This window comes from Silene latifolia, chromosome 10, assembly GCF_048544455.1.
Source record: "Silene latifolia isolate original U9 population chromosome 10, ASM4854445v1, whole genome shotgun sequence".
Taxonomy (NCBI): domain Eukaryota; kingdom Viridiplantae; phylum Streptophyta; class Magnoliopsida; order Caryophyllales; family Caryophyllaceae; genus Silene; species Silene latifolia.
In genome coordinates this window covers 109,372,165-109,444,253 of record NC_133535.1, presented here as the reverse complement: position 1 = coordinate 109,444,253, position 72,089 = coordinate 109,372,165, and the positions used below count along the sequence as shown (strand labels likewise).

At 37.4% G+C, this 72,089-nt stretch overlaps 2 protein-coding genes and 1 non-coding gene across 3 annotated transcripts; all 3 read right to left on the bottom strand.

Moving 5' to 3' along the window:
* Nucleotides 1-11,554: 11,554 nt before the first annotated feature.
* Nucleotides 11,555-27,147, bottom strand: LOC141608052 (uncharacterized). The gene is made up of 5 exons (XM_074427403.1): nt 27,144-27,147; nt 25,803-27,022; nt 13,233-14,242; nt 12,918-13,097; nt 11,555-12,800 (listed from the first exon to the last, which is right to left on the bottom strand). The coding sequence occupies exons 1-5, from the start codon at nt 27,145-27,147 to the stop codon at nt 11,555-11,557; spliced, it is 3,660 nt and encodes a 1,219-aa protein (XP_074283504.1).
* Nucleotides 16,703-16,809, bottom strand: LOC141610025 (small nucleolar RNA R71). Its single transcript, XR_012527921.1, has one exon. It is a non-coding gene; the product is annotated as a small nucleolar RNA R71 (small nucleolar RNA).
* Nucleotides 27,148-43,913: 16,766 nt separating the features above from the next.
* LOC141608051 (uncharacterized) lies at nt 43,914-45,018 on the bottom strand. Its single transcript, XM_074427402.1, has 2 exons — nt 44,404-45,018; nt 43,914-44,360 (listed from the first exon to the last, which is right to left on the bottom strand). Exons 1-2 carry the CDS (start codon nt 45,016-45,018, stop codon nt 43,914-43,916), a joined length of 1,062 nt encoding a protein of 353 aa, XP_074283503.1.
* Nucleotides 45,019-72,089: the final 27,071 nt, after the last annotated feature.

The window sequence follows — 72,089 nt, the reverse complement described above, 5'->3', positions numbered from 1 at the left end:
TCAAAATAGAATCCCTCCCAAAAGTTTATACCCAAGGTAACCTCTTAAAAGACTAATATTATTAGATCTAGAACAATATTAATCTTACTAAAATTGACCCAAAATATTTATTTTGGTCTCTTGTAATTTTCGGCCAAGAGAGAGGAAGGATTTTGGGAGATTTTATTTCTCTAAGTTTTCATAATGGTTAGGGAGATTTTTGATAATTTCTTACACTATAAATTATTTGTGAAGTAGTGAATGACTAAGAGAAAAACCATTGGCATTTTTCACCTCTAAAAACCGGTTGGCAAGGTAGAGTAGAGCCAATGCATGAGCTTGTTTTTCTACCCAAGAAAAATAGACTTGCATGGCTACAAAATAGGTGTGTAATCATTTTGCTTTCCACTTAAATAATTAACACAATTTAAACATTATGATCCCTCTACTATTTCGGCACTTATAACATAAAATGGATGGTCCATTTTATTTTGTCATTTGTCAATTGTGACATATGTGACATGTTACTTGTCTTATGAAGTTGTAATGTATTTTTAACATATTAAAAATCAACATACTCATAAAATATGTCATTTACAAAATCGACTAGTAATTCGTAATTACTTGTACCAAAACGGTTTATCAATTATAAATCACAACGTCTTGTATTTATAATAAATTATTCATTCAGTTTCAATTGTTTCGTAAACAATAATTTTATCTAAGTAATAAAACAATTTAATTACTTAGACCGTATCTTATTTAATCGAATTACAATAAGACACGTCAATAATACTCACAAAATCGTCCGCCAATTTTAGGCAATTTAATTAACCCGTATCGACAAACGATCAATTAAATAATCAATTAAGAGTGTCACCCTTTAGGTATGACCTAAGGGGATCAACTGATCACCACCGTCGCACGACAGTAATGTCAAACTCTAGTCAGCCAATCATTACCAATATGTGTGGACCAGTTGACTGTAAAATATTACATCCCAGATGTATTCTTAAAATGAGATTTAAACATGTGATCATCATGATCGACAGTTGTGATCGCATTATTGTCGGAGGACACATATTCCAACACTTTCTTCTCTTGCGTTGATTGTGTCGGTAAGCCTCTAGTTCTACAAGTTTTGTCAATTTGTCTTTTAGGGTTTTGCCCTAGTTTTATGATTTGGGGGAAAGGGGTTGTTGTGCATGTTTGTCATTCAATTTTATGATTATTGTTAGGTGGGGATTTCGTAGAGGAGTCGTTTTAGCTTGCTTGATTGACTCCTGTCAGATTTGTGCTAAGGTAGGGTTTCTCTACTCAGTTTATTGTTTAATTGATTTAAGATGCATTGTTGTAATTGATTGATACGATTGATATTGTGATTGATTGTTGTTGGTGGATTATAGTATGGGTTTTGGAGTTTTGATGGTTGATGATGTTCGCGAGGTGCGTCCTCGGCTGAGTGGAGTCACTTGCGGAAGTGGCTTCACGCCCTAGATTCGCCCTCTGTGGAACCCGCCACAGGAGGGGATGTGCACATTAATGAACAAGGTTATCGCTCGTTGATGAGCGGGGCTTAGATGGGTAAGGCTGTGTCCCCCACTGGCAGGGCTCCACACTTTAGTGTGTAGTATGTTATGAGTTATGATTGGGAGTTGGAGGTTGATGGTGGAACATTTGTTTATCTTTGTTGCACTTTGTCTTATTTTGATTATGCAGTGAACTGGCCCCGTTGTTGTTTTGTAAAATCTGTGGTGATTTTTTCGGGGATGGTGAGCAGATTGTGACAGATGGTGATGGTCTTTAGTTATGGGGACGAGATGGGGAGTCACCACTTCGAGTCTAGCTTCCGCTGTCACGAGATTAGCTGTTTTAGATTCATTCGTTTTGAGTACTAGTGAACATTTGTTTTGGATTTGGTTTTGGAGCTTGTAAAATTTAACTTATATACTTTAATAAATGTTGTGGAATGGTTTCTTTTGATCTACTAACCTCGGACAACCGAGATGGTAACAGTATCTCATGCTAGGGTGGTCCTTGGTAAGGTACCTTGGTATGTGGGGGTTTTACAAAGTGGTATCAGAGCAACGATTCTGGAACCTAAAACCAATGAACTTAATGAACATAGGGAATCTAAATAAAATGAACCCGAGGGGAGTTGTTTGGAGCTACCGCAAAGACTTGGAAGATGTCCTGAAGTCGCATTGAGGCCCTTACGATCTCGAGCCGGTCAACATGGGGGAGTCTTGGGGACTGTTGTGTGTTTAAAGTTGTGTGTGTCGTACTTGTAGCTGTGAATGTTATGAAGTTGTTGGATGAAATGAAAAGGGAATTGCGTAATTTGAACATGGTTATATATGAGAAAGTGAATGGCGTAGTTGAACATGATAGACTTGAGCATGATATGTGATTTATTACTTGGCGTTCAAAAGGGTAGTGAAGTATTGTATATATAGAATTGCATGTTAAAGATGTTCACGTAAGTTTATAGCTCGTTTTTGGCATGACTCGGCCGAGCAGGGCGCGTACTCGACCTAGTAGGGGATACTCGGCCGAGTAACCAAACACTCGACCGAGTGTTGGTTGGTGTGTACGTAGCAGTAGTTACTGCCACAGGTTGTGATCACTCAGTCGAGTAGTAGACATACTCGACCGAGTGAGGCATACTCGACCGAGTAATATCCATACTGGACCGAGTATGGTCTCTGTGTTTTTGACGTTGGCTACTGGAGTGGAACACTCGGCCGAGTAGTAGTAGTACTCGACCGAGTATTTCGCCGTACTCGGCCGAGTGCTTCTTTGGCGGAGGGTCTTAATTATTTTGAGCCATAGGCTACGTGCTTATATTTCCTTGCTTTTATCAGCTCAAAATACCGCCAAAGAAGTCAGCAACATACATCGAAGCCACTGAGATGACTATGGATGAGGTCGCCCGTATGATTGAGCAGCAAGATGCGCTCATGGGGCCTCTTAAGAACGTGGGAAAGAGAAGTGAGAAATCGATGGACGCATCCCATCTAAGCACCATCATTGCTTGCTTCAACCCCTCGACTTATGAGGGCACTGGTGAGCCAAAACTGCTCAATAACTGGCACCGCGAGATGGAGAGTCTTCTTGAGGTTGTGAAGTGTCCGGCGGAGATGGCAGTGGAGCAAGTGGCGTATTACCTAAGAGGTGAGGTTGGGGTTTGGTGGCAGAATGTGAAAGAGGATGACAGAGCATACTACAAGGACGAGGGATACGATGCTATACCGTGGGCAGGTCTCAAGAGCACTATGAGGGAGAAATTTGTGCCGGAGCACATCCGTCACAAGCTGAGGGCTGAGTTTGATTATTTCACCATGGCTGATGATATGACTGTCAAAGAGTACTATCATCGGTTCCTAGAGTTGTCACGTTACGCAGAGGATATGCAACTAGGTCAGCGAGGTTTAGCTCTTCGTTTCGAAAAGAGGTTGGCACCTAAGATCATGGATAGACTACCAGCTGGGGTACTTACTGATCTGAAAGAGGTATATGCACGAGCTGGGCATGCTGAGAGGTTGGTGGACTTGGCCAAGGAGGCTAAGGAAAGAAACGCTGAAAAGAGAAAGGCAGAGAGTGAGAGTGGCAACCAGTCAGGCCATAAGAAGAGCAACCATGGTCAGTCTAGGGCTTTTTCTGGAGGGTCTAGATATACAGGGGGATCTCGAGCGTGGGGGAAGAGGTGGTGGTCGGAGCACTCGTGATAATTCCAACCTTACCTGCTTCAACTGTGGCAGAGTGGGTCACAAGAGATTTACCAGTGCCAGAGTTGGAGGAGGCTTTCCGGGAGCTTACTAAGGGATCTTTTCTCATGGTCCAAGTCAGAGTTTTGCTAGAAATAGGCCATCTGGGTCATGGGGCAATCGTGGAGGGTAGAACAACAACAATGGCGGCTTCAACCGCAACAATGGAGGGTCCTATCAAATCCGAATAACAGTGGGACTCAGAACTCGGTAGCTAAGCCGACTAGTTCGAACAGCTCGGTCCAGGGTGGAGGTCAGAAAAGCAGCGAGAAGCTCTTTATGATGGGCAAGCAGGAGGTAGAGAACGATGCTCATGTAGTTACCGATACCTTTCTTGTTCATTATACACCGTCTTTCATTTTGTTTGACTCAGGGGAAACCCATTCTTTTGTGTCCAGGGGTCATGCCTTAGCTATGGGTTTGGGGGAATATGAACTTGTAAAAGATAGTGTGTTTATACCTTCTGGGGAGTCGGTGTCTTGTTTTAAGTTATATAGATATGTGTCCATGTTAGTAGGAGAGGTAGACTTACCGGTCAACTTGTTAGAGTTTCCTATGGATGAGTTTGAGGTCATCAGCGGGATGTACTGGTTAGGTAAGTATGATGCTAAGACAGATTGCAGACAAAAGAAAGTATCCTTAAAGGGTCCTAAGGGTGTCAGAGTGTCATATAAGGGGTTTTTTGTGAGACCAAAGTCTATGTTCATCACTGTGATGACTTTAAAGTCATGTCTAAAGAAGAAGTGTCCCTTGATTCTATGCCAAGTTGGAGATACGCGTGTGAAGAAGTCGACGGCGTCCGATATACATGTGGTTGGGGAGTTTAGTGATGTCTTTCCAGATGAGATATCAGGGTTATACCAACTAAGAGGGATATCAACTTCAATATTGAGCTCAAATCGGGGACAGGTCCTATATCTAAAGCATCGTACCGTATGGCACCTAAAGAGTTGGAAGAGTTGAAGAAGCATTTGAATAATTTGTTAGACAAGGGGTATATCCGGCTATAGTGTGTCACCGTGGGGATCACCAGTGTTGTTTGTGAAAAAGAAAGACGGGAGCATGAGGCTATGCATCGACTATAGGGAGCTGAATCATGTCACGGTGAAGAATAGGTATCCTTTGCCAAGGATTGATGATCTTTTTTACCAGCTGAGTGGCGTAGGAGTGTTTTTTAAGATCGACTTGAGGTCGGGCTACCATTAGTTGAGGATAGCAGAGGAGGATATTCCTAAGACAGCTTTTCGGTCACGATATGGTCACTATGAGTACGTAGTGATGCCTTTTGGGTTGACGAATGCACCAGCAGTTTTCATGGATCTTATGAACCAGATTTTCAGCCCGTTCTTGGACAGGTTTGTGGTCGTCTTCATTGAGGACATCTTAGTTTACTCTAAGACTAAGGAGGAGCACGAGGAACATCTGAGGTTAGTTTTGCAGACTTTGCGAGATAACCAGCTATATGCCAAGTTATCTAAGTGCGAGTTTTGGTTAGAGAAGGTGGCTTTTATGGGTCACGTGATATCTAAAGAGGGTGTGTCGGTGGATCCTAGCAAGATTGAGGCAGTGACCAAGTGGGAATCACCAAAGAATGTTGCTGAGATTCGGAGTTTCTTGGGTTTAGTTGGCTACTACATGAGGTTCGTGAAAGACTTTTCTACGATCGTGAGGCCTATGACAGCATTAATGAGAAAAGAGACCAAATTTCATTGGGATGAGAGTTGTGAGACGGCGTTCCAAACCTTAAAGGAGCGTTTGACCACAGTTCCTATCCTAGCTCTACCTGAGGGAAGTGAGAACTTTGAAGTATACATTGATGCTTCAAAGAATGGTTTGGGTTGTGTTTTGATGCAGAATGGGAAGGTTATAGTTATGCGTCGAGGCAGCTGAAGCCGTATGAGGAGAACTATCCTACTCATGATTTGGAGCTGGGTGCAGTTGTTTTTGCTCTTAAGATTTAGAGGCACTATCTTTATGGGGTAACCATTAAGGTGTTTTCAGATCATAAGAGTCTTAAGTATATCTACACTCAGAAAGAGCATAACATGCGACAGAGATGATGGATGGAGTTGATTGGGGACTATGACATGGAGATCATCTATTACGAGGGTAAGGCCAATGTTGTGGCAGATGCTTTGAGTAGGAAGAATGTTCATTCGTTATGTACAGATATGTCCTTGCTAAAGCTGAGGGATGAGATGTCCAAGATGTGGATTCATATGATTCGGAAAGGGGATACCATCGGGGACTTGACGATCGAGCTAGACTTGTATGATGACATAAAGAGGAAACAAGAGCTTGATCCAAAGATTTAAGAATGGAAGTCAAGGGTAGAGAGTGGCACGGTTTCCAGGTTTTCTATCCACTCTGATGGGAGTGTTCGTTTTGATGGGAGATGGTGTGTTCCTAATGATGCAGATTTGAGGAGGGTGATCATGACGGAGGCTCATTGCACTCCTTATTCAGTTCACCCAGGAGGTGATAAGCTTTATAAGAACCTAAAGAAAACGTTTTGGTGGCCTAACATGAAAAGGGATGTGGCCGAGTTCGTGGCTAAGTGTTTAACCTGCCAGAGAGTAAAGGGTGAGCAACGAAGACCGCAAGGTCAGATTCAGTCACTTGAGGTACCAGAGTGGAAATGGGAGTCGATCTCTATGGATTTCATTGTGGGGTTACCAAGGACTCAACAAGGTAACAATATGATTTGGGTGATCGTGGATCGCTTAACAAAGTCAGCTCACTTCATTCCGATGAAGGATACTTGGACCAAGATACAACTAGCTTTGGGTTAAAGAAAACATGTGGTTCGGTTACATGGTGTACCAAAGGATATAGTGTCGGATCGAGATGCGAGGTTCATATCACGGTTTTGGCAAGAGTTGCAGGATTTCATGGGAACGACCTTAAAGATGAGTACATCATTTCATCCTGCGACAGATGGTCAAACTGAAAGGACTATCAAGACTCTGGAGGATATGTTGAGGGCTTGTGCCATGGAGTTCGGTGGGAGTTGGGAAGATAGGCTGGACTTGATCGAGTTTTCATACAAGAACAACTATTACACCAGCATTGGAATGGCACCGTTTGAGGCTTTGTATGGCAGGATATGATTAAGCAAGTTCGTCTGATTCGTCAAAAGATGAAAGGAGCTCAGGATCGCCAAAAGAGTTCTACAGATTTGCACCGCAGGGACATCGATTTCGCAGTAGGTGACAAGGTCCTTTTGAAGGTGTCACCTATGCGAGGGGTGATGAGGTTTGGCAAGAAAGGGAAGTTGAGTCAGAAGTTTATCGGCCCGTATCAGATTTTAGATCGTGTAGGTGAAGTAGCCTACCAGCTATCTTTACCACCATCATTGGATCGAGTCCACAATGTGTTTCATGTTTCGCAACTCCGGAAGTATGTGAGTGATCCATCACATGTGCTTGAGGTTGAGAACATAGAGCTTGATGAGTCTTTAACTTACGCGGAGGTTCTTAAGGAGATCTTAGACCGAAAAGTGCACAAGACAAGGAATGGTGAGACCGTCTTACTAAAGGTACTTTGGTCTAATCACAATGTGGAAGAGGCCACATGAGAACCAAAGGAGTCGATGAGAGAGCGTTTCCCTCACCTTTTTTATCAGGTATGTTTGGTTAAGGGGATGTAACCATTATCTTTTAAAGGAGTAGGAGCAATGTTGTCGGGATCGGGATTCTACTTTGAAGCGTTCGGGTTCCATGAGATCGGATCGTAGGATCGTACGATTCTACGATTCTCGCTAGTTTAGGCATGATTGATGGAACGGATTTCACAAATATGTAAATTAACCATAAAATAACATAAATGAAGTATTAATTATATCATTATAAAAGCCACTATAGTGTTTTTGAACAAAAGAATTGATAATTTAACCGCTAATATCACCATTGCTAGTTTACGGCAACTAAGGACCAAAATGTTGAAAAAATAGTGAAAGGGACAATTATAGTCTTGGACAACATACTAATATCAACAGTAGTTATCAAAGCTTATTATTGAATAAATAGTGATAGGGACAATTGGAGTCTCAGACAACATACAAATTCAACACTAGTCATCAAAGCTTATTTAGGGTTCAAGGGTGATGAGTAATGATAGCAGATTTTTGAATGTTAAATTGGGAGTTAGGGTTCGTGGGTATTTGACAAAATAAATAGAATTATGAAGTTGAGTTTACCTACGTCGTTTTTACTTCATTTTTCTTAATTTTGTTAGTCAAACGAGTTAACATAACTAAGTGGCCACATAAATCAATGAAAGAAAGAGAATTAAGAGTATAATAGGCCTTAAAAAGTTGTAAGAACATGTGGCCCATTGGCGCATTACATGAAAAGGCATTTAAACATAGAATCGTACGATTCTACAATGATTTTACGATTCTGTCCGATTCTGACCGATTCTACTGCGATTCTACCCCATAACGATCCTATGAGAGATTTGGATCGTTTATCTGTTTTTGGATCGTAGAATCGTACGATTCTACGATCCGGATCGCGATTTTAACAACATTGGGTAGGAGATGGTCTCATGCTTGTTTTGGGCTAGTTTGAGTTAGCATAACTATGTTTTTCTTTGTCATCTTTTCAGTTTTAGTTGGGTGTTTTGTCTTACATTGTGGGAGTTTTTTGGTACTTGGAGTAGTTGTTGTGTTGTTTGTTGTGTTGTGTTGTTGTTGAGGAGTTGTGTTATGGTTGTTGGTTTTGTTTTGTGTATAGTATGAACTTCGGGGACGAAGTTCTTTTTAAGGAGGGAAGACTGTAATACTACGGTTTTTCTAAGTCTGTTACTCGGTCGAATATGGCTTACTCGGCCGAGTAATGTGTCGTGTATTTCTGGTCAGGCTACTGTCCAGGAATACTCGGCCGAGTATACTCTATACTCGACCGAGTATCCGGTCTGACGGTGATTATTTCCGTGGGTTGATTTAGAGAGGATTAGAGTTATAAAAACGGGATTTACAGTTTCATAATCACTTTTACCAAAACCTAAACTTTCAACATAACTCTAATCATCTCTAATCTCTCTCAAGTTCGTGGATTGCTCGTGAGTCTTGTTCTTTCTTCTCTTGCGTTGATTGTGTCGGTATGCCTCTAGTTCTACAAGTTTTGTCAATTTGTGTTTTAGGGTTTTGCCCTAGTTTTATGATTTGGGGGAAGGGGTTGTTGTGCATGTTTGTGATTCAATTGTATGAATATTGTTAGGTGGAGATTTCGTAGAGGAGCCTTTTTAGCTTGCTTGATTGACTTGTGTTAGATTTGTGCTAAGGTAGGGTTTCCCTACTCAGTTTATTGTTTAATTGATTTAAGATGCATTGTTGTAATTGATTGATATGATTGATATTGTGATTGATTGTTGTTGGTGGATTAGAGTATGGGTGTTGGAGTTGAGATGGTTGATGATGTTCGCGAGGTGCGTCCTCGGCTGAGTGGAGTCACTTGCGGAAGTGGTTTCACGCCCTAGATTCGCCCTCTGTGGAACCCGCCACATGAGGGGATGTGCACATTAATGAACAGGGTTATTGTTGGAATATGTGTCCTCCGACAATAATGCGATCACAACTGTCGATCATGATGATCACATGTTTAAATCTCATATTTAAGAATACATGTGGGAAGTAATTTTTTACAGTCAACTGGTCCACACATATCAGTAATGATTGGCTGACTAGAGTTTGACATTACTGTCGTACGAAGGTGGTGATCGGTTTATCCCTTAAGGTCATACCTATAGGATGATACTCTTAATTGAATATTTAATTGATCGTATGACGATACGAGTTAATTAAATTACTTAAAATTGACGGACGATTTTGGAAGTAATATTTACGTGTCCCATTGTAATTTGATTAAATAAGATACGGTCTAAGTGATCGAATTGTTTTATTACTTAGATGAAATTATTGATTACGGAAACAATTGAAACGGAATGAATAAATTATTATAAATACAGAATGTTGTAGTTTATAATTCGGAAACAATTTTGGTATAAGTAATTATGAATTAATATGTTAATTTTTATAAGTGACATATTTTATTAATATGTTGATTTTTAATTGTTAAAAATACATTTTATATATAAGATGTCATGTAATGTGTTACATATGACATATTGACAAAATCACAAATAAAATGGACTTCTCCATTTTATATGAACGTACCGAAATAATGGGTAAGTAGTAAGGTTACATTGTGTTTTAATTTATAATGTAAAAAGACAATGATTACTACACATTCTAGCCTTGCATGCCTACATTTCTTGGGAAGAATTGAAGCTCATGCATTGGCCCTTTCCCTACCCATGCACCCGGTTTCCCAACCTAGCAAGCCAAGGGTTTTTACCCTTTATAATCTCTATAATGCAAATAAAACCACTTACTAGTTTTTGTGCATTATATTATTCATTTTATCAATAACTTATAGAAGTTTAGTAAGAGAAATAAAACTCCAAAAATCCTTCCTCTCTATACCGAAATAATAGAGATCAAAATAATAGTTTTTGAGTCATTTTAGTAAGATTATAATTATTCTAGATCAAATAATAATAGTCTTTTAAGGGTCATCTTGGGTATATGCTTTAAGGAGGGATTCTATCTTTGAATCCTTGTTCTTCCATTTGTAAGGAAAGCTCAAGAACAAGTGAAAAGGAGAACTCACTTGTGCCCTAAATCCGAAACTACTATAGTAAGAAAAACGATTTCTTCTCTATTCTTATTGAAGTTTGCATGCGTAAGATCTAGTTTTAATTTTATGACCAAATTAAAATGTCACATATATGAATATGTTAAATTAATGAGATTAATAATTCAAACAAGTGGTATCAGAGCCTAAGGTTGTTTGCATACAAATCGGTTTATAGTTTTTCCGAGTTATATGATTAACATACAAAACTAATTAAATTGGTTTTATGAAGAAAAACCTAAAACTAAACTTGTATGTTAAAAGTTTCTGGTCCTAAATGATTTTTAGGAAGTTTTGGTTTATTTATGGATTTTATTGTTCATTTTATATAATAATGGCATTAAAATGTGATTTTTATGATAAAAATGTCATTTTTGGACGAAAAATAGCTAAACTTCGATTTTTTCAGTGATTTTTGGATATGTTTTCACATATATTATCTACTGATGGCCTGTAAATTTTCATGATAAAGTGAGTTGTTTTGCTCGAAATATGGATTTTTCAAGTTAAAATCGTATTTAAATGGGTAAATAGGTTAATATGAGTTATATTTCGAATCTGGTCATGGAAATTTAGTATGTTGTCACATGAAATTTTATAAGATGTGTGTAAAATATTTGGCTATAATGAAGTCTTTATGCATGATTTATGAATTTTTGATGAAAAATCACATAAATAGTGACTTTAATTAGTAAAAATGCTAAATCATACTTCATGACTAAGGAAAAAACGTCACATGTTGCATTTTATCATATATTTCAGATCTAAAAGTGAAAAGTTGATAAAAATATTTTTTCTCATTTTTTTATGGTCATAATTGTTTTTTTTTTGTAGAAGGTAAGTTCTCATTAAGCACAAAAACATCTATTACAAACTAAGAACAATAATAATTAAGAGAAGCTTCTACATGATAGAAGACATCCCGTTTGCATCTACACTTGTTACAATCTTACACCTAATCATTCTTAATTTGAGGCATTGCTGAATCTGGTGAATCACAATGCTCGGTCTCAAAACAATGCCCTCCAATCTTGCTTGATTTCTTTGATGCCACATCGCATAGTAGATCGCCATGACAAAGACCAGACAGACATTCCTCTTCAGCAGGCTTCAGTTTCTTCTCCCCACCCAGATTATCCCATTCACAGTAGGTTTAGGAATACAGAGCCAATCACACACTCCTGCCAGTACCATTGATACATACTGACAGGTTTGAAAAACATGCTCAACTGTCTCTTGACCAGCACTGCACAGGCAGCAGATATCATCCTGGCAAATACCATGCTTGAACAATTTAGCTTTGACATTCAGTGCGTTCCTGAGGATTAACCATAACAGAAATTTATGTTTAGGCAGTGCCCAACTCCTCCATATCAGCTTTGCCCATCCAACTTTCTGTTCCTTATGGCGTATCCAATCATATCCTGAACAAATAGTATAACCCTTCTTATCAGCAAGCCATGTACCAGCAGCATAACCAGACTTAAAATCATCTTTAATTTTGCAAATTGTCTTCCAGTTCCAGCTCATATGAGTCTTAGGAACATGACTATCCCAACTGCTACCTTTGATATATACCTGATGTATCCATTTGACCCACAAACTAGCAGGCTTGCTATATATCCACCATACTAGTTTCCCAATGGTAGCCCTATTCCAGTCAAGGCTATACCTAAGGCCAAGTCCTCCCTCACTCTGTGGAGTACACACCCTTTCCCAGTTAACCATAGGTGTTCTAAGGTAAACATTAGTATCATCCCATAGGTAATTCCTACAAATACTATCAATCTTCTTCATCACACCTTTAGGAATCAAAAAGATATTTGCCCAATAAGTAAAGAGTGAAGTGAGAACTGATTTAACCAATACAAGCCTCCCAGCATAGGAGAGCTTCCTAGCTCCAAAGGACCTGATTCTCTCAACAATTTTTTCAATCAGAACCTGGCATTCCTTTTTACCCAGTCTACCAGCAGTGATGGGTACACCCAAGTACTTAAAAGGAATCTGCCCTTCCACACAGCCTGAAAGGCCAATAATATAGTCTCTAACCTTTCTCTGAACTCCGGAAAAGTAGATATTGGACTTGTGATTATTCATTTGTAGTCCAGAAGCTGCAGAAAAGGTGGCAAAGGATCTCAACAAAACCTCAACAGACTGTGTATCACCTTTGGAGAAAAGTAACAAATCATCAGCAAACATAAGGTGCTGCAATTTAAGTCTACTGCAGAGGGAATAAAACTTGAAAGGTAGCACCTCAGTAGCAAAATTCAGGTAGACAAATACTCCATTGCTATTGTAAATAACAAGGGAGAGAGAGGGTCTCCTTGTCTCAAACCTTGTTTCCCATGGAAAGAAACTAAATGATTCACCATTAAGTACCAGGGAATAGGAAGTAGTGGTCACACATTCCTAAATCATTGTAATAAAGTGAGTAGGAAAATTCAAAGCCCTCAGCATCTGAAAGAGGAAGGACCAATTGACTGAGTCATAAGCTTTTTTAAGATCAACTTTAATAAGATATCTAGGGGAAACAGATGTCCTATTGTACAATCTGATGATATCCTGGCAAACAAGGATATTTTCAATAATATTCCTGCCCTGGATAAATCCTCCTTGATTAGGACTGATAATATGAGGGAGGATCTTGGCAAGTCTAGCACAAAGTAGCTTAGAAATAACCTTATACAGGACATTACATCAAGCTATGGGCCTGAATTGGGTCACATTCTCAGGTAAAGGCACCTTAGGGATCAGAGTAACCAAGGTGTGATTTATTTGTTTAAGTAACCTTCCATGAGTAAAAAAATCAGAAATGGCCTTACAGATATCAACCCCAATGATCTCCCAAGAGTCCTTAAAGAAAGCACTTGAGAAACCATCAGGGCCAGGAGCTTTATGATTAGGGATAGAAAATAAAGCATCCTTGATCTCTTCATTAGTCACTGGACTCAACAAAATCTGCCAGTGCTCATCAGTACAAATGGGCCCCTTCTTAACCACAGTTGCTTTAACTGGCTTCAGATCATTAGACTCACCCAACAGTTGTTGATAAAAGGTTAGGAAAGCCTGCTGGATATCATTAGGCTCAGTACAGCAATGCCCCTCCACATCAGTAATTTGAAGGACCTTATTTCTAGCTTGTCTGGCCTTCAAATAGCTATGGAACATTTTAGTATTAGAGTCACCATCAGCAAGCCAAACTACTTTAGATTTTTGTACCAGGAAGCTATTACAAGCAGTTTGCAACTCTTGATAGTCCTTCAAAGCTACCAACTCAATACCAATCAAGTCAGAGTTAGTAGGATCACTTTTCAGCTGGGTCTGCACATACTCAAGATGCTTCCAAGCCCTCATACAATTGTTCTCAACATCACCAAATAAATCTCTATTCAGAGCTTTCAAGGGATTCTTGAGCATCCTTAGCTTCTGTGCTATCTGAAACATAGTAGTACCATAGATGCACTTTTCCCAAATCTTCTGAACAGTTGGGATAAAAAGATCCACACCACTCCACATATTAAAATATTTAAAGCAGCTTTTCCTCTGGTGTTTTAAAGACTGTCTCTGGATAATGCAAGGGGTGTGGTCAAAATACCCTTCAACATGAAAATGAGCATAATAATCAGCTCGCTCATTAAGCCACTCATGATTCACTAAAGCCCTATCCAACCTGTTGTACACTCTAGTAGCTGCTTCCTGCTTGTTGTTCCAAGTGAAATAGGAACCAGTTGCAGCAATATCCACTAGATTACAACAGTCCACACAATCCTGAAAATCAGCTATTTCCTCTTCAGTTGACTGTTGATGTGACCATAATTAGCGCATATTTAGCCCCCGAATTACCATTGTTTCCATGCTTTTTAGTGCCTATTTGGGTCATTTCTTATCTTTAGTTCTTTGTTTTGCATATTCTTTGAGATTTTGATCCCTTGGTAGGAAAGGAGTAAGAATCTTGCATTTTCATGGCAAAACGAGGCTAAATTGATTGTATTCAATGACCAAGCATCAAGAAGAGACAAGACTAGAAGGCCTTTGTACATATCATAGTAGAAGAACAATGTTGAGAAAGGATCCTTGCGTCCCCAAGGAAATCCCCAAGGAATTTATGAAGAAAAGGGAAGAAAAGAAGAAGAATTGACGCTGACCAACAATCCGAACGGATTGCGGATAATCCGCCGCCCAGCCAAAGACAATCCGAGCGTCCCTCCTTGGAATCCGCTCGGATTCCCCCTCAACAATCCGAGCGTCCCTCTCCTGAATCCGCTCGGATTGCACCGCCCAAATCCGGCCGTCCCGACTCCAATCCGCCCGGATTCCTGCACAGCACGGATTTCATTCTTCAAGCTACGAAAAGAGAAGCCCTTCTCTCAGAAAATACCGGGTCCTCCTTGCTCAACTTAAAAAGTGTAATTACTAGTTTAGCCCTTAGTTAACCCTAATGCATCCTCCTAATTTTCACTATAAATACCCCATTAGTCTAATTAGAGGAGCATGTTCTTCTTATCAATAATTAGTGTAGTTAATATCAATCAAATCTCTCTTCAATATTGTAATCAAGTATTAATCCAAGTTTTAGTTCTTTAATCTCTCTCTTGTTCTTCCTTTATTTTGGGTAATTGAAGATTATTTGGGTTATTATTGGGAGATTGACAACCTCTCAATCTAGGATTCAAGTACTTCTATTATTCTTGCTTTATTATTGGAATCATTAGTAGGTATAATCTCTTAATCCCTTTTTAATTATTGTTAATTACTTTCATTTATTCATCATGTTTCATATTGTTGGTATGATTGACAACCTTGCTAGCATGATCAACATGATAATGAGTGAGTAGTCTCTTAGCTAGGGTTAATGGGTGATTAGGGGAAACCAACATGGGGAATGATTCATGCTTAAATCAATATGCTTTCATATCTTATTTGCTTGCTTGTTTTGATCTTAATACATGCACATGTTATATTTGATGAAATGCTAAGCCTATGAATCCTTGCATTTACTATCATCTCCTATCTTTTCAATGAGACTTGTAAGACATAACCCAACTCGAGTCTCATTAGACCATGCATGTGTTGAGTAGGAAAGATTAAGTCGACTTGTAGGTGTTGTACAATCTAATCGATTCGGCTCCGGGACCCAAACTTTCTTAGGATTGTAAGACATAACCCAACTCAATCCATCACAACAATAATTGCTTGCTTATAATTTGAGAACATGTTTGTATGATCATATCCCATGATTCCCCTATGACCCCATGACACCCTAGTGCTTTTAATTAATTGTTTACACCCCTTATTTTATTCATCTTGCTAGTTTATTTTCATTGTTATTTTAGTTTAGTGACCTTCTACACCAACCCAATTTGTGACACCCCTAGACACTACTAGTTACAATAGAATTCTCATTTCAATACCCGTCCCTTGGGATCCGACCTTTACTTGCCTCTTTACTAATTGTAGAGTTGTTTGTGAAGTATAAATTGTGTTTTGTATCGACCATTGACCAACGACCACATATACTTAATTGTGAACACGAAATGGCATCGATCAAAAATGGCGTCGTTGCCGGGGACGGTGTTTAATTGATTTAAGATTTCTTTTTATTGTTATTAGTTGTGTCTTTCTTCACCTTGGGGAAGTAAAACTCCTCAAGGTTTGTTCTAATTGTTTTCGAGTTGTTTGATATTTTGCATGTCTAGAAGGTCACAAAGTGATTTGTTACCTTTTGACCGTGAAATCGAAAGAACCTTGACGAATAATAGGAGACTTGTTAGGAGGAATTTGAGAGGTGTTGGTGAAGTTGTTCAACCCACTAGTGAGTTTGTCAATCCTTTCGCAATAGAAGGAGAAGAAAACCCATTACACAATACCCCACAAAATCCACCTACAATGCCAAAATTTTCGTCACACTCTATACCCACCGAGGAGAATCTACCAAATGGTACTCCTACACCACAACATCTCACCGGAAATTTTATTGCCAAGTCCGCCTTCATCCAACTAGTTGAGAGGAGCCAATTCGGGGGAATGCCTAGTGAGGACCCTCATTCTCATATGGAAACCTTTTGCGATTATTGTGATGCTATCTCTCAAACGGGCGTGACTCAAGACCAAATTAGATGGGTCTTATTTCCTTTTTTGTTAATCGGCACCGCAAAGCAATGGTTGAAGGGCCTTGATAAGGCCACCCTTGGAATAGATTCTTGGAAGAAGTTAGCTCTAGCTTTCTACAAAAAATTCTACCCACCGGAAAAGACTAACATGCTAAGAGCTCAAATTACGGGTTTTAAGCAAAGGGATGAAGAATCTTTGTATGAAGCTTGGGAGCGGTTCAAAGGTATTTGTCGCTCATGTCCTCACCATGGACTTAGCGAATGGTTTTTGGTACAACAATTTTGGAACGGTTTATATGAAGATTCAAGGAACATTCTCAATATGGGATCAAATGGAATGTTCACCGAAGTTGATGACAATCAAACATGGAACAAGATTGAGGAAATGACGGTCCATAATTCGCAATATAGTAGACCTCGCAAGGCTACTAGAGGAGGAAAGCATGAAGTGGACTCCGTTACTCAATTGGGTGCTCAACTTAGTGCTCACATTGACACAATCAACTTGAAGTTTGAACAAGCTATGGCTAGACTTGAGGAAAACTCAAAAACATCAAAGCATCATGTCAATGCCATGACGGCATCCTCATCAATCCCAAGTGGGATATGTGAGAATTGTGGAACTTTGGGACATGACCAAAGTGAATGTAGGGGAACAAATGAACAAGTTAATGCTTTCCAAGCTTACAAAAGTGGTACCCCTTATTCGAATTTTTACAATGAAAACACCAAGTTCCATCCAAATCTCTCATACAAAAGCCAAAATGTTCAAAACCCTCAAACAACATACACTCCACCACCCATGAGGAATCAAAATCAAAGACCCTTTTACAATCAAAACCAAGGTTACCAAAATTAAAATCCATACAATCACCAAAATGACCAAGGTTTTGATGTCCAAAAAGCGGTCCTCCAAATGCAAAAGAATCAACAAGAATTTTTCACTCAAATGCAAAAAGATAGCCAAGCAAAAGACACCACCATCAACAACATTCTAGCTCACACCAAGATGTTGGAAACACAATTGACTCAACTAGCATCTTCAAGCTCACAAAGACAAAAGGGGCAATTACCACCTCAAAGTAATCCCCCTAGACATGAAACGGTTAGTGCCATTCACTTGAGAAGTGGTACAAGATATGAAGCACCGAAGGAGCAAGTTGAAAATGAAGTTGTGAAAGCTAGTGAGAATGAAGTTGTTGTGCAAAACCCCAAAGAAGGGGAATCATCAAAAGAAGAAAGTTCAAAGAAAAATGAAGACAAGGCCAAAGAAAAGGAGCCCATTGTGATTAGACTTCCTTTTCCAAGTCGTCAAGCCAAGCCCAAATTTGATGATCAACTTGGAAAGTTCATGGAAATTGCGAAGAACTTAGAAGTCTCAATTCCTTTCACGGAATTAATCAATCACGTTCCGGCCTATGCAAAATACATGAAAGATATCCTCACAAAGAAGAAGTCGATCCAGAAACTTGAGACTATCGCCTTCACTAAGGTGAGTAGTGCAATACTTCAAGGGAGTTCACCTCCAAAGTTAAAGGATCCGGGAAGCTTCTCAATACCGTGTACCATTGGCGACACGACGATCAACAAAGCCTTATGTGATCTAGGGGCTAGTGTGAGTGTCATGCCGTACTCGGTGAGTAAAAGGTTGGGGATGGGAGAGCTTAAATGCACCAACATCACACTCCAAATGGCCGATAGATCGACGAAGACACCATTAGGGATATGGGAAGATGTCCCCGTGCGAATTGGGAAGTTTTTCATCCCGGTGGACTTTGTCATTGTTGATATGGAGGAAGATTCCAACATTCCAATCATCCTAGGAAGACCTTTCCTACACACCGCGGGTGCGGTGATTGATGTGAAACATGGAGAGCTCACTCTAGAAGTGGGAGATGAAAGCATAACTTTTAATCTTGACAAGACCATGAGAGCTCCTCGTTTACATGAGCCATGTTTCATGATTGATCATTATAGCCGGAAGGATGAAAGGAAGAAATCGGAACTCCAATGGAAGAAGAAAGATCAAGATGCTCCATTCAAAGAGCAAGTGAATTGTAACAAGGAGAGCTTGCAAAGCTTATCAAAATCAACCAAGGAAGAAGAAGATGGCCTCATTGGCCAAGAGAAGAAATTGGGAGAGTTATCTCCATCTAAGCAAGAGATTTTCAATGATCAACTCAATGAAGTTTGTGGTCTTTGGGACGACGAATTTGAAGGGATTTTTAATCCCTACATTGGGCATGCCATCGATCATGATCAACAACAAGGGGCACGGTCTATTGAGGACCTCTACCATAATAATGAACAAGCTTTTGATTACTTTTTCAAGGTGTTGAGCAACATCAACAACACCTTGAACATGCCCCCTTGACATCTCATCAAGAATGAGAGTTTGGTGGAGTCCTCCCTAAACCACCACTTGTAAATATTTCTAACTCCCTAACTTACATTTCAATTTTTGTATTGCATTTTTTGTCATTTTTGGATTTTTATTTACTTTGATCAAAATAATTGTCATGTAAGAGAGAAGTGAGGGAGGGATTAACACTTTCAATTGATGTGTAGTGCTTTACCTTAGTGTGGGGATGGGAATTGCCTAGGCTATTCATGCCTTAGTAGTGCCCCCACAATCAAGAACACAAGATTTGAAAGAAAGAAAGAAAGAATGATATGGGAATGCGTTTGTGCACGGGTGGAGCTGAATCCGTGTACAACAGGGAAGAATCCGAGCGGATTCCTGAGAATCCGCCCGTCTTCAACAATCCGAGCGTCCTGCTGAGAAGACGCCCGTTCGATTTGAGCTGAAATTGAAAATTTCTCTTGTTGAAGAATCCGAGCGGATTTCCGGAAAGACGCCCGTCTCATAGAATCCGTCCGTCTTGTGAAGAAGACGCCCGTCTTTGCAGCTGAAGAAAACAAAGAAATTTCTCTGAACTGAAATCCGTCCGTCCTGAAGCAAATCCGCCCGTCCCATCACAGAAGAATCCGAGCGGATTCCCCAGAATCCGCCCGTCTTTAGGCGAGCTTCTGAAAATTTTGAAGCTGCAGAATCCGCACGGATTGGGCCTAATCCGCACGGATTGCCCCTGCGTTTTCGAAAATTTCGACTTCTTTAAATACCCTCCCACCTTCATTCCTTCATTCATTCATTCATAAACACTACCCACAACATCAAAACCCTCATCCTCTCCACCACAAAAACAAAAACCCTCAACAAAATCCACCAAAATCAAATCAAACCATCCTTCAAACAACAAATCAGTCACTCCATCTTCAATAAAAATCAAAACCAAGAACAAAATCTTCAACCTTTGAGTCGATTTTTGATTTCATAAAGGCAAAGCCTTTCACCTTCAAATCGATTTGGGCATTCTACAAATTGAAGATTTTTGATTCTTTTCTTGGTTAGTTCATCAAATGGCAAGGACAAAGGGAGCAACAAAGGCACCAAAGGCAAAGGCTCTCTCTCAAAGGCAAAAAGCTCTCCAAACAAAGAAAGCTTTGGCAATGGTGGTATCAACACCAAACTTGGAAGTGCAACAACAACAACAAACTTCTATGGGAGCATCACCTTCTACTCCGGTAATCGATCAACTCTTGCATTATCCGGAGGTAACTTTTATTTCCGATACCCATAGAAAGACATTTGTCAAGTTTGCTATGAAATCAATTCAATCCACCAAATTCATATGTAAAGATGCTTTGGAGAAATTGGGTGTTCTTGAACAAACAAAAGCCTTTTTCAATGCCATGGGTTTGAAAAAATTGTTTGAAACAAAGGAATCGACATACCCTTCCCTTGTCTTGGAATTCTTAAGTTCTTTAAAAGTCGCCAAAGTTGAGGATAGAGAAAATCTTGAGTTTCGTCTAGCTAACATTAGTAGACGCATTACCTTTAAGGAATTGGGTGAAATTTTGGGTCTTAGCGATGAATCGAGATATCTTAAGCATTATGGAAAGTATGACCCCGAGCCTCTTTGGGAGGCAATCTACGGGAAGAAATTTGATGATTTTCATGCTTGTCGTGCTCTTTTGGTCCATCATCCGGGCATAAGAGTATGGCACAAAGTTGTGGGAAATACCATAATTGCTAGGAAAGACACCAATCATTTCACAAGACTTGATTTTATTCTCCTTGAATCGGCTTTGAATGTCGGAAGAATCCATACCAAGCCTTTCAATTCTTTGAGGCTATTGGTTGATAGATGGCTCCATGTTGATAGTGGGAAGAAGGGTACAACCGTTATTGTTAATGGCGGCCTAGTCACGGTCCTAGCCAAGCACTTTGATCCTAATTTCAATAAGGATAGCAAGTACAAGGCAAAGGAAGGTGGCCATCTTATTGATATGCCTACCATGATTAACAAGTTCAAGTGGGTTGCTCAAAACCCCCTTGACACCAAGTGTGGATGGCTTACTAGTGAGGCTCGATCATTCACTTTACCCGCGAAGATTTGTCGCCTAAGTGTCCACCGGACCAACTATCTACTTCCCCTATCCGAAGAAGCCGAGTACATCATTCAACAACAAAAGGGTGATCATGAAACCCCCTCCTCTTCCATTGTTATACCGCCTTACCCCTTTGTGTATGAAGAGTTCAAACCGGAAGGAGTTGAAATTGGGAAAGACTATGTCACTCTTCTTATGCAAGCAATGCACAAGCAAGCTTATGAAGATCGGAAGAATGCATATTTGGCTCAATATCCTCCCCTCCTACATTTAGCTAGGCAAGGACTCCTTGATCCATCTTGTCCTTTGCCTAGTTGGGCGGATAAAGAAGCCTTGTTTTCGGGTGCATCTAGGGACGTGGTGGAAGACAATGAGGTTGTTGGAAATGGTGAAGAAATTGATGATAATATTGAGGAAGAAGCAAGTGGAGATGGAGAAGGAGATGGAGAAAGAGATGGTGAAGATGATGATGAACAAGATGATGGAGAAAGTGAAGAAGAAAGTGCCAAGGAAAGTGGCAATGTGACCACTTCTCATGAGGGAAGTGATGATGATGATAGCATGATGGAGGACTAGCAAGCCTTGGAGATTCCTACTCTCCCATGGTTTGTCTATATCTCTTTGTATTTTATTTCATTTTGATCATTGTTGGTTTAGTCCTAGCAACATCAAAGGACTCACACCTCGGTACCATTGAGGTGTTCTTTATTGTTCCCATTTGTAAAATCCAAAATGACAATCTAGTTTCATGCATAGCATAGTGTGTGCATGAACTATACCCATCCTTGGACATTAGCAATAGTGTCTCACTCGGTTTGGGGAAGTTAATGCATACGCAACGGGAGGTAATCTAAATTATCCTCTCCGTCATAACAAAAACCATGCATCATGTAGTATAGCTTAGTGTAGAATTGCATTTAGTATAGAAATCATGCATCATCTTTGCATAATTTCCATCATTTTGGCCATTGAGGACAATGCCCATATTAGTGTGGGGATGGGAATTCTAACACTTAACTTTTATTCAAAAACCATAAAAAATTAAAAATTTCAAAAATCATAAAAATTTGAAAAATTGAAAAATCCAAAAACAAGTTCATTTCCTTTGTATATATTGTCTTGTATATATTGTGTTTGTTTTATCCTTGTTCACTTTGATCGACTACGCCACATCCGAGACATGAGGATATTGAAGACCGCATGGTATGATCTTTCCAATCTCCTTTTTCCTCTTTATGTTAATGACTATGTGGCTTTATTTTGATTGATGCGGTAAAAACAATGTGAATTTAGGACTTGCATTTAGTTTATATGGCATATTAGTTGGTAGAATCATTTGCATTAGGATGTTTATATGCTAGTTGCATCATGGCATGTAGTTTGCATGTTAGAAAATTTTTGTGAAACCGTCTATTTGAGAAGCTTGACAAGTGTATATAGGCCCTAGTAGATGCTTTTTATTCTTAAGACTTTGCTTGTTAGAATGCTTGTAAAACACCCTAGGATGTGTCATGCTAGTATCCTTTGACCCATGGATTAAGGCCTAGTCAAGAGTACCTTGTGGTGTGATAACTCCTTGGCTACCGTTTATTCCAAGGTGACCCTTGAAACCATGCATCCATCCATCACCCATGTTCTACCATATTTTGTCATCAAAGGGAATGGGCACAAAAAAAAAAAAAAAAAAAAAAAAAAAAAAAAAAAAATCAATTTGAGTTCAATAAAATGAAAAGTGAAAGAAAGTTTGCAAAATGCATCAAAAGAAAAGAGGAGCAAAAATAGACTCCTAAAGCTTCAAAAATAAGGCACCCTCCCTACATATGGGGTGACTTTGAAAATGTTCAAAAAGAAATGCAAAAGTTGAAAGTTGTCAAGCATTGAAATGCCAAAAATCAAAAGAAATGGCAAAGAAAGTGTTCTCAAATGTTATATGCCACAAGAAATTGGGGGGAAAAACAACAATGAAAGCAAACTCCCAAAATGAAACTCAAATATCTATTGATCCCTTTATCCACCGTATCCATTTTTGTGCATGGTAGAGAGGGGACGACCCTTCTTCTTGTCTAGGCAAGAGGGGGAATTCCGCGATCCTCCAGTGTTTCTAACACCATAGGGAGTCTACTCTTGACGAAAGCATTTAACGATTGAGGACAAAGGTACCCTAGCTTGACACAACTTGGAGGTGATTTATTGGTATCCTTCTAGGCTTAGTAGTTTGAACAAATTGCATCTATGAAGGATTGTGTACCCTTGAATTGCTTCCCTTGTAGATAATTTTCGCCACTTGATGAGGGAGTGGCTACTCTTTTTGTAGATGCATCCATTATGTGATTTTTATGTGCTTAATGTTTGGATGTGTCGCCATTTTGGCAAGACCCACCTTGCCTTGCAAGAAGGCATCCTACCTCATGGTTGTCTTGTTGTGAGTTGAAGGGGCGGAGTGAGACCCGCTAATTGTCTCATATCGGCTATTATTATTAGGATAGGTTAGTTTTGGTCCTAGTCTTTGTCACCTCTTTACTCGGGACGAGCAAAGGTTCGGTTTAGGGATATTTGATGTGACCATAATTAGCGCATATTTAGCCCCCGAATTACCATTGTTTCCATGCTTTTTAGTGCCTATTTGGGTCATTTCTTATCTTTAGTTCTTTGTTTTGCATATTCTTTGAGATTTTGATCCCTTGGTAGGAAAGGAGTAAGAATCTTGCATTTTCATGGCAAAACGAGGCTAAATTGATTGTATTCAATGACCAAGCATCAAGAAGAGACAAGACTAGAAGGCCTTTGTACATATCATAGTAGAAGAACAATGTTGAGAAAGGATCCTTGCGTCCCCAAGGAAATCCCCAAGGAATTTATGAAGAAAAGGGAAGAAAAGAAGAAGAATTGACGCTGACCAACAATCCGAACGGATTGCGGACAATCCGCCCGTCCGGCCCAAAGACAATCCGAGCGTCCCTCCTTGGAATCCGCTCGGATTCCCCTTCAACAATCCGAGCGTCCCTCTCCCGAATCCGCTCGGATTGCACCGCCCAAATCCGGCCGTCCCGACTCCAATCCGCCCGGATTTCCCGCGACAAAGACGGATTTCATTCTTCAAGCTACGAAAAGAGAAGCCCTTCTCTCGGAAAATACCGGGTCCTCCTTGCTCAACTTAAAAAGTGTAATTACTAGTTTAGCCCTTAGTTAACCCTAATGCATCCTCCCTAATTTTCACTATAAATACCCCATTAGTCTAATTAGAGGAGCATGTTCTTCTTATCAATAATTAGTGTAGTTAATATCAATCAAATCTCTCTTCAATATTGTAATCAAGTATTAATCCAAGTTTTAGTTCTTTAATCTCTCTCTTGTTCTTCCTTTATTTTGGGTAATTGAAGATTATTTGGGTTATTATTGGGAGATTGACAACCTCTCAATCTAGGATTCAAGTACTTCTATTATTCTTGCTTTATTATTGGAATCATTAGTAGGTATAATCTCTTAATCCCTTTTTAATTATTGTTAATTACTTTCATTTATTCATCATGTTTCATATTGTTGGTATGATTGACAACCTTGCTAGCATGATCAACATGATAATGAGTGAGTAGTCTCTTAGCTAGGGTTAATGGGTGATTAGGGGAAACCAACATGGGGAATGATTCATGCTTAAATCAATATGCTTTCATATCTTATTTGCTTGCTTGTTTTGATCTTAATACATGCACATGTTATATTTGATGAAATGCTAAGCCTATGAATCCTTGCATTTACTATCATCTCCTATCTTTTCAATGAGACTTGTAAGACATAACCCAACTCGAGTCTCATTAGACCATGCATGTGTTGAGTAGGAAAGATTAAGTCGACTTGTAGGTGTTGTACAATCTAATCGATTCGGCTCCGGGACCCAAACTTTCTTAGGATTGTAAGACATAACCCAACTCAATCCATCACAACAATAATTGCTTGCTTATAATTTGAGAACATGTTTGTATGATCATATCCCATGATTCCCCTATGACCCCATGACACCCTAGTGCTTTTAATCAATTGTTTACACCCCTTATTTTATTCATCTTGCTAGTTTATTTTCATTGTTATTTTAGTTTAGTGACCTTCTACACCAACCCAATTTGTGACACCCCTAGACACTACTAGTTACAATAGAATTCTCATTTCAATACCCGTCCCTTGGGATCCGACCTTTACTTGCCTCTTTACTAATTGTAGAGTTGTTTGTGAAGTATAAATTGTGTTTTGTATCGACCATTGACCAACGACCACATATACTTAATTGTGAACACGAAATGGCATCGATCAACTGTCCCCCCCAATCTTTCACAAGGACTGAGAACTGTATTAAAATCCCCTAAAACAATCCAAGGGCCATTAATAAGACTCTTAAAGTGAGTAAGTCTATTCCATAAATCTTTCCTATCCTGCAAATCATTGAAGGCATAGACCATGGTAAGATAAAATGAACCACCAGAGTTTAACTTCCCACCATCACATGAATAAACTGGGCATTATATTCCATAAAATGGATATTATACAAATGAGGCTTCCACAGAAGCCACACCCTTCCCCCCTTATGCCACTGGGAATTAGTTGATACACACCACCCAACACAAAGACTGTCCTTGACCCTATTTAGAGACGAAGGCTTAACCTTCGTCTCAAGGAGGCCAAATAGCCCAATATCATGATGGTGCAAAAACCATTTAACATACTTTTGTTTGCTTGGACTATTTAACCCCCTGACATTCCAGAAGCCCATCATTGTGACCCACCCCCTCAGGGGGCAAAATCACCGATCTCGTCCCAATCCCCACTCTAGGAGTTGCATTGTTTAAAGCTTCCATAAAAGAATATTGACTAAAGAAAGTAGAGTTGGACCCATGATCTATCAATTCCTGTCTGCTGAGCCTGATAATGGGTCTAGCAGGAGTATTAGGCCTATGAGACACAGTACCCATCCCTTGCACAACAGGTGTCTTAGGTCTGTTCAAAGGAGTACTCTGTATTATCTTCTTAGGAGCAGGCACAATAACTCGGGGAGTGACCACCTTGGGGGTGACAGACTTAGCCACAGCCACTTTAGGAACTGGCTTGGTAGTCTGCACCTTAGGTTGCCACTGCTGAGTAGTCCTTGATTTAGGCTGCCTCTTACTCTGCACCTTACTCTTAACCATCTTACACATCTGTTCAGAGTGTCCAATCCCACCACAATCCTTATAGAGGATAGGGTTCCACTCACTTTCCACCTTGAGAGTAACCACTTCCCCGTGTTCATCCAGAAATTTGACTGTAGTAGGTAAGGGCTTCCCAAAGGGAGCATCAACGAGCACCCTAGCATAAGCCAATCTAGTACGTTCCTCTGTTGGACCATCACACCTAACATAATCCCCAATCAAACCAGATATGCGAGGAATACAGTTGCCCCAAAATTTCAAAGGTAGGTCTAGCAGTCTAACCCACACAGGAACAACATTAACCTTCGCTTTTGTGAGAGGTATAGAAGGAGACCAAGGACGCACAATGATTGGCTTGTTTTCAAACAAAAAATGACCATGATGCATAACAGACTCCATATCGTTTTTCTTACGAAATCTCACCAGGAAGACCCCAGAAGGCAAGAACGAGACTCTGTCAACACCATACTCATCCCATGAACGATAGATAAAATCCTCAACCACCTCCCATGGAGGATTAGCCCCCAAAATAAAGCATACAATAGAATTCTGCCAGAAATCAGGCTCCTTTTTAACATCAGAAGCAGAAAATTGAAGCATACCTTCCGGTTCCTCATGAATGGTAGATAATTTTTCCGTACTCTTTCCATTCTTCGGTACAGACCATCCCTCAGTTTCATCATCTATAAGATCATCCAAATCCAACGGTTCAAGGTCTACCGGATTTGAGACGATCTTTACAGAGGATGCAGGACCAACAACCGTGAAATCCAAAAGTGAAAACCGATTTTTATTTGAATTTTTTTGATTTTCTTGTAGCAGAAAGTGATGAAGATTGCCTAGAATGTTTGAGCGCCGTCATTATGTCAGAGCTAGGTTAAAGTTTTCAGGTGATTTTTTTGTGATTTTTGTGGATTTTCCTAAGATTCCGTGCTCTCACTTTCTCTTTCTATCACTAACCCATTTCTCTTCGTTGTTATGGTCATAATTGTTAAAACCGATAAACCGCAACATTGTTTTTCTCGATAAATTTTCGAAATTTTTTAACCTATGTCTTGAACATTATGAGTGTCATGGTATTTTTCCAGAATATTCATGAGTTTAAATTTCAAATTTCGAAATTATTTGAAGTTTTTATAATTGATTTTGAAGTTTATAGCATTTTTGTACTTTAGCTCCATTTATGAACAATATTAAGAAATCAAGGTTAATTATTGTCAAAATGTTAGTGGAGACTAATTTTGAGTCCTAAGATGGTTAGGTTAATTAACTTGTACATAAATATGAGTTTACTTAATTATTGTGATTTCAACAAGTTAAATCACGCAAATCCATGAAAACCGATAAATATACGATCTTGGCTCCTTAAAGGCGATTTAGCATAAAATTGGGCATGTTAATACATATTATAATGCTGCATTTTATTTATGATTGTCATATTTTAATTTTATGTAATTTTTGAATTATGTAATTTTACTTAGTATGGCCTTAGTTTTAATTGATATTACCCGAAATGTATGGGAATATCGATTCGGTTGTAATTTATTGTGATCTCGTATCACCGTTTTGTAATTTAATAGATTTATTTTTATTTTTAATTACAAATGTATAATAGGAAATTATGTAATTTATTATGTAATTTATTTATTTCCCGGAGTTCCTTGAAGACGGTGCCACTCGAGAAGGCGATCCATTAAAGAAAGTGTTGCCTTGAAATGCGTGCCAAGACCGAAGTTCAAGGGACCATAGGAGTTGGTTTCCGAATTTGTAATAGTTTATTAGATTTACTATTTTAGGAAGGCCATACTAGGATTTTATTTATACTTTGCATTTTATTTATATGTTGCATGCATCGCTAAATCGCCAAAACTAAAACATGCATTATCATTTAATCGAATTAAATCGACTGTGTCAATTACAATTATCGTAGTTCACCGCTTTAGTTCACTTTAAAACGTGATAGATAATAAATTGACATGACCTCTCGCTAAAATAAACAATTGAGATTTAGCCTTACCAAAAATTAGAAACCATGAAAACTTATTTCGTGAGAGAGTGCACTCGGCTTTACCGGGGTCCAAACCTTGTTACGTAGGGGAAGTGGGTGATAAATGTCTACCCACCGAATTTATAAAGATGAGGGTTGTATTCGGCTTTACCGATGCCCAAGTTGATGTAAATTTGGATCATGGACACATTTATTCGAAATTTGGGTTGAACTCAACGAAAGTATTCTCGACGGTTGCCGGATGTGTTTCGGGCTAAAGATAAATTATAATGTAAATTTATCGACCAAGAGTTCTAAGAGTAGAATCGATTAAAGAGTTAATCCACCGAGTTATATTGATAAGGGTTGTATTCGGCTTTACCGATGCCTAAGTTAATATGAATTTGGGTCTTAGAATCATTTATCAAAGTTGGGTAGAGGTCACTAGATAAATGCAATAAAACTTGTTTAAATTAAAATTTACGAGTATTATTATTATTTTGAAAACGACAAATGTTTTATTCCTTCTATTTTGTTTTGTAGACCACTTTTATTTCTCATAACAAATGGCCGCACCAAACACCAACGCTACCACTCTCACTAACGTTTCATGGCTCCGATCCTTCATGGATCATTGTAAACTTGAAAAGAATGGGTCAAATTTCTCCGATTGGGATGCCCAACTCAAATTAGCCGCCCAAGGTGACGACAAGCTTCGTTACCTAACCGAGGCCTCTCCACCCGAACCTAATGCTAGGTCGAGTGCCGCCACTAGGGAAGCATATGAGGCTTACCACAAAGAGTCTGCCGCTATGAAAAATGGGTTGGTTTTTGCTATGGAGGCGGATCTCCAAAGGAGAGCTTTTAAAATGGGCACCGCTTATGAAATCTATTCCAAACTTGTGACAATGTTTTCGCAAGCACCAAGGATCGTCCCATATGAGGCAGCCTCGGCATTCTTTGATCTCGATTTTAAGGAGGGCCAAAAGGTCAGCCCTCACGTGCTCAAATTAATGGAGCTAGTCGAGACATTGAAACTTCAAAAGGTTGAAATCCCCAAAGAGCTCATTGTAGATAGGATTCTACACTCCTTATCCAAAGTCAAAGCGTATGTTCAATTCCGGGTGAATTTTAACATGCAAGACAAGGACGTGTCTCTTGAAGAGTTGCACAAGTTACTTGTTCAAGCCGAAAGAGACATGGGGCTAAATGTTAACCCACCTAAGGACGTGCTTAATATAAGCACTAAGAGCAAAGGAAAGTTCAAAAAGAATGGGAAAAAGGGTAAGAGGCAAGCTCCCATGTCCACCAAGGCTAAGACTTTTGAAGCTAGCACTTCCAAGACCAAGAAGGGTCCTCTTGACAAATGCCATTATTGTAATGGTGTTGGACATTGGAAGAGGAATTGTTCCAAGTATCTTGGTGACATCAAAGCTGGAAAGATCACTCCAGTAGGTAAATGACTATCCTTTCTTTATGTTTCTAATTCAACTATGGTATTTTGATATAAAGTTGTGATAATGTATCCCCTTTTTATTGTAAATAGGGCCTCCTCCAAGCAAAGACAAAGGAAAGGAAAAGCAAGCTTGAGAAATCATCAAGGAGCTAGGAGTAGCTACCAATGAAGCTTGGCTTTTATTATTGTCTTATTTTAAGTTGTGTTTCGGATTTTTAGAACTATTTTGATTTCCGTGTTCGACATGGAAATGGTTGATCCTTTCTAAACAATGGTTGTATTTTGGATTATGGTGACTTGGCTTGCAACCCAAGTCACCCTTTTATCGTATTTGTTTGTTCTAAAAATTTCGTCTTTATATGCTTGCACATAGAAACATATGATCATCTACTTAAACTGATCAAATTGACAACTATAATGTTGGGATTCATTATATGTCCACAAGCTTAAGGCTTGTGTTTGATCAATTATAAAGTGATGTTGAGTTGATGAACTCTCTTAAAGGAATGTCAACTACCAAGTACGCCCATCAAATCTTAATACTATTAGTCAATCTATGAGATAATCCTCCTTCTACTTCAAAAATCATTATTTGTGTCTCATTAAGCTATCTTTGAATATCTAGTGTATTTATTTTAAAGATAGAGTGGGAGAAAAATGAAGACACAAAGAATACAAAGAAATTTTGTATGATTGAGTAAATGTGATCTACAAAAGGAAGAATGATTTGTATACCAATATAGGGCGTATACATAAATAGATGAGATCTATGGTCTTGAGTAGATGAGATCTACATGACAAAAGAGACCAAGTGAAGTAATCAAAAGAACATGTTCTTAAGATAACTACATGAGGACACCAAAAGAAATTTTTGAAAGAAAATGACTAATGAAAAGTGTCAACAAGAGATTTTACTAGTTTATGACCTAGTTTCAACATTGATATTTACTTAAGAGATTAAATGAAACAAATTTGCATCCTTGAATATAAATGAGATTTATGATTAAAAGTTGCAAAGAAAGATATGCCGATGTCTACAAGAGCTAAGTTAATTGTTAACCACGCTAGTGTCATTACTTAACCTCGTTATGAAAATAAAATGGTTAAACCTCCTTCCAAAAGAGGTATTTTGAGAAGGACGTATATTAAATGGAATTTCACATTTAAATAAATGACATTGCTACGCATCATTATTAGAATGAATGAGTTAGAGATTAAAATCTCTTTCCATAAGTTTAAGATTGAAACCTTTTCAAAATAGGTATTTTGAAAAGATATGTTGGGAACATATATGGTTTTATCTTAATAACTTGGTAAAGCAAAATGTATTTCAATTCTTGAAATATTTCGATTGAGTAGACAAATATGAAACATGTGGAATTGAGTGGGAGTCTGAAATTATCATGTAAAGACATGAAATTTAGTGGGAGCAATCATCTTGTAAAATTTATAACTCATTACTCATTGAGAATGACGAGCTAGTACTATCTTCACAAAGAAATATTTGAGTTTTCAATTCTGGATGAAAACAGACTAAGATGAATCCAATCACATCATGGGATGTTGGATTGGCATTTAGATATGCACATCAAATCAATGAGAAACGTAGGTTATTATTATCGATGAAAATGGAATTACCATAAGCAGTCATGGTCATTCATTGAACCTAAGAATGGTTGATCACATGATTAAAGATTACTAATGTTTCCGCCATTAGAATAATCATGAACATGTCCAATAATGAATCATATGCTTAAGAGCATGATGAGTCATTGTTAAGCCATAGAAGAATCGTCATGAATTCTCGAGGAGAACTAATGAGCTATTCTAGTGTTTGACAGAACACTCTGTTATGTGACAAGAAGTTGCACATATTTAAATTCGAAAACGCGTAAGGATTTATGAAAATCCTAAACTATTCAAGCTAAAAGGACAAATAAGAAGTTTGAAAAGATACTTGTTATAGTAAGTAGTTACTCAAAACTAGTATTTTCTAAAATGCTAGGACTTATGAGAAGTTCTAGGCTAATCATCTTGACAATTGTTGCAAGACCCTACAAAACGTATACCTAGTGCATTGCGAGTTGGTAGAACACTTGACCAGTGCAAGTTATATCATCCACCACAATTCGTTGGTTATGTGATAAACAACAAGAAAGTTCTTTCAAGATAAAGAACCTTAACCTAGGCTGGGAACCTAGATGTGTACTTGGTAAGGTTCATGCTATGTGAGACAAACATGAAAATAAAGGAAAATGCAATTCAAGAGTTTGAACACATGGACACATGGTATGTTAAACTCATGTTGCAAGCGACTAGTGTTTACACACTTACGATATACATCACAAAGTTGTAATATGGTATTGACTACCCGAATGTAATGTCGACATTCATCGTTTGAGTTATTATTAACTCATCTTATACTTTGTTACATCCAAACGGGTTGTAGAGACAATTGAACCCCGTTAAAGTGAACACGGATTAGCATTGTATTCGCCCATAGTCACTTACATGAGGTGACGTCTCGAAGTGACTAGAGTGTGATGCGATTGATGGCAAGTTCAAGTGCCATGGAGTCATGTGAGATGACTAGTCGATCACATAGGAAGACTGTTAGGAACACCTTGTCGGGCCTAATGACCGCTTATAGAGTTCTGGCAAATTTATATAGCCTGGTCGTGGCGAGAGCTACTATAGTATTCTAATGAGTCGATTCTTTTGACTAAAGACTGTTCGCCTAAGGTCGCACAGTTTCAGATTAACTTTGATTTATGTTACTACGACCTTCGTAAATGGGGTCAAATGGGCATATTTTGGGTTATGATGGCTGTGGCTAGTCGAAGGGAATAAGTGCGATAGGAATTGTCCACCCCTTGTCAGGGTTATAACAATATCTCAGGGCCACTCGAGGAGTAATGAACTGGAAATGCGTGGCAACACTCGGAAGGTATCCATGGTGGATAATTCCGGTCAATCAGTTATTCTCCAGATCGAGGAAACCACTCTCGATATGATCACTTGCAAGTACGACCCGAGAGACACCTTGCATTGAGTGGGAGATAGTAATAGGACAAGAGAATTGGTGACGCACACTTGTCGAGGACAAGTGGGAGATTGTTGGAATATGTGTCCTCTGACAATAATGCGATCACAAATGTCGATCATGATGATCACATGTTTCAATCTCATATTTAAGAATACATGTGGGAAGTAATTTTTTACAGTCAACTGGTCCACACATATCGGTAATGATTGGCTGACTAGAGTTTGACATTACTGTCGTACGACGGTGGTGATCAGTTGATCCCTTAAGGTCATACCTATAGGATGATACTCTTAATTGAATATTTAATTGATCGTATAACGATATGAGTTAATTAAATTACTTAAAATTGACGGACGATTTTGGAAGTAATATTTACGTGTCTCATTGTAATTTGATTAAATAAGATACGGTCTAAGTGATCGAATTGTTTTATTACTTAGATGAAATTATTGTTTACGGAAACAATTGAAACGGAATGAATAAAATATTATAAATACAGAATGTTGTAGTTTATAATTCGGAAACACTTTTGGTACAAGTAATTATGAATTACTATGTTAATTTTTATAAGTGACATATTTTATTAATATGTTGATTTTTAATTGTTAAAAATACATTTTATATGTAAGATGTCATGTAATGTGTTACATATGACATATTGACAAAATCACAAATAAAATGGACTTCTCCATTTTATATGAATGTACCGAAATAATGGGTAAGTAGTAAGGTTACATTGTGTTTTAATTTATAATGTAAAAAGACAATGATTACTACACATTCTAGCCTTGCATGCCTACATTTCTTGGGAAGAATTGAAGCTCATGCATTGGCCCTTTTCCTACCCATGCACCCAGTTTCCCAACCTAGCAAGCCAAGGGTTTTTACCCTTTATAATCTCTATAATGCAAATAAAACCACTTACTAGTTTTTGTGTATTATATTATTCATTTCATCAATAACTTATAGAAGTTTAGTAAGAGAAATAAAACTCCAAAAATCCTTCCTCTCTATACCGAAATAATAGAGATCAAAATAATAGTTTTTGAGTCATTTTAGTAAGATTATAATTATTCTAGATCAAATAATAATATTCTTTTAAGGGTCATCTTGGGTATATGCTTTAAGGAGGGATTATATCTTTGAATCCTTGTTCTTCCATTTGTAAGGAAAGCTCAAGAACAAGTGAGAAAGAGAACTCACTTGTGCCCTAAATCCGAAACTACTATAGTAAGAAAAATGATTTCTTCTCTATTCTTATTTAAGTTTGCATGCATAAGATCTAGTTTTAATTTTATGACCAAATTAAAATGTCACATATATGAATATGTTAAATTAATGAGATTAATAATTCTAACAGTTATCGCTCGTTGATGAGCGGGGCTTAGGTGGGTAAGGCTGCGCCCCCCACTGGCAGGGCTACATATTTTAGTGTGTAGTCAGTTATGAGTTGTGATTGGGAGTTGGAGGTTGATGGTGGAACAATTGTTTATCTTTGTTGCACTTTGTCTTATTTTGATTATGCAGTGAACTGACTCCGTTGTTGTTTTGTAAAATCTGTGGTGATCCATTCGGGGATGGTGAGCAGATTGTGACAGGTGGTGATGGTCTTTAGCTATGGGGACGAGATGGGGAGTCACCACTTCGAGTCTAGCTTCCGCTGTCACGAGATTAGCTGTTTTAGATTCATTCGTTTTGAGTACTAGTGAACATTTATTTTGGATTTTGTTTTGGAACTTGTAAACTTTAACTTATATACTTTAATAAATGTTGTGGAATGGTTTCTTTTGATCTACTAACCTCGGGCAACCGAGATGGTTACAATCTCTCATGCTAGGGTGGTCCTTGGTAAGGTACCTTGCTATGTGGGGGTGTTAGATTCTTGTTTATCTACAAACAATGGCTATTAACAATGGACAACATGCTGGAGACAAATAAAGAGAAGTTTTGGTTTGGAGATGACATTAACTAGAATAAAAATGTAAACTTTTCTATTGAGATACTAAAACAAGGGAAGTTTAACAAAAATAACCCAACCTTTGTCAACCATTCCGAAAATAATCTAACCTTTTAATTTTAACAAAAATAATCCAACGTTTGCTTTTATGTTACAGAAATATCCCGACATCTTACTTATATTTCCTAAATACTATTTTACTTATATACTACTCAATTCATTACCTTATTGACCATGTTTTGAAAAGGTAATTATATAAAATTATAAAAAAAATTAAAATAATTTGAAAACATAAAAAAATGAAAAATATATTTCTACTACTGTGCAAAATCCAAAAAGACATAAGTTATATGGTTTAAAAAAATTATAGTTTCCTCAAAATTTTGGGTTTATAAAAAAAATTAAAAGCATGTCTCTCATAAGTATTTCCACTAAATTAAAATCTATCTTATTTCTTTTCAAAAAAATAATATATTTGTTCTATTATTTATTTTCAATTGATAAACTAAGAAAATTAAAATTTTCAAGTTTTTTCGTTATGAATTTTTTTATGTATGTTGTCACAAAAGAAACTTTAAAGATTTGTGAAAGTATTTTACAAAATATCCTTTCTCAATATTTGGTAAAAAATGTTTTTGTTAAGATTTGAGATATTTTTGTGACAAAAATATGAAGGTTGGATTATTATTGTTTAAGTTAAAAGGTCGGGTTATTTTTGAAAAACTTATTTAAAGTTAGGTTATTTTTGTTAAATTCGCCCAAAAACAATCACTAGATGTGCAATCCCCACTAAACTACAAGAATAAGGATTGCTAAAGTTTTCCCGCTCAGTTGATTGATAACAAAACTAGGGCCCTATTGAAAATATTCTTTTATTGATTAACACACAATTAATAAAGAGGCAATGGGAAATAGAAAATCTTTGTACGTACAAAAATATTTGTAGACAATTAATAAAGGCACGAATCATTGCTCAACTTTTTCCCATTTTTAATATAATCTTTAACACATAATTGATTGACATAAAGTGGGCCCATACCGAACAAATCTTTCAATCAACTACCTATTTAATAAAGCATTCACATTGCCAATCTTCAGAAAAAATGTGAAAATAAATAAAAAAAATATATATTTATGTACAGTAAGGCCCTGTTCTTTCTGGCTTTTTAGAGCCGAATCGAATCGAATCGATCCGAATGGAGCCGAATCGAACCGAATCGAATCGAAATGAATCGAATCGAATTAAAATGAATGGAGTGAATCGAATGAAGTCGAACGAACTAAAGCGATTGAGTCGAATCGATCTAAGGGTGTGGGAGCCCAAATTGTCTCTCGGCTCCCCACCAATTTCATGTAAACTTTTATTTTCATTTTAATGAAAGCTGCGCGCATCCTTCTATAATAATAATAATAATAATAATAATAATAATAATAATAATAATAATAATAATAATAATAATAATAATAATAATAATAATAATAATAATAATAATAATAATAATAATAATAATAATAATAATAATAATAATAATAATAATAATAATAATAATAATAATAATAATAATATTATTATTATTATTATTATTATTATTATTATTATTTTTATAAAAGAATGCGCACATCTTTCATTAAAATAAAAAAAAAAAGTTTACATGAAATTGGTGGGGAGCCGAGAGACAATCTGGGTTGCCACACCCTTAGCAACAGCAAAGCTAAATCTAGTAAAAATGTAAGCAGCCACCCCAGCCCCCACATCCTGAGATACAGAGAATTTCTGGATCCGCTTGAGCAAGGCAACGACATCCAAACCCAGCTCCCCCACTACAAAGAAAAGGTTCCATAGCGACGGAAAACTCCGTCGCAAATATGCCAATCCCGTCGCAAATACAGAACTTGCGACGGAAATATTCCGTCGCTTTATTTCGTCGCAAAATTTAGTTTTGCGACGGGAATTCTGTTGCAAAGGAAATTCTGCGACGGATCAAAGCGTCGCAGAAACCCGTCACAAAAGAGGGACTTGCGACGGAATTTCCGTCGCAGTGCACTGTTCATACAGCCAGGTAGGCACTTAAGTCAACCAGAAAGTCAATATCTGCGACGGAAAATCCGTCGCAGATCACTGTTCATAAGGGACACGTGTCCCCAAAGTCAACCAGAAAGTCAACACTTGCGACGGAAAATCCGTCGCAAAGTCCGTCGCAGGGCAGAATGGACCAGGGGGTTACAACCCTTTTCCAGCTCCCCCATTGCTTTGAAAGCAATTACATATACTCTCGGTTTCCTACAAACATACATAAAATCCAGCAATTGACAAATTCACAACTCGTTCAAGACGAGATTTCCAACCAACGTCTTCACATTAACTTAAAATAAAAGGTTTACAACCGTTTAGTACAATAATTGTTCAACAAAGAAAGCTAAATAAGTTCATAAACTACGGTGTAGGAGATCAACTAACAACTATTGATCAATACACGTGAGTAGGAGTAGGCCTAGCATTGTCGCCACCATCATCATCAAAGTCATTTCTAGCTTGAGATACACCTCCGGGGTTACAAGTTTGAGTGGTCGAATTAGTAGTGTGCTCCAATATGGAAGCTCCCAAAAAATACTTTGTTTCCACCACCCAATTCGTTTCGCTTTAACCGTTCTCAATTTATGGTCAGATGCATCCACGATTTTTGGTAAATCTTTCACACATTCCCACACTTGTTCGCCCGATAACCTCGTTCCAGCAACATCGTTCTCTATTCTTCCTTTTCGAAAGTGGACTTTATCCTTGCGAAAAGTATGATCAGTGTCTAAATATTGTCTATGACAATCAAACCAACTCCATTTTCTCGCTATCTTTGAAGCCAAGTCGATTTAGTCTCTTTTTTCGTACAACATGGACATGCATTCTCACCAGCAGTTGACCAACCAGATAACATGCCATAAGCAGGAAAGTCGTTGATCGTCCATAGGAGTGCGGCTCTTAAGTCGAAGTTTTGTTTCCTAGACACGTCATATGTAAACAATCCCGTGTCCCACAATTGCTTCAACTCGTGAATTAGAGGCTGTAAATAGACGTCAAGGTTTTGTTTGGGACTCTTTGGTCCAGAAATAATTAATGTTAAGAACATAAATTGTCTTTTCATGCATAGCCAGGGTGGTAAATTGTAAGGTGTAAGCATCACCGGCCAGCATGAATAACAGTTCCTGAATGGCCCAAAAGCCGAGAAACCATCGGTGCAAAGTCCAAGTCTAACATTCCGAGGCTCAGATGCAAAAGAAGGATGAAGATGATCAAAATATTTCCACGCCTCACTGTCACTTGGATGAGACATTGTCCCACTAACTCGGGGGTTTTCATAATGCCAACGCATTTGTTCCGCGAGGTTTATTGTGGCATAAATTCGTTGCAAACGTGGCCCTATTGGGAAATAATTTAAGAAATTTTCGGGGACCCTTTTGCCATTTGCATTCTTTGCACTTTTATACCTAGCTCTACCACATTTTTTACACTTGTCGAGAAGAGCGTCGTCCATCCAAAAAAGCATACATCCATTAAAACATGCATCTATCTTTTCATGAGGAAGTTGAAGAGCTTTGAGAACATTTTTGGTTTCATAGAAGTTACGCATCAAAATATGATCTTGAGGAAGAAGGTCTCCCATGAGTGACGTGAAACCATCTACACATTTATGGGCTAAGTTGTGTTCACATTTCAGAGCGACAAGCCTTGCAGCCGACTGTAGCAATGAGAGTCGACATCCCTTGTAGACAGATTGCTCGGCACGTTTTAACATTTGGAAAAAGGCTAATACATTGAGATTTGGAGATTCATCAACCACCTCGGCATTAAGAGCTTCTTCCCTAATTTGATCAATGCTATCGCGCAACGCATCCTTTACCATATCCCTATAAGGATTATCAGAGGGCATTGCCATTTCCTCTTCCTCAACGAGGAATTTCTCTCCGTGACACACCCAATCATAATAGTTGTCACAAAAACCCTTTAGACCAAGGTGTTTTCGTACTTCTTGTTCAACTAAAAACTTTTTATTTTTGCACTTACTACATGGACACCTAATTTCTTTATTTCTAATGAATTCGTCTTGTTGCTTAACATAATCAATGAATTTATTAACCCCTATTACGAATTCCTTCCTTAATTTTTTATTGGAATCCAACCTTTCATACATCCAGTTTCGTTCTAATCTCTTCATTGCAAATCTACATATATATTAGTAAATAAAAATTATTAATAAAAATGGCAAGAGCATTCATAAACTTATCTTTGAATTTTTCATACAACAACAACAACAACAACAAGAACAATAACAACAACAATAACAACAACAACAACAACTACCATAACCACAACCTGCAAAAAAATACTTTCAGTATTGGGGTCCTTATCTCTCCAACCTAAACCCATCTTTGAATCTTTCATACCATTAGTAAATACCCAATTTTTTTTCTTGATTGTAATGAGACAAAAATTCGGCAGCACTTCCTTACAGTTCTCCAAATACATTATTTAGAATGAATTCTCACTCTACATATGTATTCGGAGAACGTTAAAGGAAATGTCAACCAAATTTTGTCTCATAACAATCAAGAAAAAAATTGAGTATTTACCACCTAAATGGCATAAAAGATTCAAAGACAGTCCCAAAACGGAGACTATTCAAGAATTACACCTAATGTGTAATCACTGAACTGGTACTAGGTCAAAAATATATTAACAATCACAACACAAGCATAAGATGAATTAATATTTGTAAAAAAAATATACATGACACAAATGTACACAACTTATCAAAACAAACTTAATAATTACTAATAAATCTTATAAAACTAAGCAAAAGTAGAGTAAGCATCCTTAAATTGGTTTAAACATCATAAATTGTCTTTTAATTAAACTAAATCATTTTAATAATCCTAAACTTAATTAAACTAAGCATTATAAAATTGATTTAAACATCCTAAATTGACTTTTAACTAAATTAAACTACCCTAATAATCCTAAATATTCTAAATTGGATATTAATTAAACTAATTTATCTTAGCAATCCTAAAATTAATTAAACTAAGTATTATAAAATTGATTTAAACATCCTAAATTGGCTTTTAACTAAATTTCACTATCCTAATAATACTAAACATCCTAAATTGGCTTTCAACTAAACTAAACAATCCTAATAATACTAAACATCCTAAATTGGCTTTCAACTAAACTAAACAATCCTAATAATACTAAGCATCCTAAACTGATCATAACTAATTAAAACAATAACCATAAACCCTAATTAATCAAAATAGTAAAATAAATTAAACAAACTTTAAATTAATTAAGAGATGGAGACAAGGGAGAAGAGCGGCGGCGGCGGCGGCGGCGGCGAGGGAGCTCGGCGGAAGAAAAAAAAAGGGAAAGGGGAAAGGAAAAAAGGGAAAGGAGAAGAAAGGGGAAAAGGGAAAGGAGAAAGGAGAAAAAGGAGGAGTGATTTGGGGAGTAGGGTGGTGGTAGGAGTGGTGGTGGTGGGAGTGGTGGTGGTGAGATTGAGGGAGACGGAGTTTTGGGTGTTTTGGGGTAAATAATTGAAGAGTGATAATGAAGGGGAGGAAGAAGATTTGCCCGTATAAAGAAAACTGCGACGGACTTTCCGTCGCAAATATAAAATAATAATAAATCCTGCGACGGAATTTCCGTCGCAGACTTAAAATAATATTATTTTTCCAGCGTGTTAAGAGGTGTACAGCTGGACACTTCAAAAATGTTTGCGACGGAAATTCCGTCGCACAAAAAATATTATTTTAATATAGCGACGGAATTTCCGTCGCAGAATTTATTATTATTTTATTCTCGCGACGGAAATTCCGTCGCAGACCTTCCCGCCATGTCGAAAAATTTGGCGATCAGGGGAAAATAGGCTGCAACGGAAAGTCCGTCGCAAGTCCGTCGCACAGTATGAGGTCCGTCGCAGGTTTAAATTTGCTACGGATTAATATTCCGTCGCAATGCGTCCGTCGCATCGAATTGTTTTTTTTGTAGTGCCCAAGTGATGAGAAAGAGAAGGGAAGGAAACCATAACCCGCTGCCGCGCACAAATCCCCATACTTAGCACACTTACGCTGAGCAGCATCAGCAACAACCCGGCCAGGCACAAAATCCGTCATCCCAGTCTGAGTCAAAGGAGAAGACCATGTCAAGTCAACGCACACATCACGCCCTCTGTTCCAAGAATAAAGCAGCAAATCCGCAGGACGAAGAGAACCACCATGCCCGTCAACCAAACCGATATCAACCTCCTTTCCCGCAGAAATACCAGATCTATAGCACATGTCGAAAAGAGTGTCACAGACGAGGTTATGCCGATGTTTAACGCCCACAGTACCAGTACAAGGTTATTATTATTATTATTATTATTATTATTATTATTATTATTATTATTATTATTATTATTATTATTATTATTATTATTATTATTATTATTATTATTATTATTATTATTATTATTATTATTATTATTATTATTATTATTATTATTATTATTATTATTATTATTATTATTATTATTATTATTATTATTATTATTATTATTATTATTATTATTATTATTATTATTATTATTATTATTATTATTATTTTATTATTATTATTATTAGTATTATTACTATTATTATTATTATTAATACTACATCTACTATTATTATTATTACTACTACTATTATTATTACTATTATTATTATTATTATTATTATTATTATTATTATTATTGTTATTGTTCTTGTTATTATTGTTATTATTGTTATTTTTATTATTATAAGAAGAAGAAGAAGAAGAAGAAGAAGAATAAAAATATATATACTAATAATTATACTAATTTGAGTGTTTAGGTAGCCACCACAAACCACCTTTTATCCTAATTAGATGGAATAATGGAGCACCAATTTGCCAAATTGTTGTTCAAAGCCTAACTCGTGTAAGTATCATACTAATTTGAGTGATTCAGGAGCCACCAAAAACCACCATCAATCCTAATTTAATTAATTAAATAAATAAAAGTTAACAAAACCTAATTTTATCTTTAACAAACAAATAAATTTTGAATGATTAATTAAAAATCAATAAATAATATTATTAATTGATAAAAAAGTAAAATACTTTAGTAATTGTTAAATTGGTATCAATCTTTTGAGCCATTTGAGCAATTAGAATTGGTTTTAGGAAAAATAATGATTTAAGAGTTCATTTGGTGGGGTTGTAGGTAAAAAAAGGGTACTAAATGGAATGTTTACGAAAAAATATATTTGAAAAAATAAAGTTCGTATTTGAAAAAAAAACGTATTTATAATAAAAGTAATAATACTAATAATAGAAATATTTTTAATAATAATATTAGTTTATTAAAATTAATAGTAGCAATGTTATTAATAATATTATAATTAATTAATATTCATATTCATATTAATAAGAGTATTAGTAATTGTATTATTTATATTAATATCGATGTTATTGATTGTAGTAATCACAATATTCATTTTAATAATAATAATTGTGATGATTAATTAATTAATAACAATAATAATAATATAAATAATATTGATATAACAATTTTAATATAATAATATAAATAAATAAATATTAAAATATTAATAAAATCTATAAGTTTAAGATAAGTAGAAATGAAATGTGTTGAATTTAGTGGGGCTGAACTGAACTGAATGAAGTTGAGCTGAACTGAACTGAACTGAATGAAGTTCAACTGAACTGAACTGAGCTGAACTGAACTGAACTGAATAGAGCTGACCTGAACTGAAGTGAGCTGAAAACAAGCCAGAAAAAACATGGCCTAAGTGTTGCTTACAACCGTTGTAAATTATAACAAAGGTGTGGAAAACACCATCACCCGCAAAAAAGTGTGAATTTAGATGGATTTATACCTCCGTTGCAAATTATTCTTGTGTATAACCTACAACGGTTGTAAACAAGATTTTGTGATTAAAATAAAATACGAAATAAAAAAAATAACATAATGATAACATATTGATATTTTAATATAAAAAACCACAAGATTAAGCACAAGACAAAATGAAAAAGATAACATACTGATATATTAAAAAGATTAAGCATGTCCCTAAAATATTTCACAAAAATATTTTATAGTTTCATATTTTAAAATAGAAACAAAAATAATAAAGAAGCATTATGGCCCTGTTTTTTTTTTGCCTTATTTTCAGCTCACTTTAGTTTAGCTCAGCTCTATTCAATTACGTTCAGTTCAGTTTAGCTCCTTTCAGTTCAGCTCAGCTCAGCTCAGTTTAGTTCAGCTCCACTAAATTCAGCTCATTTCAATTCTGCTTATCTTAAACTTAATAGGTTTTATTAATATTCTTTATTTAATATTAATATTGTTGTTGTTGTTGTTATTGTTGTTGCTGCTGTTAATTAATCATCCTCATTATTATTATTAAATGAATATTATGGTTAATAAAATCGATAATATTAATATTAATATAATTACTATTATTACTACTATTATTATTAATATTAATTATTAATAATATTATTAATAACATTGTTAATGTTAATTTTAATATTACTATTATTAATACCTAATTGTTTTTTCATATACGAACTTTACTTTTTCACATTCACTTTTTCCTAAACGTTCTATTTTGTACCCTTTCACCCAAAACTGAACCAAATGAAGTCTTAAATCAACATTTTCTAAAACTTAATTTAATTGCTCAAATGACTTAAAACTTAAAAGATGGATTCTAATTTACCAATTAATAAATTAACTTACTTGTTAATCAATTATTAATATTATTTGTTGAGTTTTAATTAATCAATCAAATGTATTTGTTTGTTAAAGATGAAATTAGGGCCTGCTGATTTTTATTTATTTAATTAATTAAATTAGTATTGTTTGTGGTTCGTGGTGGTTAACTAATCACTCAAATTAGGATTATGTACGGCTAGACTTTGAACAACAATCTAGCAAATCGGTGCTCCATTATTTCACTTAATTAAGATTGATGGTGAACCGTGGCTCGTGGTGGCTACCTAGTTAATCACTCAAATTAGTATAATTACTAGTTTTAATATTATTATTAGTAAGTTTATTCTTCTTAGTTATTATTACTACTACTACTATTATTATTTTTTTTTTTGCAAGAAAGGTATTTTCATATATTCCAACAAAAATGAGGAGTACATGAGTTTCTTACAAGTAAAATAACCCCTATACAATATATCTATACCTCCGCCTCTATCTATACAATCCTATCGTATATTAATCCGACAAAACAGTAGCTCTCTCATTCAAAGCATCTACCACAGCCATATATACATTTTCATTAACCATATGGAGCAAAAGAGTATTCACAGTGTACACGATATCTTTGAGTAGAAGAGGAGCAGCTCGTTCTTTGCCCTCAAATATTCTGAGGTTCCGTTCAGTCCAAAGTGCAGATACAAGGCAGCCTATACTGCAGCTAACCCATTGATTCTTCCAGTGCTTCCTTTTGCTACGACAATTCATCCATAGAAGAAGAGAAGCAAGGTCATTGGCACTAGAATTCAGGCCTATCCACCTCTTAACAGCAGATAAAAGTGCAGCAGAATAAGAACATTTGAAGAACAGGTGTTCTGAACTCTCTGCCTCATGCTTACACAAGCTACACCGGTTCACTAGATACATACCTCTGGCAACTAACTGATCAACAGTGGCTAACTTTTGCTGGACAGCCAGCATAGTTCGTTGTTACTCTATGCCTAGGCACCATTGTACCATTATGGATAGCCTTGTACACTGCCTGAGCTGAGAAGGTATCTCGTAAAACATGATAAGCTTTGGCCAGAGAAAACTTACCCTTAGCAACACATTGAGCCTGAATTCTTTGTACTGCCAGGATATCCCCAAACTTAGCAATGCATTCCTCTCTAACATGCAAAATCCCTCGAATGCTTTCTGGGTGGTATTCTTTAGTATGTAGATGCCATATGGAACACTGGTCAGTCAAGTATTTGCTAACCCAACTAATCCAAATAGCACCCTGGTTCTGATCCAAACACCAGAGCCATTTGAGCATGATAGCTTTGTTCCAATTGCTTACATTTTTAATATTGAAACCCCCCTCTTCCCATGGAACACACATGCTTTGCCAACTTTTGAAAACGTGCTTCCTGGACCCTTCTTCCTTTCCCCAAAACAGGTCCCTGCTGATTTTGATGATATTGCAGTAAACTTGCTTAGGGAGCAACAGACCCATACACCAGAAATTACACAATCCAAACACAGCAGAGTTTAGCACCTGTATCCGTCCAGCATAGGAAAGGTACCTAGTTGAGTACTTGCCTGCTAAAGCCTGAAGCTTGAGAAGAAGAGCATCATACATCTCTAAGGTAAGCCTGGAAGAATGGATGGGCAGGCCTAAGTACCTAAAAGGAAAGCTCCCCTCCTTAAGTCCAATGGCAGTAAGTATCAGGGATTTGATTGAGTTAGTGACACCTCCAAAATAAGCCTCAGTTTTCTCCAAATTTGCAGTGAGACTGACCATTTGGAAAACTCAACAAGAATAGTGACTGCTTGCTGGACAGAAGGTAGGTCACCTCTTGTAAAAAGCATTAAGTCATCAGCAAAAACCAGATGTGTTAGGCCAAGTCTGGAACACTTAGGGTGGAAGGAGACATTTGGCTTTTTGCACATATCCCTAAGGCTTCTAGACAGAATTTCCATGCTTAATACAAAGAGGAAAGGGGAGAGTGGATCTCCCTGCCTCACACCACTCTTCCCCTTGAAAAAACCATAATGAGAGCCATTGATCTTAAGAGTGAACCAAGACCCAGTAATACAACCCATCACCCAAGTAATGAACTTAGGAGGAAACTTCAATTCAGTGAGCATTGAACAAATAAAATCCCATTGCAAAGTGTCAAAAGCCTTACTGATGTCAATTTTCAGCATACATCTAGGAGTAAGGTTCTTCCTGTTATAGCCCTTAACCAAACTCTGAGTTAGCATTACATTCTCAAACAAACTTCTGCCACTCACAAAAGCAGCTTGCTCTGGACCCACAAGACTAGGCATTACTGCCTTAAGCCTGTTTGTGAGGATCTTACTTATTGTTTTGTAAACAACAGAGCAGCAAGAAATGGGTCTGAAATCCTTCACAGTTTGTGGCACCTGTTTTTTTGGAATAAGGGAGACCATGGTAACATTAGCTTGCTTGGGCATGAAACCAGTTTTAAAGAAATCCTCAATAGCACAACAGAAGTCATTGCCAACAATGTCCCAGGCTGCCTTGAAAAACCCAGAAGTAAAACCATCTACCCCAGGGCTCTTATTTGAGTCAATTGCAAAGATAGCTTGCTTTATTTCCTCTCTGGTCACATTCCTAACTAGATCAGAGCATTCTCCAGCTTGCACACAAGGCCCTTGAGAGATAACAAAGGGATCCACAGGAGTAGTAGGAGTGGAAGTCCCTAGTAAAGTTTGGTAATACTCCACAAAAGCTGCACCCACATTATCCAAACCAGAATAGTGAGTACCATCAGTACCTTGAATGTCACCAACCATCTGGCATTGCTGCCTTTCTTTAATTTTCGCATAGAAATATCTAGAGCAAGTATCAGAATACTTAATGTTTTGACTCTTAGCTCTTTGAGAGAGAATTTGAAGCTCAGTCTCCTTGAGGTGCCAAAATTCTTTGGAGAGAGCCATTTCCTGATTAATGAGCTCAGTAGAATGGGGAGAGGATCTCAGGTTCTGGAAACAAGAGGTTAGCTCTAGTCTCTTGGCATTAACTCTATCACTAATATTTGAGAAATTATCCTTATGCAGCAGCTTAAGATAACTCTTGATATTTTTGAGTTTGGCCATTAATCTGAACATTGAGTTCCCTCTTACATTCAGGTTCCAGTGATCAGTTACAATTTTTTTAAAATCCTCATGGGTAGTCCAGCAGTTTAAGAATTTGAACCTCTTCTTGGGCAAATCAGCATCATGGAAATAAAGCATGGCAGGGCTATGGTCTGAAATACCTGGAGCTAAAAAAGATGTAGTGGTTTGAGAAAACTTATTTAGCCAGTTCTCATTAACCAGCACCCTATCAAGCTTTGAGTAGACTCTAGTTGCAGCCTCCTGCTTATTGAACCAAGTAAAATCACATCCTGAGCCAGGCAAGTCATCAAGACCACAAGTGTGCAGACAGGTGTTAAAGTCCACTAATTCAGAGGGAACAGGGGGAGTGTTACTGATCTTCTCATCAGGATGCCTTACCACATTAAAATCCCCCATCACAGTCCAGTTATCAACCTTGGTAGCAAACTGAGTCAGAGAATCCCAAAGCTCATTTCTTTTGCCAGCATTATTACTACCATAAACAATAGAAATGTAGAAACTCCTACCAGTGGCAAGGTGCCTCACAGAACAATGAACTACTTGGGAGTGTTCCTCAATAATATCCACTTTTGTAGTTGTAGAATTCCAAAGAACCCAAATCCTACCATTTTGGTGTTTGTTGTAGTTACAAAAGGAATTATATCTACCAAAATTAGCCCTAATGATCTTATTAGCCTTATTTTTCTTAACCCTAGTTTCCAAAATGCCAAGAATATCCACTTTATTAGTCCTGAGGAAACTACTAACCTCACTATGCTTGACAGCCTTATTAAAACCTCTTATATTCCAAGTTGATATTATCATGTTAAGAGATTATCAGGGGGATCACCTGTGATAGAGTCAGTACACCTAGAGTGCTCCATGTACACTGTATCTCCTACATTTTCCTCCTGAATTTGGTTTTCTTTGGAGGTGACATCCAGTGCCCAAGTTGCCACTGTGCTGTTCTCTTCTAAAACTCCTTGTTCCACCAAATCAATCACCTGATCATTTGTTAAGGCATTGACAGTAACAGGAGAAGTACCCTGCTCAATTATTTCCCCCTCCTCAGTGGGAGAGAGCAAACTGAAGGAATTCTGAGTTTCCACCCTAACACTGTGTCTAGCCTCTGGTGAAGGGCCTCTCTTCAAGGCTATTTGAGGCTGCTTCACAGGGCTCTTCCTGTTGCATTCTGAGTGGAGTTCAACAATCTCAGGGGAGGCAGCTAGCTCAGAGGTAGGAGGATCAGAGCCTAGCTCACAGCATTCTGAGCTCCTTTCCTCCTCCAGTGACCCAGTAACCAGGCCTGAAGATGTTGAGGTACCACCTAGCACACAGGGTTTCTTTGGAACATAAGCAGTCTTGCTGACAGGTTTCTAAGCATCCTTTGGCTTATTAGCAGCTTTTGCCTTGTTCTTTTTGCAAGTTTGTCTCAAATGTCCCATCTTGCCACACTCAGAGCAGTAGTGGGGAATCCACTCATACTCAACCCTCTGGGTGGATGGTCCAAAGGGAGTGTTTAAGGAGATTTCCAGGGGAGGAGGAGAAGATATGTCCACTTCAATCATCACCCTAGCAAATGAAAGCTTCTCCTTATTGGTGGTAGGAATGTCTGCAAACATTGGTCTGCCAATCTTGCTGGACATCTTGCTTAGCACCATAGGTGACCATAGGTAAGGATCTAAGTCAGGGAAGAGGACCCAAAGAGGAACAATGGACACTTTTTCCATTTCAAAGGAGAAAGATGGGTGCCATTGCTTAAGGATGAGGGAGTAAGATCCCATTTTCCAAGGACCATCCCTTAGGACATTATTCATTTCTTGCTGAGAGGAGAAACGAAAGCTAAACCACCCTTTCTTGAAATATTGGACAACAGGGGAGGCAATATGGCTCCAATTCTTAGAAACAAAATCCCCAACTTGCTTGAGTGTAGGTTTTGATCCTAGTAAATGACCCATTAGAGTAAATTCCCAGAGTTTAAGCTCATCAGCAATGTCTTCCATGACAACATCAATTTCCCCCTCCCCCTGACTTTCCTCATGAAGAAATAAGGGCATACCCAACCTAGGTTTGGGCTTAACAACCTCAGACCATTTAGTATTAGGTTCAGTTACAGGAGCAGTAGGAGAAGTATCAGGAGCATTAGGCAAAACTTCCTCTATTGTAGGATTAGGGTTAGGAACCGGAATCCCGCCATTAACAATTGGTGAAGAATTACCAGTAATAGGGATATCAGTTTCAACAATTGGGACAGAATTTGTCGAATTCTGACTCAAATTAGGGGAATTAGGGTTCTTAACAGTCGAAGAATGAACCGCAGCAACAAGAAGATCATTAAGAAGAATGGGTTGACGAGTCGTAGATACCTGGTCATCTTCTTGTTGATCAAGAATTGCAGAATTCACCGCTGAAGTAGTATCAGTAGATGGAGAAGAAGAAGGTGGTTTCAATGGCGACCGACTTTTAGGGGGTCGGCCTCGTCCGCGCGCCATGGAAGCTAGGATGCAGTCTGCAACAATGGTGAATTACAGAGGATCCTAGAGAGAGAAAATCTTCTCTCTAAGCCGCGTATTTTTTTATTATTTACTACTACTACTATTATTATTATTATTATTATTATTATTATTATTATTATTATTATTATTATTATTATTATTATTATTATTATTATTATTATTATTATTGTTATTGTTCTTGTTATTATTGTTATTGTTATTATTCTTATTATTGTAAGAAGAAGAAGAAGAAGAAGAAGAAGAAGAAGAAGAAGAAGAAGAAGAAGAAGAAGAAGAAGAAGAAAAAGAAGAATAAAAATATATATACTAATAATTATACTAATTTGAGTATTTAGGTAGCCACCACAAACCACCTTCTATCTTAATTAGATGGAATAATGGAGCACCAATTTGCCAAATTGTTGTTCAAAGCCTAGCTCGTGTAAGTATCATACTAATTTGAGTGATTCGGGAGCCACCAAGAACCACCATCAATCCTAATTTAATTAATTAAATAAATAAAAGTTAATAAATCCTAATTTTATGTTTAACAAACAAATAAAATTTGAATGATTAATTAAAAATCAACAAATAATATTAATAATTGATAAAAAAAAAGTAAAATACTTTAGTAATTGTTAAATTGGAATCAATCTTTTGAGTCATTTGAGCAATTAGAATAAGATTTAGGAAAAATGATGATTTAAGAGATCATTTGGTGGGGTTGTAGGTAAAAAAAGGGTACTAAATGGAATGTTTAAGAAAAAATGTATGTGAAAAAATAAAGTTCGTATTTGTAAAAAAAAACATATTTATAATAAAAGTAATAATACTAATAATAGAAATATTTTTAATAATAATATTAGTTTATTAAACTTAATAGTAGCAATGTTATTAATAATATTATAATTAATTAATATTCATATTCATATTAATAAGAGTATTAGTAATTGTATTATTTATATTAATATCGATATTATTGATTGTAGTAATCACAATATTCATTTTAATAATAATAATTGTGATGATTAATTAATTAATAACAATAATAAAAATATAAGTAATATTGATATAACAATTTTAATATAATAATATAAATAAATAAATATTAAAATATTAATAAAATCTATAAGTTTAAGATAAGTAGAAATGAAATGTGTTGAACTTATGAAATAATGAATCGAATGAATGAAGCCGAGTGAATCGAACTAAACTTAATGAAGTTGAATGAATCAATTTGAGCCGAATCGAATCGAATCGAATCGAATAGAGACGACTGAATCAAGTGAGTGAAAATAAGCCAGAAAGAACATGGCCTAAGTCTTGCTTACAACCGTTGTAAATTATAACAAACGTGTGGAAAGCACCATCACCCCCAAAAAAGTGTGAATTTAGATGGATTTATACCTCCGTTGCAAATTATTCTTGTGTATAACCTACAACGGTTGTAAACAAGATTTTGTTATTAAAATAAAATACGAAATAAAAAAAATAACATAATGATAACATATTGATATTTTAATATAAAAAACCACAAGATTAAGAACAAGACAAAATGAAAAAGATAACATACTTATATATTAAAAAGATTAAGCATCTCCCTAAAATATTTTACAAAAATATTTTATAGTTTCATATTTTAAAATAGAAACAAAAATAATAAACAAGCATTATGGCCCTGTTTTTTTTTTTTTTTGCCTTATTTTCAGCTCACTTTAGTTTAACTCAGCTCTATTCAATTAACTTCAGTTCAGTTTAGCTCCTTTCAGTTCAGCTCAGCTCAGCTCGGTTTAGTTCAGCTCCACTAAATTCAGCTCATTTCAATTATGCTTATCTTAAACTTAATAGGTTTTATTAATATTCTTTATTTAATATTAATATTGTTGTTGTTGTTATTGTTGTTGCTGCTGTTAATTAATCATCCTCATTATTGTTATTAAATTAATATTATGGTTAATAAAATCAATAATATTCATATTAATGTAATTAATATAATTACTATTATTATTAATATTAATTAATAATAATAATATTAATAACATTGTTAATGTTAATTTTAATATTACTATTATTAATACCTAATTGTTTTTTCATATACGAACTTTACTTTTTCACATTAACTTTTTCCGAAACGTTCTATTTTATACCCTTTCACCCAAAACTGAACCAAATGAAGTCTTAAATCAACATTTTCTAAAACTTAATTTAATTGCTCAAATGATTAAAACTTAAAAGATGGATTCTAATTTACCAATTAATAAATTAATTTACTTGTTTATCAATTATTAATATTATTTTTTGAGTTTTAATTAATCAATCAAATGTATTTGTTTGTTAAAGATGAAATTAGGGCATGTTGATTTTTATTTAATTAATTAATTAAATTAGGATTGTTTATGGTTCGTGGTGGTTAACTAATCACTCAAATTAGGATTATATACGGCTAGACTTTGAACAACAATCTAGCAAATCGGTGCTCCATTATTTCACCTAATTAAGATTGATGGTGAACCGTAGCTCGTGGTGGCTACCTAGTTAATCACTCAAATTAGTATAATTACTAGTTTTAATATTATTATTAGTAAGCTTCTTCTTCTTAGTTATTATTATTATTATTATTATTATTATTATTATTATTATTATTATTATTATTATTATTATTATTATTATTATTATTATTATTATTATTATTATTATTATTATTATTATTATTATTATTATTATTATTATTATTATTATTATTATTATTATTATTATTATTATTATTATTATTCATTATTAATGATTTTTTTTAAGAATGGTATTTCTCATATATTTCCAAACTGAGGATTACATGAGATTCATACAAAGAATATATCCCCTATACAATATAATTCCCATCCACTATCTATACATATTTAAACAAAATTGGTAATGCAAGAACTTGTCTCATGTGTTTAAAGCCTCTACCACCTCCATATAAGCTTACTGTGATTTGAATGGCCTTGAAAAAGGTTTGGATAGACCTTTCCCGTCCTTCGAATATTCTGATATTGCACTTGTAACACCCGCGAATTTTCCATTTTGACAATTATAATTTAATTAACCATTCTATTGTCTTATTCATATTTTAAATTATTTAATTTAATTAATTTCATTTTTAAGCATGATTTTTAATTAATTATATTTTAAAGCTTAACTTATATAAAAATATACTTTTAGTCGGATAGTAATAATAATGATAATAATATCCGTCTTAAGTTTGTAGAAAGTTTGAGACGCATTTTAGTGTATATCGACTCAATTTTACATTTTAGGCCTAGTATGACTATTGGGCTCACATACTACTCTTTCCTCCTCATAAAAATCATGAGGGAAACCCTAACTACACCTCCTTCCTCAAAATTTTAGCACACCATCCTCAACAACTATCACCATTTTTACACATTTCTCTTACAAATCTTCAAAACACCATAACTTGCTCGATTCTTATCCGAATCAATTGATTTTCGCGTCTATTTCTTCGTCTCATCGCCCCCCATATTTCTAGGAGAAAGATTAGTTGACCCGGAAGTGGATTCTTACAAGTAAGACGATTCCATTAGAGATTAAGAGCTAAAAGGTAACGGTGATAGGTTACTCGACCTTATGTCAATTTTATGTGTGTATATGTTGTAGTTTACTCTTGTGTGTGTTAAAGTATGAATCTTTACATGTTTCACATGTTCATTGTTGGATAAATTGGTGTGTGAAACCGTCTTATGGTTGTTTGAGGGATTCCTAGTCTTTTGTCACATGTTTGTTCAATTGGATGAAATGGGTTGTTTACATATGTTAATTAGAGAAAAATCTATCTTAATCGTACTTAGTTGACATGTTTAATTATGTCATGAGATTATTTGTTGGATTAATATTGTAAATGATGAAGTTGGTAGTATGGTTTTTGTGAAATATGTCTTAAATGGTGATTTAGTATGTGAGTATGTTGAGATCTAAGCTTTTGAATAAAAAAGATGGAATCTTTATGTTGAGTTTACCTTATTAAGTCTTATTCATGAACATGGAGTAATTTATGAATGTTGTATGTTGTGGACTCTTGTTTTTAATTGTATAATTGATACTTGGAGGTTGATTATGTGTCCAACAATGATGTTGAAGCAACTTTGGGTAAAATTGGTGGTGTGTTGGTTGATTTTCTTCATTATAATGGTGTTATTTAAATTTCGGTGCAAATGAGCCAAGCTCATCCTTTGATGAATTTTCGGGAAGTGACATTTTAAATGCTGTAAAGTTTGAGCTTCAGCTCATTGTGGACAACATTCATTTTAAGGTTGTTTTCTTATCAAGTGATCATCTACTTGGTTAAGTGTTTTTATACGTTATTTTGCATGATTTACTTCATATGCTTCTTACTCTTTGTTCTAATGCTTATGAATGGTTCGGGTTTGGTCCCCACCCGGGTGGGAGTTCTCTTATGGTTTCTCTTCACTTATAACTTCTATTAATCATTTATTTAATTATGCATCCTTCTTATGATTGGTAAATGGTCAATTTAGGACTTGTTTATGTTATGATAATGCGAATTATTGTTGCTCTTATTTGTGACTCGAGTGTGACGTGTTACATAGTGTGACGACTTGATATTCCTTATTTACCCCTTCGGACCTTTGGTTACGGTTATGTGTGCCATGTTTCCGGATTGGGTTATCCTTCCGCCTCTTCGGACCTTTGGTTACGGTATGTGTGCCATGTTTTCGATTTGGGGTTACTCGACCTTTGGTTACGGACTTTGTGCCATGTATCGGGTCTTGGATGCGGATATGTCACCGCATGTCGAATCGGGTGACGTCCATCCCGAGAGTCTGGATCCAGGTTTAGACTAGGACCGTATTATTATCGTCGTCCTACCAGGATGTTGGAGTCTAGGTGGTTGTCTTGTGAGTTCATACTAAATATATGTCTTACACTTGTTGAGTCGAGTTAATATGAAATTGGTTGACTTAGTCATCCTACTTTCTTGATTGCGTATTTATTTTAATGTGTTATGCTATGATCACCGGGGCTAATACTCCCATCCGTTCTTATGGTGAGATGCAAGCCATAAGTATGAATGGGACGTTAAGAGTCGAGTCTCGTGCAATGTGTGTTATAATATTTCCAAAGAAATTTCCATGGTTTTCATCTATATGCATTCCGATGATTGTCTACTCATTATTCTACCTCACATGACTTAAATGTTGATCTTTTATAATTTGGATAGTTGCATATGTCAAATCTCAATGGAATTCGTGTTTTTGATTAATTAACCGCATCTATGTTATTTCCTTTACTTTACTTACGTAAATATGCCTATGACATCCTCATTGCTACTCTATCTTGTTTCTCTTATTATTCTAAAATGAATGATCCCATGCTTATACGTTCAAGTGAATTGTATTCCGTTTTATCATGTCTTGCCTTATATGAGTTCTTCGTTATGTCTCTTTTGGCATATTGTGGCTGGGAGAACCCTGAGTTACTCCCCACTGACTGTGGCGTTCATGTTTACATGAATGACAGGTTTGTTATGCGGATTATATGGGGGAGACGTGTGAGCTAGCGAGAACGTTGACCCTTGGACTTTAGTTATCGTTTTCTTAGACTCACCTATCTTTAGACTTGTGCTTATTCGTGGGATATCTTTTCCCCAACGCACTTTGTTTTAAATTGTAAAACTTAATTATATTACTTTTCATTTCTGTTTGATCACTTATGGTGGATTTCTCACTTTAAACTTTAAAAAGTTTTAAAAGTCTCGTATTTTCCGCTTAGATTTATTAGTTCTCTTTTGATGCCCTATTGAGGGGTGTCACAGTTGGTATCAGAGCCAATGTTGCTCCCGACGCACACACGTGTACCCCGAATTTAATTTTGAGCTTGACCTTAAATAATAAATGAGAGATGGATAGAAATAAGGACCTAAGTTGGTAGTCACTTTGTGTATGCCTTTGGTAGGTTCTAACATGTTTGTTGATTGTCAATTAATGATTTTTTTGCCCTTCGATCAATAACCGTGCGCTTACCTTATGGCGATCAAGACTTGGTGCCTATTGCCGAAGATTGAAGATTTGTTCAACCTATTGAAGGATGCTTCTACTTCCTCGGAGATATTTCTCATTCTTTGTGTACCTTGCCTTATTCTTTACCTCTTGGTGCTTATCCTTCTTCTAAATTCTCTTTTATTTTACTTTGAAAGTTACTCTTGTACCCTCCCAACTTGTCATTCGTTCCTTGCTTATCCTCCCTTGATGCCTTCTAGATAGCTTTATTCCTTTTGTGGGATGTTAACCTTGGTTGGAAAATTTGGCTTTGAGAAGTTTGTTTGTGGTTGGCCTATAACCCTTGTTTTGAGAGGTTATGTTATTGGAAAGGCTTGGGAAGTGTAGTGAGACGTGTCTTTGGATACTAGTGCCTAGTGCTTGACTTAAAATGGGTGAAATTGAATGGTGGAATTGAAGATGTAAGATTGACTGAGTAAGTCGAGTTTATGATTGGCTTGCGTAATCACTTTGCATATGAGGGTTTGATAATGTAGATGTTACCATATGAGAAATGATAATTGTGGGATTATTAGTTGGTCTAAATGAGTGATCTTGATTACTACTTGAGGTATGATATGAGAGTGAGACTAAGCTAAATTATTGGAGAGTCTTAGCGCTTGTTTTGGAAGCTAGAAAGGATAATGGTATGGTTGACGCCAAATGTTAAGTTGAAGAACATAGTTTCAATTTATGGTGTTAGAATGAGGAAATAGGAGGTGGTAAAGTCTTGTTACAACTAAGACCTTATTTCTTGAGAACTCGATGGTAAGTAAAGTTCTATGATATCGGATTTGAAAGAAAATACTTTGGGATGTTGATGACCATAATGGATTGGTGATGTGATTTGATATTAGTTGGCTTTTGAGAGTTCTTGAGTCGAGAGAGATTTAGTATTAAGAAGTCTTTGTTAACCTTATGGATTTAACATTTGAGGTTGTATTGAGAACTTGAGATGATGGGATGATGTTGTAGTTGAGTGTAGTTCCGCTTTTGGGAATCCGTAATAAGTAAAAGGATAGAAGGACTCGAGATCCTATTGAATTTTCAAACTTGGGTGATTATGCATCTTTCTCAAAAGAGCGTAGTAGAGTGGACTTTCATGAAAGGAGTTTTTGGATTGGCATGTTACTACCTTGTTTTGAAATGAGAACCTTGTGGAATATTTGAGGAACCATTTCTGGAAATTTAAAGCTCGGAAGGAAACACCTATAGGACGTTGTTGGCCATTGGTGATGAAAGTGTTACTTGGAAGTTTGAGTTAAGCTTGAGGTTAGCATAGTCGGTATACTTTTATGAGTGTTGTGATGATTACATAAGAGCCATGTTAGGCGAGAGTTGTTGCTAGTCTTGGAATCTCATTTGGGTATCCACTTTGCGGTAATGAGGATTAGTAGCCAGAGTTCTTGAGATGTGATTATAAGTTGGGATCGATAGATGTTGAGCTGGGATGAGTTAGAGGTTTTGGGTGGTTGTCTCGTAATTGGAGAATGTCACCATCTATGCTTTAGGTTTCGAGAGTATAACAAGATCTCTTTGGGATGATAGAATGTGCAAAAGAACTTTTGAATTTGGATTTTTGATTGAGGGTTTTACCATTTTGAGAAACTCCTAGTTGACACTAGTTGGATATGAGTATAGCTTTATTAGAAGCTTTGACCTTGATCTCGTGGAGGTTGTTAGTAGATGTTTGATGATTTGGAGTGGTGAAATCACACTTATAGTGAAGTACCTCGTTTTATAAAATAGCTTAGGGTGAAGTAACGTAAGTGTTTGAGGAAATCCTTGGGAGTGATATGGTCATGAGTTTTGTTGTTAGGAAATTTTTGGAACCGCTTAGAATGATGTTATTATTTGAGATTTAGGTATCTGGCGTTTCATTGTTGTCTAATCTCCCTTTTCCTTTACCATAAGCGTTACCGTTCATACCTCTCTTCCTCGCTTCGTCGTGCTCCTCCTTCAAGTTTGATACTCGTAATCTACGAAACTCTATCTTTGACATCCTTGTTGACCTTACTTCGACCCTTACCCTTTGGAGGTTCATCATAGCTCTTTTGTCGGTTAAGTTTGGACTCTCTTAGTGTACTTTGTATTTGATGTCTAAGATACTTTTCAATTCGAACAATTTCTAAACAATTCAAGCTACCATTTTGATTCGTTGTTAAGAGTTTATGTTACTTTTATAAAACTTTAACTATTTCAAAAGTCTTAAAATGAAAGTTTGATCTAGTTCCCTTTTTGTTCTTTGAGTATAGACTTCCTTATCATGATCTTTGTTTGCTAAACTCGAGATTGCTTTAATTTTGCTCAATTTCTAACTAACCTTGATCTATTTATGATCTCCTTGTCAAATTTTGAAGTTATGCTTTCAAGAACTTTACTCCTTTTTGAGTTTAAAAGTGAAAACTTTTATTTTTATTTTTGATTTTGCAAAGAAAAATTTGAGTGGATTATCATTTTTATTGGGTTTTAACGTTGATGGGATGTTAGGACTCGTTATTAAAGGCGTTTGATAACCTGACCTACGCTTATCGGCGAATGATTTTGTTTTGAACTTGTCCTTGACTTGGAAAGTTAGCGCTCTTGTGTGCACGACAAGAGCAATTTCATTCCATGAATGAGACTTATACTTTTGAAAACTCTCTATAAATGTTTTTGGAAGTATTTTGATTTCGAATTTCTGCAAATGACTCGGTATTTGGCCTTGTCTTTGATTTGGAATGTGATGTTCTGGAATGCGCAACGAGAACACTTACGTCCCTCTGAGGTGAATCTAGTGCTATTGGAAAACTCTACTTGAAACTTTTGAAGGAAATTTTAATTCTTGCAATAAGTAACCTTTTAATGTTTTGGTTGCCGATTTCAAAAGTCCGACTTTGTGTTTATAACCCTTCATTTTCTACTTTCATGTTTCGAGGACGAAACTTTTTAAAAGGTGGGGTGATTGTAACACCCGCGAATTTTCCATTTTGACATTTATAATTTAATTAACCATTCTATTGTCTTATTCATATTTTAAATTATTTAATTTAATTAATTTCATTTTTAAGCATGATTTTTAATTAATTATATTTTAAAGCTTAACTTATGTAAAAATATACTTTTAGTCGGATAGTAATAATAATGATAATAATATCCGTCTTAAGTTTGTAGAAGGTTTGAGACGCATTTTAGTGTATATCGACTCAATTTTTCATTTTGGGCCTAGTATGACTATTGGGCTCACATACTACTCTTTCCTCCTCATAAAAATCATGAAGGAAACCCTAACTACATCTCTTTTCTCAAAATTTTAGCACACCATCCTCAACAACCATCACCATTTTTACGCATTTTTCTTACAAATCTTCAAAACACCATAACTTGCTCGATTCTTATCCGAATCAAGTGATTTTCGCGTCTATTTCTTCCTCTCATCGCCCTCCATCTTTCTTGGAGAAAGATTAGTTGACCCGAAAGTGGATTCTTGCAAGTAAGACGATTCCATTAGAGATTAAGGGCTAAAAGGTAACAGTGATGGGTTACTCGACATTATGTCAATTTTATGTGTTTATATGTTGTAGTTTACTCTTGTGTGTGTTAAAGGATAAATCTTTACATGTTTCACATGTTCATTGTTGGATAAATGGGTGTGTGAAACCGTCTTATGGTTGTTTGAGGGATTCCTAGTCTTTTGTCACATGTTTGTTCAATTGGATGAAATGGGTTGTTTACATATGTTAATTAGAGAAAAATCTATCTTAATCGTACTTAGTTGACATGTTTAATTATGTCATGAGATTATTTGTTGGATTAATATTGTAAATGATGAAGTTGGTAGTATGGTTTTTGTGAAATGTCTTAAATGGTGATTTAGTATGTGGGTATGTTGAGATCTAAGCTTTTGAATGAAAAAGATGGAATCTTTATGTTGAGTTTACCTTATTAAGTCTTATTCATAAACATGGAGTAATTTATGAATGTTGTATGTTGTGGACTCGTGTTTTTAATTGTATAATTGATTCTTGGAGGTTGATTATGTGTCCAACAATGATGTTGAAGCAACTTTGGGTAAAATTGGTGGTGTGTTGGTTGATTTTCTTCATTATAATGGTGTTATTTAAATTCTGGTGCAAATGAGCCGAAGCTCATCCTTGACAGAATTTTCGGGAAGCGACATTTTAAATGCTGTAAAGTTTGAGCTTCAACTCATTGTGGACAACATTCATTTTAAGGTTGTTTTCTTATCAAGTGATCATCTACTTGGTTAAGTTAAGTGTTTTTATACGTTATTTTGCATGATATACTTCATATGCTTCTTACTCTTTCTTCTAATGCTTATGAATGGTTCGGGTTTGGTCCCCACCCGGGTGGGAGTTCTCTTATGGTTTCTCTTCACTTATAACTTCTAGTAATCATTTATTTAATTATGCATCCTTCTTATGATTGGTAAATGGTCAATTTAGGACTTGTTTATGTTATGATAATGCGAATTATTGTTGCTCTTATTTGTGACTCGAGTGTGACGTGTTACATAGTGTGATGACTTGACATTCCTTATTTACCCCTTCGGACTTTTGGTTACGGTTATGTGTGCCATATTTCCGGATTGGGTTATCCTTCCGCCTCTTCGGACCTTTGGTTACGGTATGTGTGCCATGTTTCCGATTTGGGGTTAGTTGGCCTTTGGTTACGGTCTTTGTGCCATGTATCGAGTCTTGGATGCGGATTGGTCACCGCATGTCGAATAGGGTGACGTCCATCCCGAGAGTCTGAATCCAGGTTTAGACTAGGACCGTATTATTATCGTCGTCCTACCAGGAGGTTGGAGTCTATGTGGTTGTCTTGTGAGTTCATACTAAGTATATGTCTTACACTTGTTGAGTCGAGTTAATATGAAATTGGTTGACTTAGTCATCCTACTTCCTTGATTGCGTATTTATTTTAATGTGTTATGCTATGATCGCCGGGGCTAATGCTCCCATCTGTTCTTATGTTGAGATGCAAGCCATAAGTATGAATGGGACGTTAAGAGCTGAGTCTCGTGCAATGTGTGTTATAATATTTCCAAAGAAATTTCCATGGTGTAGATACCTCATTTCTGCACCCCTCGCAAACCACCCGGTGATGATTGGGCCGCATGTTTGGTACGCGGAACGATTTGTGACAGTTCGTAAGTTTATCGTCAAGTGATTGCTCAAACACTGATATCTACTTCTTAGTTATCATCTACGTGCCGATACGGTCGTTTTGACAGTAATTAGAGTACATTTGGAGTCCGGGCCTAAAACCGTCTTCATTTTCTGATAATCGCTAAATCCCGAGTCAGAATGTTCTGGAATGTTCCGAATATTTCTATTCCATATTTTATAAATATTTCACAATCTTTAATCTTTGGTAAACAATTTCCCGTAATATTCATACAAAAGATTAAGGAAAACCAAATTATTCCGTCATTCCATAACTTAAACACGGAAATCTTTCTTCCGCAGGAGGAAACCACTTGGGAACAGACGCAGCAGGTGTTGCGCCTCTTCCAAGAGACGCAGTGCCTGCTGCGCCTCTTCCCAGGTCCTTTTCTGCGTATTTCTCGTATCTTTTTCATATCTTTCCGAGATTCACTTCCAAAGTCTCTCCGAAACTCTAATTCCTTCACGTGATTAGTATAAATAGGAGCCTTCGCTTCTCATATTTCTCACGCGAGTGTCCACTCTTCTCTTCTCCCTTTGCATTCTAGACCTTTGTTCTTACTTTTTGGCGTCTACGTGCTTGAACATTCGACCACGTAAGCTCGGATCTTTCTGAGTACCAGCCTCGTTTTCATGACCGACCAATTTGACCAACTCCACATCAATCAACTTAATTAATCTAATCGTTTTCCTCTTATGAGGGCACTTTCGTCTACATTCCAGTCGAGCATCACTAATCGATAACTTAGTTCATCTCGTTTCGTCAAACATGTAAGTCTGAGGGTGTAAATCTCTCTTTATTTATTGTTATTTACCTTTTGTATCATTAATGTAAGGTTTATGTCGAATACATCTCTTTAAAACCGATTTCTAAAACCTCGTTCAAAACCCTTTTTACGGATTTCCAGAAGACAACCGTCGAGAAAGGACGCAGCAACTGTTGCGCCTCTTCGAAGGAGCGCAGTGCCTGCTGCGCCTCTTCGTGAGGCTGCCGTAGTTCCTGCTTCCTTTCTTCTTCCTTCGTCCTCTGTAATTCGTTGTTGTTTTTATTCGTTTTCATTTGTTTTGTTAATTCTTTGTTACAATCATCATAATTTCATATGTATATTAATCATCACCACTAACATGTTTAATTCATCGTTAAATCTGACTTAAATCCCTTATAATCCAATATTTGCGGGTTTTCGTCATTAAAATCAATTCGGGTTGTAGAAATTCGATTCTTTCATATTGAGTTTCTGGAATTCGTCATTGATATATTTTTTCATCTGTTTATTTGCCATATTCATCATTAATTCGTCATTAATTCGTCATGTTTAACCTATTTTGTTCACTTATGTCACTAATCAATCAATCATTCATGTAATTAATTCGTTTGCATCCGTCTCATCCATGTTTTGTTGCTTTCATGACCATTAATCATATGTAAATAACCTATTAATCACTTTCATCCGAGTCAAATATCGTAATCAATCATTAAATTTACCAATTAATATTAACGATTTGCAGTTCCGGCTTCACAGCCAGAACTCACCCTTGGAACAGACGCAACAACTACTGCGCCTCTTCCAAAGGGCACAGTCCTGCTGCGCCTGTTCCAGGATGATTTCTGTCTCTGAACTCCGTCGTTGCCTGGCCTAGTTTAATTAGCTTACGTGTAATTGACTATTATCCGTATTATCGCCTACTGATGTGTTCTTTAGTTCTTTCTTTTATTTCTTTTTCTCAAATTATCCGTTTTAAAGGTATTTTCGACGTAAATCACTAACCCCATTGTAATTATTGTAATTTTCATTATTGTAATTTTCTTTATTGTAATTTTCTTTATCGCATTTGTATGATTCATTTGTATGGCTTCACATGTAATTGAACCTTAAATCCTACTTTGACATTTATTATATGCTAATTAATTGTCTACCGACTTAGTCTAATCTTCACATGCTAGGATCAAAACTTGGATGTTGCGTTGCATGCATATAATCGACGATATATCGAGTATAGATGATGTCCCTAATCTTTAGTAGAGGCCGCTATCGAGGCAGGCGGGATTAGGTGTTCGATCAAAAGAGCTTCCTAATACGTACCCTCACCCCTTACTCCAGATCTCTGTGAACATCCGTGTTCATTGGCATCCACGAGAGTCATTCTAGACATAGAATGCTAAGGGTAATGATTGCTTGGTGTTCATGTCTCTACTTTGTGTCTTCACATGGCACGAGGTATTCGAACGGTTCCAATTTCCCATAAAAATTGGTGGCGACTCCAACAAATGCAAACGCTTGTTCTCTCTCCCAAGCGCCCCCGTGGGCCCCCGTTGTCCACAGTTTGGCGACTCCGCTGGGGAAAATACACTTACGTGTAGCCAAGGGTGAAACTTGAACAAGGTTAGGGAATAGTTTGTACAAGACAATTATCGGTTTTCATAACTCGGTCTTCCTAGATCGTTTATTCGGCTTTCCTAGGCCTAACCCAACCCATTCGACCAATCGTCCCGTCTAAACGGTCCTAATTCTTATTTGGGCCTAAGGATGGATAGCGATTGATGTCATCCATACCATGATGCTTACTCTTGTTTGTATCAAGGGCCTTCACTACTTGAGGAAATGGACTAGGAATCGGCCTTACTCTTGTTTGGTACGAGCCTCTCCACAGATTTCGGGTTTGATGGTTCGGTATGGCAACCCACCCTTTAAACCAAAACCCTTTTAAATGCACTCAGCATCCCGTTATAATGCTTGTATAAATGTTTGTATCTTACGTGATCACCATTTCTAAACGAAACCATGACGATTTTTGTAAAAATCAAAACCCTTTTTAAATGAAAAATTTCGAAAAAGGCCATTGATTAGCGCAAAACCCAATCGAAACTCTGTTCGTTTGTCGAGTCAAAATCCGGGCCCAAGCCCATTTCAAAACCTCACTTCGAGTCCACTCCTACAACTACACTACGGTTGACTAGGATACACATTTTCAAAACCTTGTCTTTCTTCAAAGCCCACTCAACATAAGTGGCACACACACACTTCACGAGTTAAAACTTTTCTTCTCTTAGAAATTGTGTTAGAATGGTCGATCGTGTTTTGATTCGTCGTCGATCTCTTATCCAGTTTTCAAGATGCCTGAAAGTGACGTGAACTTCAACCAACTTCAAGATGGTAATGATCGAATCCTAGCCGCACTAGCTCAAATCCAAGTTACCCAAGACCAAGTGTATGATCGCCTTGACACCATCGAGGGCCGGATCTACGCCGTAGAGGGGAGGTTGCCTCCTCATGAAAGTGAAGTAGTAGGTGACTTCGCGAGTGAATCCAAGGACGAAAATCCTCTCATGGGAATAACTGTAGCCGAGAAAAGACTCCAATACTTGGAGGAGCAATTGATGTACCTTAAAGGGGATGACATATATAGGGAGAATAATCGCAAGTATGAGGCCGTCAATTCCAAATTGCCAACCAACTTCAATATGACGGATATCCCTAAATTCAAGGGGCACGAAAACCCTTTGAACCACATCCGTGCCTTCAAGGACTACATGTCTATCAAAGGCATCAAACCCGAGATGTTCTTAAGGATCTTTCCTTCATCTCTTGACACCATCCCAAAGCAATGGTTCTACTCTTTAGAACACAAGAAGATCGCTACTTGGGAAGATGCCGCGATCGAGTTTGCTAAGCAATATGCGGATAATGCCGAAATCCAAGTTAACATGCGCACTCTAGAGGTTCTTACCCAAAATGACAAAGAAGGATTCACCGACTTCCTAAGTAGGTGGAGGAAGACTAGTACCCAACTAGTTGAACGCCCGGATGAGGCTATCCTTGTGGAGAAGTTCGTGGACAATCTCAAACCCATCTATGCCAATCATTTGAGATACCAAAACATCAAAACTTTCAAGGACTTAACCATACTAGGGACAAGGATTGAAGATGACATCCGTAAAGGGCTCTTGTCCAAAACGGTAGGTCGATGATATCAAGGCTCAACAAGTCGTTCATACGGCTCCACTAGCAAGACCGATGAAGTTAACCTTCTCGAGCCATCCAAGAAAAGTGCCCCACCAAGGAAATTCACAAATCTTGGGGATACTTACTCTAACGCTCTAAAAAGGTTAATGAAACAAGGCAAACTCCAACCCATAGGACCTACTCCCGAACCCGAAAAGAAATCCAAATTCTGGGACGAGAACTCGTACTGCGAATATCATAGGGGTAAGGGGCATGACACAGAAAAATGCTACAAATTGAAAAACGTGCTTCAAGACATGATTGAAGATGGTCGACTACCAATACCGCCGGGAGGTAAACCCAACAACACTCAGAATCCTCTTGGAGTTCTAGTGATTACAAGTGACGAATCTACCTTAGATTGTTCACATCTCATTTCTCCAGTTGAAGATGAAATCTACGCAATCGAGAATGAGGGGTTATACTCTACCATCTCCCCTACCATTTCCGACTTCATCACATGGGCAAGGAGTGTGGATAGGCAAGTTTGGGAATTGGAAAGCGTGGTGACAACTTTACATGACCCCAACGCAACACCTAAGGAGCATGTGCCACTAATCTTCTCTCAAAACGCCACTATGCAAGAAATAGTCGCCGTGGTCGATAAACTAGTTGACCAAATCATACGACTAGAAGACGAAATCATGAGAATGAGGGAACTAGCTACAATCAATGGAGTTTGGGCCAATGATGATGAGGACGAGTATCTCATTGAAAACTCCCTAGTCAAAGAAATAGTCCAAAATGGTGAAGACCAAGATGTGGACCACCTAACTCGTTCGGGTCGTCCATATCAAAATGCTACTCAAAATGGTCCAACCAACGTTGTCACACCAAATGATAACGAAGATGACTCCACTGATCATTTGCTCAAGCAATTACAGAAGAGAAAGGCTGATCTTTCAGTCTGGCAATTAGTAGCAAGCTCATTCCCACATCGCCAAGCTTTACTGCAAGCTTTGGCCAAGCTAAATGTAGCACATAACTCCACACCCGAAGAGGTAGTCAACTTGGTCTTCCAAGAATCACCGAAGCTAAGTTATCCTATTACTTTCTCAGATGAAGATTTGCCACCTTTTGGCGCTAGTCACAACTTCGCTCTTTACATTACTGTCATTTGTCTAAAGAAGAACGTGCCAATGACCTTGGTAGATGATGGCTCCGCGATCAACGTCATACCCCTCAAAACGGCATATAAATTAGGCATGAAAGAGTCGGATTGGACCCCTACCAATCAAGGTGTTCGCGCATATGATGGTACACGGCGAAAGGTAGTAGGACTCGTTAACCTAACGATAGCCACATGGCCAATTGAGCGAAAGGTTAACTTCCAAATAGTGGACATTGAAGCTTCCTTCAACATATTTCTAGGAAGACCTTGGATTCACGCTTCCAAAGCGGTGACATCCACCCTTCATCAAAAGATCAAGATCCCACTAAATGGCAAAGTAGTGATGATCACTTTGTCACCCATCAAGGCAATAATCGAAAAGAAATCGAACAATCAAGTCCTTGCAGATCCAGTATATGAACTTGGGGGCTTCCAAAGCATAAGTGTCATAGAAAGTGAATTGGCACCCTTATACTATGATCCCTACTCCAACTTGGTGGTCAACCACATACTCAAATCCCAGGGATACTTCCCTGGAATGCCTTTGAACCCTATCCGAAGAAACACCTTCGCGCCCTACAAGGAAGGCAACTCAAAAAGGATACCACTTGGACTAGGGTACAAACCCACCAAAGAGGAAGTTCTCGAGATGCTTGCTCAAGTTCAAAACCGTAAGTACTTAGGAGTCCAAATGCGACCCTATCTCCCTACCCTAAACGGGTACTTCGTTAAGGAAGGATGTCTATAACTCTTTCACGGATTTCCCGAGCCTTGACATTATCTCGAGAGGAAGCTAGCCGGAATCGAGATCTTTCACGATTGCTACTTCATCCCTCCAGAAACGGTTCCTACCGTCAAAACCCGTCAAGCACCCTGCTTAGATGAACAAGCCGTTAGTCTATTGTTTGGAGAGGATCGATTCGTTTGAGCCGCGCAGGATGAGATCATTACCTTGATACTTCAAGACGACCACTTCAACCCTACCGCGTTAATCATAGAAACAAACGTGAACCAGCAGAAAGGATGGAGAAAATCAATCAAGTGGACCAATAATCAAGGAAGACTCTTCAAGCTCACCACTGGAGAAGGAGAGATGTTCAAAGGAGAACCAGAAGACGATGAGTTCGAGTCAGAGTCAGAGTCGGAGTCTAGAGAAGTCGCTAAGGAGTCTCCTCCTGTCGTCATCCCCATTCCCTTTGTTTCTCCTAGCCTAGCCTCGAGTAGTAACAGTAGTTCGGGAAATGTCCCAACCACTGTCCCTTTGCCGCCACTGACCACAGATCAGATGGCTTCTTTGTTTCAACTTTTCTCAAACTTTAATATGAATAAATCAGGTTCTGCTTACTCTTTGTGTTATCTTGAGTGCAATTCTGTTTGCGATGATACTGAGGATGACCAAGACCCAGACTCAATTGAAATACCTCCCTACGTAGCCAAAGAGATACTACAGGAAGGGGAAGGGGGACCAGTAATAGAAGACACCGAACCCATCAATGTAGGAACCGAACTAGAACCCCAAGAACTTAGGATAGGGACTACCTTGAGCTCTACCGAAAGGGCCGATTTCATAGACCTCCTAAACGAGTTCAAAGACATCTTCGCATGGTCCTACAAAGACATGCCAGGGATCGACAGGGATATCGCCGAACATAGAATCCCGATTAAGCCAGGTTTCAAACCTGTAAAACACAAGCTTAGTCGAATGAGAACGGAATGGGCTCTCAAGATTAAGGAAGAGGTCGATAAGCAATTCAAAGCCGGGTTCATCAAAGTTTCCGAGTATTCTGACTGGGTAGCCAACATAGTACCTGTACCCAAAAAGGATGGGAGAATCCGTGTTTGTGTTGATTTTAGGAACTTAAACATAGCAAGCCCTAAAGATGACTTTCCTTTACCACACATCGACATATTGGTGGACAATACTGCAGACCACGCATTACTATCCTTCATGGATGGGTATGCGGGTTATAACCAAATCAAGATGGCCATATAAGACATGCATAAGACCGCCTTTGTCACTCAATGGGGAACCTATTGCTATACGGTCATGCCGTTTGGATTAATCAACGCCGGAGCTACATATCAACGCACCAAAACTACACTCTTACATGACATGATGCACAAAGAAGTTGAGGTATACGTAGACGACATGATTGTCAAGTCCAAGGATAGAAAGGGGCATATTGCGAACCTTCGCAAATTTTTCGCAAGGCTACGAAAGTACAACATGAGGCTCAATTCTCAGAAGTGCGCATTCGGAGTAACATCTGGTAAACTCCTGGGATACGTCGTTAGCCAATGAGGTATAGAGATAGACCCTTCCAAGATCAAGGCTCTGATCGAAATGCCACAACCTCAAACAAAAAAAGAAGTCAGAGGATTCCTAGGGAAAGTGCAATATATAAGTCGATTCATATCGAAACTCACCATGATTTGCGAACCTATCTTTAAGAAGCTTAAGAAAACGGACCACGCCATGTGGGATTATGATTGTCAAAAGGCATTTGACCGAATCAAGGAGATATTGGCTAAACTACCAGTGCTCATGCCACCTCAACGAGATCAACCTCTTGGTTTATATCTCACAGTAACCGAAACAGCCATGGGTGCCATGCTAGCTCAGACCGTAGGAAACGAAGAAAGGGCTATCTACTACCTTAGTAAGAAGTTTTTGGAGTACGAGTGCAAATACTCACAACTCGAAAAGACATGCCTCGCTCTTGTGTGGGCAACAAAGAAGCTACGCCATTACATGCTTAGCTACTCCGTCATAATATACTCCAAAATGGATCCAGTCAAATACCTCTTCGAGAAACCCGTCCTCAACGGACGTCTAGCAAGATGGACTTTGATGCTCTCAGAGTTCGACCTCAAATACGTGCCCCTGAAAGTTATAAAAGGGCGCGTTGTTGCCGAATTCTTCGCAGAGAATCCCATCAATGATGCACAAACAATAGATACTTGGTCATTTCCAGACGAGGATATACTCCAAACTGATGTAGACTCCTTGGACCTTTACTTTGATGGAGCATCAAACTTAAGAGGATTTGGAATAAGAGTGTTGCTCATTTCTCCTGAAGGCGAGCATACACCAATCTCTGTCAAGCTCGACTTCGAGGTGATAAATAACGCTGCACAATACGAAGCTTGTCTCATTGGACTACAAGCAGCAGTGAGTTTAGGCATTAAAAACCTCCGAGTACATGGGGATTCATCCCTGATCATCAATCAAGTTACGGGATCCTGGAAAATCCGAAGCGAAAGCTTAGCACCTTATCAAGCCAGAATAGACCAAGTTGCCCAATTCTTTGATCACGTGACTTATCTACACCTACCTCGGGAAGAAAATCAATTTGCGGATGCTCTTGCAAAACTTGCATCTTTGATTAATATGCCAGATGACATGGTGGAAATGCCTTTGTGCATCGAACGACGGTCAGAGCCAGTTTATGTCCATCAAATCACAGATGAAGAGGAAATCGCACAGGAACCCTGGTTCCAAGCAATCCTAAACTTTAAGCTCAACGGCACCTATCCACCAGATATGGACAAAAGGGGACAACGTGCTATACGCCTACTAGCTTCCCAATATGTTCTCATGCAAGGAGAGTTATACAAAAGAACACCTCTTGGTGTAATCCTACGTTGCCTTGATCATTCACAGGCGCGGAAAGTAATGGAAGAAGTCCACGATGGAGAATGCGGTCCTCACATGAGTGGGCCCCTGATGGCAAAGAAGATCACACGTTTGGGGTACTATTGGACCACAATGGAATCCGATTGCATCAAATACGTAAGACATTGTCACAATTGCCAAATCTTCGGGAATGTACAACATGTCCCTCCTTCATTGCTCTATACGATGACATCTCCTTGGCCATTTTCTGCCTGGGGAATCGACATAATAGGGAAGATAACCCCAGCCGGAACAGGAGGTCACTGTTTCATTGGTCGGACTAAATCTTTTCGGTAACTTGTCGTTAGGAGCACCTAGACCAAAACACAATTTAAAGCTTCACAAACAACTCTACAATTAGTAAAGAGGCAAGTAAAGGTCGGATCCCAAGGGACGGGAATTGAGATGAGATTTCTATTGCAACTAGTGGTGTCTTAGGGGTGTCACAATTTGGGTTGATGTAGAAGGTCACTAAACTAAATAGCAATGAAAGTAAATAAGCAAGATGAATTGAAAGGGTTGTAAACAATTGATAAAAAGCACTAGGGTGTCATGGGGTCATAGGGGAATCATGGGAATTGATCATACAAACATGTTCTCAAATTATAAGCAAGCAATTATTGTTGTGATGGGTTGGGTTGGGTTATATCTTACAATCCTAGGAAAGTTTGGGTCCCGGAGCCGAATCAATTAGATTGTACAACACCTACAAGTCGACTTAGTCTTCCCTACTCAACAACATGCATGGTCTAATGAGACTCGAGTTGGTTTATGTCATACAAGTCTCATTGAAAAGATAGGTGATGGGTAAAAAATGCAAGGATTCATAGGCTTAACATTTCATCAAACATAACATGTGCATGAGTTGAGATCAAAACAAGCAAGCAAATAAACCATGAAAGCATATTAATTTAAGCATGAATCATTCCCCATGTTGGTTTCCCCTAATTACCCATTAACCCTAGCTAGGTCACTACTCACTCATTATCATGTTGATCATGCTAGCAAGGTTGTCAATCATACCAACAAAATGAAACATGATGAACAAATGAAAGTAATAATTAAAAAGGGATTAAGAAAATTATACCTACTAATGATTCCAATAATAAAGCAAAGAATAAAAGAAGTACTTGATGCTTGATTGAGAGGTTGTCAATCTCCCAATAATAACCCAAATAATCCTCAATTACCCAAAATAAAGGATGAACAAAAGAGAGATTAAGGAATAAAACTTGTATTAAAACTTGATTAATTGTTGATTACAAAACTAAAGAGGGATTTGATTGATATTAACTACTCTAATAATTGATAAGAAGAACATGCTCTTCTAATTAGACTAATGGGGTATTTATAGTGGAAATTAGGTGGATGCATTAGGGTTAACTAGGGGCTAAACTAGTAATTACACTTTTTAGATTTGAGCAGGGAGACGCCGGTATTTTTCGAAGGAAGGGCTTCTTTCTTTGAAGCTTGAAGAAACGGATTTATGCTGGACTGGAATCCGGGCGGATTGGTGTCGGGACAGGCGGATTCCACGGTCTGGGCACGGGCGTCTTTGGGAGAAGACGGCCGGATTCTGGTGGCTGCTGCCCGGGCGTCTTTGAAGGAAGACGCACGGATTGTGCTGTGGAGGACGGGCGGATTCAGGACAATCCACACGGATTGCTCCTCAGTCTTGTTTCTTCTTCTTTTCTTCCCTTTTCTTCGTAAAATCCTTGGGGATTTCCTTGGGGATGCAAGGATCTTTCCTCAACATTGCTCATCTACTATAATATGTACAAAGGCCTTCTAATCTTGTCTCTCCTTGATGCTTGGTCATTGAATTCAATCAATTTAGTCTCATTTTGCCATGAAAATGCAAGGTTTGCACTCCTTTCCTACCAAGGACACAAAACCTCAAAGAATATGCAAAACAAAGAACTAAAGACAATAAATGACCCAAATATGCACTAAAAAGCATGGGAACAAGGCTAATTCGGGGACTAAATATGCGCTAATTATGGTCACATCAAATATCCCCAAACCGAACCTTTGCTCGTCCCGAGTAAAGAGGTGACAAAAACTAGGACCATTATTTAAACTAACCTAATAACATAGCCGATATGAGACAATTAGTGGGTCTCACTCCGCCCCTTCAACTCACAACAAGACAACCATGAGGTAGGATGTCTTCTTGCAAGGCAAGGTGGGTCTTGCCAAAATGGCGACACATCCAAACATTAAGCACACAAAATCAAATAATGGATGCATCTACAAAAGGAATAGGCACTTCCTCATCAAGTGGCGGAGGCAACTAAAAGGGGAACAAATTTAAGAGCATATAATCCTTCACAAATACTTGTTCAACAAATTACTAAGGCTAAGAGGATGGCACTAAATCACCTCCAAATGGTGTTAAACTAGACTACTTTCGTCCTCAATTTCCAAATGCTTTCGTCAAGAGCGATCGGATGGTGGTGGAATGATGATCCCTATGATGCTAGTAGCATATGACATGACAAGTCTCGAATTCTCTACAAAATTAAAGGTCATGGATCGTCCCAAGCTCGACAAAGTGGCTTGACAAAAAGGCTTTTTGGGAATGAAATGCTCAAATCGTTATAACCAAAGGGTGGATATGACTAGTATTCAAAAATTGACCTCATTTAACTTTCTCATTTCAAAAATTTAAGATGGGGTTTGTCCCTTCCGGGCTAGTGTCCTTTGCTTTCGCCAATCGCTTATTAGGCAACCGGTTAACCTCTAGACAATTGCTTTTCGGGGTGATAGTCACTCTGTCTCTGGGCGGTTGAATTCACAACCGTGTGGGGGCCCAATTCAATGGATCCCTCTCCAAAGCACATCGAAGTGGTACGCCTCCATCAAAACAACTAAAATTCTTAATATTTCAACATTTCATAACATTTGAGGTTTCCTTGGCAATAAATTACTTCCACATAACAAAATTTTCGAAATGAGCACTTCAAACTTATTGATAGAAAGTATTTTTGGGTTGCCTTACCACAAGGTCAATCAAGGTCACCTAGACAAGTTAACCAAGTCCACATCGCATCACGGGGTTGGAATAGGTGACTCAC

Excerpts from the sequence above, each read along its gene's own strand:
- LOC141608052 (XM_074427403.1), bottom strand. Across the intron at positions 13,098-13,232 it reads GATTTTTTTACTCATGGAAG|ACTTGCCAAGATCCTCCCTC; the intron begins GTTACTTAAACA and ends ACTTTGTGCTAG. Across the intron at positions 12,801-12,917 it reads GCTTATGACTCAGTCAATTG|TTTCTTTCCATGGGAAACAA; the intron begins GTCCTTCCTCTT and ends TGAATCATTTAG.
- LOC141608051 (XM_074427402.1), bottom strand. The coding sequence starts at position 45,018 with ATGTATGATGCTCTTCTTCTCAAGCTTCAGGCTTTAGCAGGCAAGTAC. Across the intron at positions 44,361-44,403 it reads CTATCCATAATGGTACAATG|CAAAAGTTAGCCACTGTTGA; the intron begins GTGCCTAGGCAT and ends CTGGCTGTCCAG.